This window comes from Phalacrocorax carbo, chromosome 1 (genome assembly GCF_963921805.1).
Source record: "Phalacrocorax carbo chromosome 1, bPhaCar2.1, whole genome shotgun sequence".
In the NCBI taxonomy this organism is placed as follows: Eukaryota; Metazoa; Chordata; class Aves; order Suliformes; family Phalacrocoracidae; genus Phalacrocorax; species Phalacrocorax carbo.
Window position 1 is genome coordinate 170,251,873 of NC_087513.1, and position 72,089 is coordinate 170,323,961.

Below are 72,089 nucleotides of genomic sequence, written 5' to 3' on the forward strand. Positions count from 1 at the left end.
GTGTATTCGGTAACACACCTTCCTTTCATAGCTGTTTGGACCTGGAGAAATTTTCAGAGCTTGCTGCAACTCCCTTCCTTTGTACGGAAACCAGATTGCCAGAAGATGGGACGCAGAGCAGAGTCGTGAGTGGGGAGAGGCACTCCTACATCTCACAGGATGAAAATTAAATATTAACACGCAACTTCTGCTACCTGCCTGGAAGTCACACAGTCACAGCATTGTAACTTGCACAGTGGTGGCGAGGGCAGGTTTGAGCTTTCAAGTGGTGGTAGACCCTCCTGCTCCCCACTGGCTGCAGTTAAATGCTGCTCAAGTCCTTCATCTTGTTGCACTACGTTTTGGATTACTTCAGGTAATTCATTCAGGTAAAACATTCAGGCTTAACCTTCCAGTTGACAAGAGAATCCTGCTTAGTTTGGAGCAACCAGTTTGCTGGTGCTGAGAGAGGGAATCTACACAACTTTTTAAACAGTATAGAGGCCTCTTCCAGGGTTTTACCTGACTGAGCTTGCAGGTAAGCAAATTTGTGGTATCATGAAAATAGGTTTTAAGGTTATACCCACATTGCTCAATGAAGGAGTCAGCAATTGAACACAAGCACTGGAGCCCCAATCTTCTGCACTGCTCAACTGTTAGGCCTTTCTCTGGCGCTATTTTGGACTGCTCTAGCTAAACTCTCTCCCCATGACCAAACTTGGATGCAGTTCTGGCAATAAATTATCCCAGAAGAGGCTCCCAAAAGGCAGCATGACTAAGACTGCACCAGGTTTGAGTCTCTTGCCCCTGCTACTGTCTCAGCCCTCTAAACACTACCTCAGCAGAACCCTTGAGCACTCTGAGATATTGCAGGTCATCTGCTTCATGCTAGAAAAGCACGAGTCTGAAAAGCTGCAATACAGGCCACATTTCAGGCACTTTGAACTAAAACATAAATGCAGAACAATGCTTCTGTCTTGGGATCCAACAACAGCCAAGGCCATGTGGTGTAGATACACGCAGTGTGGCTGTAGCCAGCCTGTGGCAGGTCTACTGGGTCACAGTAGTGTGGATGTAAGCCACTCTGCACCACTGGCCTGGGGGCCAAGATCCCTTTCTGCAGCTGATATATATAGCAGTGTACTAAGAATTCCAGGCTGCTTCTGAAAATTGGTTTAATTCATGGCAGTCCAAGTCCCTAAGCTCTATGTAGAAAGCATTGTCCAGCCGCTGAGCAGCACTCCTGCAGCAGGGTTTGGTATTCTTCATGCCAAGCTGCTAAGTAAGGCCGGGAACTGGTAGAGCTCTTACTTTTGCAGGGAGGGGATTCAAGAATCAAACAGGGCTATCTGTCTCAGAACGCTTGGGTGACCTTTCGAAATCACAAAATTGCCAAAGTAGCAACTAATTCCAAAATAACAGCTACAAATAATGTTCATAAACTAGGTAAATGAGCTGGGAACATAACAAATTTTGACTAGCAGCTCACTGTGTGGGACTCTTAACACACCTTGCCAGCTCTATCATGAAAACATACAGCTCCCACAAGCCATACCGAAAAGAGTATCTGGGCATGGAAATTTTTTCTCTGGTCTTCATAAAGACCTTAGCCACTCTAATCACAACAAAATACCAAAATACTGGGGAAAGGAGTCCCACAGCTCAATGGCATGTTTTGTGAAAAAGAATTCAACATCTGCATACTTGTTTCATTCTGTCCCCTCAGTTCTTGGATCAGAACAGAGCGAACAGCTGATCCTTATTTGCTTGTGAAACAAAGTCTGTAGGAAAAACAGGATTTCACAAAGCCCAAACCATTCCATTTGAAACACCACAGACTGAAGCCTATTGCCAAATACAAGGCAGGATCCTGGGGGAACCCGGGGGACTGGCAACTCTGGAAGTTGTGGTATCCTCAGCCACAGGACAGATGTGCCTTAAGGGCAGGAACACTGGAAGCAGGGACAACTTGCTCAACTGAATTTCAAAGACAGACAAGAAATTTTCCTATGAGGAACTCTTCAGCAAGCTCCAGTGTGACCAAAAGCTATTGTTTTCTTAAGAAGCTGCAGGGTACATTTTTTTTAAAAAGGTACTGAGAGGTGCAGTTTGCAGTCCAAGTACTTTTCAACGCTGATTCAGTTGGGTCCATTTTGGACACAGCTTCGGGTGGTAAAAAGCATCATTTTCAGATGCATCTCATGACCTGACTACAGAGTAATCCTTGGTGACTAGCTTAGACTAGATGACTAAACTCTTAGGCAACTGAAGTTAGAGTACGTAAGTCCTGCTGCAAGTGATCCAGATACTTAAACCTACATTTAGTCTGAAATAGGAATCACAGAGAATACCCAGGTGCCATGTATGGAGGACAAGGCCTCATGGAAGTGACAATTTTAGGAACGATTAATCGACAGCATCCAGTGCTCTGAGCACTAAGATACTTAAATAGCTGTCAGGAAACAGTGGAAGACCCACTATACCTTTTCAGTACTGTAAATGTGGGCAATTTATTAGAGATTGGACACTTTCTCTCAAAATGCTTTCTCCCCTTCATCACTCGGCAGCTGAGAAGTTTGCAGGGCTGCTCAGTAACTCAGAGACCTGGGTCACACCCCTCCTTGTGCTGGGATTTGCCTGTCAGGAAGGAGCTCGGATCTCTGGGGTGCTGCGGAAGGAGCCACTGAGCACATCCCTCATTGAAACTCGGTCAGAAATGATGACTAATGAGGAAAATGAAGCACTGGGACAAGTTGCATGGGGAGTCTACGGAATCGCTGAGCTCTGGGGTTTTCAAGACCTACCTAACAAAGTCTTAAGCAATGTGGTCTGAACTCAGCACTGGCCCTACTTTGAACAGGAGCTTGCACCAGATTACCTCCTGTGGTCCTACACAATCCAAATGCCTGATTCTGCAGTGAGTGTGGAAACTACTAGTCCAAAGAAAAGCAGCTAAGAGGCTACCCAACCCTTTAACCTAGCTATAGCACTCAGATAGGAGCTGGGATACACAGGAAAGATTTTCCTTTACTCTAAGCATGGAAATGATCCTCAGAGCAGGAATTCAGCTTCAACCTGTTGTATACTTGAGCAATACATGTAAAAACCAGGTTCAGAAAGGAACTTAAATGTTGTATACATCAGCCTGGTAATAATTTCTCACTATGAAAAAGGATCTTGTTAATATGGATATTAAAGATGTGCTGAGCAGTGCTGATGCTCAGAGTGGTGCAAAAGGCGTAACGTTGGGCCTGACCAAATTAGTTTTACCTCACTTGCAACCAGCCATGTCAGACCCAGACCCAGACACAATATTTCCCAGCAGTCCAGGTACTAAAGACACAGCCTAGGAAATCAAAGACAGCCATGCATACAGCTAGCTGAGTTGCAAAGGGCTTACCAGCTCAGGATCTGGGACACAGGTGGCTGTGACAGCACTTCCAAACTCAAACCTAAATCAAGGCTCATAGCAGTATAGTTGCCGTGACTAAACTGATGAGCGCAGACCCGGCAGCCAAACGAGACCAGCGCAGGTGTCAGCCTGTGGCATTCACTGATTCATCATGCAGATAAGCTGCTTCTGGATAGCTAAGAGTTAACCGCATGGTATTTCTCATTTGAAGGGCAAAACAATTCTGTACTAATTAGGAGCACAAATACTACTGGATTGCATTTTATGCATTTCACAAACCCCAAATCTGGATTAAATCACACACACTAGCTGTTTAATCACTTTTGTAACACAGATGCTGGATAATTAGAAGCTCTAAAAAAGATGGGGAGCAGGTCTGTGTTAAGCACTGCACGAGCGTTAACACAGGCCTCAAAAAACCAGAAGAAAACCAAAGGAAATAAAGATGCAAAAATCATGATTATCACTGCAATGTACAGTTTAGGGCTGAGCTGCAGAAGCAATAAATGGTCTGCTGAAACTTCCAAAGCAAACCTCACTAGTTTGTTTGGGGGTTTTGGAGTTTGTTGTGGTTTTTTTAAAAAAAAACCAACCCACACACCATCTTTTCTCTTGATATCATCGCAGAAGAAATGTATACTGCATATACATAAAATAAAATAGGTCACTTTATAGCTATGGACCACAGAGATCAAATTCTATATACAGTACTTATATAGACCAACAATCACCATGAGAAAGACTTTACAACAGCAGCAGGGAAATAACAACAAACACTCAAAAAAACACTTTGTGATAACACTTACTGACTGCAAACTTAGGAAATACTTCTAAGTTACTTGATCTTTGAAAGCAAAAAGCAAATGAAGGACAATGTATCTTCCCACATTCTAAAACTATTCATTTTTATACTACTAAGTCAACGCTGAGGAACCTTCTTGCATTATGCATCTTCAAGAGAACTGAGGAAGGCAAGAATTATGCATCTTGTGTCACACGTACATGTCAGAGTTACCCTATATTATACCTATATACCCAGTCTTAAGAACCCTACTTGCTTCACAACATCCTGTAATAGAGTCTGATTGGGGCGGGGGAACCCCACCACTCTATATTTATCAGAAAATGGCAAGTGCACAAAATTTTAAGTTATTATCATAGGACACATATCTTTGACTTACAAAATAATGCATTTTCTCTGTAAGGAATTGTTATATAATAGATTACATGTATGTTAACTGTGGGAAAACTCTAAATACATATTCAGTTATAAGAGCATAGTTGGAAGAACACTTTCTTCTGCTTTTATTAATGCTGATGATTTTCAAGGCCAGACCTCGCAGAACTGACGTTAGTTTTGCATGACTGGCTATAATGAAAGTCAAAAAGCTGAAAGACTGAAATTTTTTTTTTGCTTTTGCTTTGTTTTACTTCTTGGGTATGTGCCTTGATCAATTTGATTCTTAAATTCTTAATAACTCATTGCTCTTGAAACTTCCCTAAGTAATTTTCATGTTCACAGTTCAAAGCAGCACAACCCTCTACGAACAACCAAATGAAGTGACTCAGCCTTTGAGAACTGCAACATTCACCCTTCAGCTGTCTACATCCCCCAAAGGGGAAAAAAACTTCGTACAAGTTAAATGTAAAAATCAAAGTTAGAGGTAAAAAAAAAGACCAAAACACCAAACCAAAAAACACTCCGATATAAAAAATTCAACACCTTAAATTTTTCATTCACTGAAATAATGTATTACATTAGACGTTGTAAGAACTATTCGTGTTCTGGGCTCTGTTCCTCCTACAGCTGTTGCTGTAACTAGATAGATAACACTTCTAGTAAGCAGCAGTTTCTCTTAAAAAGTGCAAATTTCATGAGTAAAATGGTAAATCCTAAGAAGCCAGTCACAAATCTCAGCGACCCCTTTGAACCGGGTAGTTAGAGAGTTCCATGCAAGATCAGGAGCAAGTGTTTATGAACACGTCACACACATCTAAGAGATTTTAAAACGCCTGCTGGGAGGGAACATACCTTTTTCCACCCGAAACTGATCCTCGTGTAGCTACCATACTAAGTGAAACAGTAAGAAAGCTGCCCAGCAACACAAGATTTGTGACAAAATATAAAGTTGACAACACTGATTTCTCAATTAATGTAAACCTCAGTGTCGCAAGAGTTGAGAAGGCTGCATGTGCCATGCAGATTGTAAAATCAAAAACAGGGCTGCAGATTGCATTCCTGCTGGTAAGGCAGGGAAAGAGCCAGAGGCATTTCCCACGGGGCTGGCTAGGCTAACAACTGCTGGCCAAACGCCTTTGCGGACAGCCAGCTGGGACCTCCTTCCCTCCGTCCAAGTGGAGGAGAGTTTGCTATTCCAGCTGTCTCCAGGACAAAAAGAAAACCTAAGGGCCATTTTCACAGATTACATAGGTACGTCATACCTATGTAAGATGTATAGCGGCTGGTCAACTGGGGAGGAAGGGGGTGAGGACTGCACTCAGATGGGCTCCCATCATCCTGCCAGAAACACCTGCTACATCAGCTGTTGCAAACCCAGAGTTAAAGGTCCAAGCACTCCTCCACCCCTTGCTTCTCTTGCTCCCTGCACAGTGAATCTCTGCTTAACCATCAATCTCAGCTTAGACCTGGGATGTATCCAGAGCGCACTGCGTAGCAGCACTCACCATCCTTACGAAGGAGGAGGAATCAGGCAGAGACCCGAGCCAAGCCATACGTCACCTGCCGAGTCGAACATGTCACATCAGCTTTCAGTCAGAATTCAGAAACATTTAAGTCTCCTGAATGCATACACTTAAAGTTTTTTTTTAACCATGGGATTATGCTGTTGGTATGTCTTGCATTTAAGATATGCCCATGTTATGGTGAACCCCAGCAGAGCTGGAATAAGTGTTGCACATTTCCTACAAAAAAAAAAAAAGAAAAAAAACCACCCCAAAACTTTGACTTTTCAGGTAAAAACTAGCCGCACTTCAGAATCCAAAGTAAAGAAACACTACAACCCACTGCTGATAATTATTTACAATAGAAATCCCTGGTTTTGCTTAACCGCAGTGTCAGACTATCCTCAAAGTAACAGCTTTAAAGTGGGATCCGATTCATGTTTCAGGTAGAAATAGTAGTATTTGCCTCATCAATTCAATCTGCAGAAATTATTTCCATTGTTCTGTGTATACACAGAAGCAAACTGATCGGGCTGTCTTCAGAAGTTCCTTGCTCCAAGAGGTAGAGGTAAATTTAAAGGATGATGAGTTGGTTTTGATGGATTAAGACAAAAATCCGTATGAAGACTTTCTGTGAAAGTTGCAAGAGACATTGTCAAATTAATTCATTAACTAGAAGTCAGAGACTCAAAGAAGAACAGACCAGCTAAGCAATGGTCCCACAGGTGCACATGCTACCAAGTGCACAATGATTAGCGCTGGCTTTACGCCAGTAATGCTTCCACCAGTAAGACCTGCAGACTTCGCCCAAACACCCGGTCACTACTAATGGCAAAACTACACCCAAGCCTTCAGACTCCAGGAGTGAGCTCTCCTCAGCTACATACGGCAGCAGCAGCAGAAGCAGACTGACCAGCAATGCTACTGCCATTACGTTAAACAAGAAACAACTAATGAACACAGGCAAGTGAAGCTTGCTGTGTAGCTATTTAACTAAAACAATTTACAGCAGCAGCAGTCTGTTCCATGTGAAACTGGACACTTGAAAGACATGGGATGACAAGCAGCTAGAAAATTAAGGATGGGCATCTGTAGAGTCACGTGTAATGAAGCATCAATGAACAACTTCTTGTATAACACGAAGGGGACCCCCACAGACACAGTGTTCCTTTGACCAGAAAAAAAATTAAGAGTGAAGACCACAAGAACAGATGTAAAAGTGTGGAGATAACTGTAACCACCCCTCAATATAAAAGAACCAAAACATTTTAAACTTTTTTTAATATATACCTTTGTGTTTTACATAAAAGAAACAGGAACAACAGCCGGAGAGCTGATGCTGTTTACAATACTTTTAAGCCTCAGTGCACGCAGGTTTCCTTATGTAGAAAATATACCTTAGGCAAAAATCCAGGAAAGCTTTTTCTTTCATTTGGGAAGGGTGGAGAAAAATAAAAACAATTACACATTAGAAAAATATTTAAAGTTGATCATGCCGACACTGCAGGAGCTAAAAGGAAAATATACCTAAAACAAATTCTGCCACTGTTTTAATTCCACTTGCACACGCAATACTTACAACAGGTGGATGCGGCAGTCACGTTTTAAGCATTTTCAGTTGTCTGAAAGTAATTGATTTTTAAAAGTTGGCTTACCTGGAAAAATATGGACAAATGAAAATAGAAAGCATCATTGCAGTTAAAAAAAAAAAAAACCTTAGAAATTGCTAGGTAGGTTATTTATTAACTGCAGCCAACATGCAGTAGGGCAGCTTCTGCCTGTCCTTGCAGGGTGTGTAACAAGTGCACAGAGAAAGGAGAAGGGGCACAGAAGTGGAAAGCATGGGCTACGGAGAGAAGATCCAAGGACACTTTTACCATCTCGGAGTATAAAGGAAAAAGATAAGGATCTTGGGATGGTGGAAAAGAACAACATACATAGGAAAAACAATACACAGGGCTCCACTGCTCCTGGGTAGCTGTGCACATATGGTAATCATGTTTTAGCATGATGAGATTTTTTTCTTCCTTATTGAGAGATATCTATTTCCATACCAGAGGTTATTCACCTTCTCTTCCAAAGTCCAGGAAGCAATAATAATTTCATGAAATGAACTTTTTGTTCAAGTCAACAATGCAAGCAACCACGCAGGAGGGACTAATGCAGAGTACTACAGGAATACACTCTCAAAAAGTGGAAAATATATTAAAAGCTTTGTGATGTTAGGATAGCATGTTAATAAAACCACTTCTCCTGACCTGTTTGTCATCATTCAAAGGGAGGGAAGCAGACCTAGAAAGAACAGGGTGTTGAAACCAGGTTAAAAGGTGTTGCAGGACGAGGTCGGTGTCCATAGTCCAGGTGAGACAGCAAAGCGAAAGCTTGGAGACAACAGATCATTTCTGAAATGCATTAATAGCATCACAGGCTACTTGAATCGTATTCAAGACATCCATCTTCCCATGGCGTCCACGTCAATAAAAGTAGGTGACAAAGCTAAAGAAATTACATTCATGCCAGTTGCTCCAATAAAATGGTATTTTCTCTCCCCACCTCTCCTCCCCCAGCTGTTTTTGCCCCAAACTTCAAAGCCTTATTTGCATTCGTACAAAATCTGTTTACAGTCAATTTCACTGTGATACTGGAGCTTCCCCTCCTCCCTCTTGCCCGCCCCCCCCCAAGACACAAAGCAAAGCTGGCCAGGTGTCTCTAAACCACAGAGCCAGCTGCTCCTAACCAAGCTCACAGGAAATAGCAAGGAAAATATGCGGCATTTGACACATCTGGAATAGATTGCCGAGTCTTTGAAAACAGTGTCCCAATTCCCTTCCTCCTGCTGATGAGATTTCAGGCTACCAAACTGCTGCATCAACTATAGAGGATTAGATAACGTGTACATTTTTAACCCTACATATTCTTCCTGTCCAAATGAGACTTTTTCCAAGCTAGTCCAAAAAAAGAAAAAAAAAAGCACAACAAACCCAAGTATCTGTATGAAGCTTTCTGTAAAATGCACTGGAGCAAGCAAAAATGATTCTATCTGAAGACTGCTACTAACTTTGGGAAAATTGATAGAGCTGGAAAACAGTACTAGTTAAACATAGAAAATGAATCAATATTGCATGTTTTGCACAGTTGTATTAACTCATTAAAAGAAACGTCCTTACAGCTTGTTGCCATAAAACATGGGATGAAAAGGAGAAGAGTAGAGAGCATTGGTTAGTATCTATTTTTCCATGTAATTTGTCTGTGATTCCATGGTGACACAAATATTGCAGTGTGTATTTTTCAATGCGAAGTACAAAAGGAGAAAACGTAAGTCTTAATTAGCAAAACAAAGCAATGTTTTATTATCCGCTTCTTTTTCATGTGGACAATGAATGCAAAAGAACACAGAAACAAGGAGAAGAGTTTAGAAGGAAATCCCAATTGGATATTGAACATAATACTTAATTTTATCCTTTCCATAAAAAGCTGGGAAGTGGAGGTGCCCCTAAAGTTTCAGTCACTTTCAGCATCTCTGAAAGATTAAGAAAATGAATGATGTGACCAGTTTACAGATGTATATTTTAAACATTCATTATAGATACAAAACTGAATACAGCACTAGCTTAAAACAACATAAACCTCACTGTTTTTAATGTTAGCAATAAAAAGGCAGAATTCTAATATAAAAAGAAAGACTGGAGGAAAGTATTTGTATTATTTTTTTTTCCTCAAAGGTGCAACCAACAACCAATGTATTCTTGCAACTGAGATTCCAGTTGTGCAAAGGACTGAGAGATGTATTCGCCTACTTAAGGAGAAGTACAAATTTCACAAACTTTAAAGGAAACCACACATGCATGAACAGTAGACAGTACCTCTTAAAGAGATGATACTTAGAAGAAAGTAATGGTATACCTTAAATGAATACTGGGAGAGGTGCAACACACGTTTTCTACTTTCAGAGCTTTAAAAGAAAGGGTTTGGGGGTTTTTTTCCTCCAAAGATTACTTCCAAAACAACCTTGCTTTTAATTTTGTTTATTTTTAGGAAATGGCAAAGTATTTATTCTTGAACAAGCGCTGTAAGATAGCTACGTGATTTTTTTTTTTTTTTGAGAAGCCCTCAGGGTAGATGTTGTATTTGTACTGAACTCGAGACTTCTTAAACAGAGCCAGTGTTATAACCCAGGGAATACATTTGCAATACTCTGTTTCAGGAACAAAGGTGCACTTACGAGGACCCAGCTGCATAACCAAGGACTAAAGATGTAAGACTGTCCATCCTTGCTAACGTGAACAAACTCTACCTTTAAATGGGATCATGCATAAGAATAACGCCTTTCACGCTGAAGCCCAAACTAGTTAATAATAATTCATGTGAGGAAAGTTAGGATGAGACAATTCAATGCCTTTACCTCCAAAATTACATCTAATAGTAACTATACCCTTAAGAGCCAATTAACAAAATTTAGAGAATATGCTGTTACAAAATATATTTTGACATATTTCCTAAGAAGCAATTCAAACAGTCATTTATGCAGAGTTATTTACAAGGGACTCAAAGTGGAGTATCAGTTTTAAGCAAACCAGTATATTGGTTTGAATTTGATAAAATATTGGCAAATACAAGTTTATGATAACAAGGAAATTTGGGGTTTAGTAAACTTAAGAATGTTCTACACAATCATTAGATGAATCTAAGTTATATAAAAAGCTGTCAGAACGGGCTAATCTGAATCATTTAATGCATTTCATTGTACTCAGAAGTCCAGCTCAACAAGTCAGTGGTACATACACACTGTGCAACAAGTTACCACTTAAATCTTTCAGGTACTACAAAAGCACAGATTAACCTAGTCTGACTGAACCTAATCTATACTAACAGATGGTTTGTTCTTACTTCAATACTATCTTTTTAGTAAGCACATACACAAATGTGCTAAAACAAAAGGCAGCAATTACAAATATTTACTAGAATGACCAGAACTGGTATTTGAGCATAAACCGCCCTGCCATTCGTTTTTGAAGCCGTATCTTCACTAATTTGTCTTCTGGTTTTAGTAGTCTTCTATTCTATTAACTCGGAGGGTTACAGATCATCTGGAAGTTTCACACTGGTATAGGAAAGGAATGTCTGTTCGATGCAGTCTGGAGATAAAGAAAGAGTTGTACTTCAGTTCATCGCGGTGACTCACTAGAAGCAGCGTCGCTAACTGGCCTTAAACCTAGGAGCAGCAAAGAGGCAGCCTCTCCCCCCGCCCCCGCCATGTCAGGATCGGAGTAAAAAAAGCGAAAATTTAACAGTTGTTTTGCTATTATTTCAAAAGAACAGCTGAGAATATTTTGTAACTGCAGAGGTAATATTTGTTATTTATTAAAACTAATAGTCACTGAAGAGGAAGTTCCCTATCTATGCAAGAACAAGGACATTTAGATGTGATGGCAATTAATTTGAACTTCTTGTTTCAATACTTAAGATGCTCCAAAAAAAAAAAAATATTTACTTGTCCAGCTCTCTAAACACTCCACAGACCTTATCAGCCCATACATCTCAGTGATGCCTACAGATAAAGGAAAAATTCAAAGCCACTGAACTCAGCTAGGACAAACCATTAACTTCAGTTAACGCTGAACTGAAGAGTGTTTTGTTCCAAAGCAAAATTTTAACTGCACAAGAGCAAAAAATTCCAGACCACATCATCCTACATTCTCATTATTCTCTTCAAGCTACAGTTTTCAAATATCAAGTAGTCATAAAAATTATTTTTGAAATAATATCTTTAAACTTTATTGTACTGAAAGCTAACAGGTATTTTCAGTTTTGCCTCTATGAATTTTGGTATTCTAAAGATGTTACCACATCACTAAGAAAAGGAGTGATACATAACTACTGCATAAAGGAAATGCTGCCATGTAGATGCCAATTTAGGTTGGTTGCTAAAAGGCAATATATGCCTTAGTTATTTAACTTACTGCATAATTTTGACAAAATGGCACATTAAAAAGAAATAGTATGTTAGTTAACAGATTTCTTCCATGTTCAAGTACTACATAGTACAGCACAGATATTTATCGTTAGCTGTTTTAAAATGTATATCACTGTCTTATACAAAAGGAACTGGTTTTTCTAGGGAAATGCTCTCAGTTTTTTTCAGGCTTCAGTAACTGGCTGGTTACTTCATATTGATCTTGCGACCGATCTTGGAGAAAATTTAGGTAAACCTGCTTTATTACAGCAAGCTTAGCCTCTCAGCTAGGTCAGAATGCAGTATTTATGCATTTTAAGTAAACCGCAGAGTAATGAAAATGCTACAGTATTTATTTATAGGCTTAAATTTATCTCATCATGCAGTTTAAGTAAAAAAAGTTGAACACAGAGCCCCCTGGTTTAAGTTACATAGTGAAGTCCAATAGATCCACCTAACGGATAAAAAGGATAAAATAAAAAGTATAAACAGAAAAAAAAAATTGGATATGGGCCAGACTGATTAGTCAGCTACCTGAAGAATATATAAAGCACATTGTTGCATACACAATAATCATACTGGTACATGACTGCCTTAATCCAGTCATGTAAAGAGAGACAATACTCATCTATTGTTTGCATGTTCAGACCCATGTCAATCAGATTTAATATGCAGGCAGATTAGTGCTTCCTAACTTGCTGACAACAGGTTGACTACTAAAGCCAGTTTTCCAACACAAAGGAGAGTATCCTGACAGGCAGCAGATACTGTTTCTTGCTTAGGAAAAACAACAGGTTCCTCTTCGTTTTTGTTACTGAACATTAGCTCCAGGGAGGACTGGAGGCAGCAAGGATGTATTATTTGCTTTAGCATTTCGTGACTTCAAGAGACTTCAGATATTTCCAAGTCCATGTAGAATATATACAACATTCATGACAGATGTTAAAAACCATGTGATTTCTGTATAAGCATTTCATTATTCTTAGTCTTCCGGGGAGAGATAATCTTATCACTAAAAATCGCTTACCTTCAGTACAAGAAAAAAAATCTTGTTCTGTGAGCAGCTGCCATGCTTTCAGACATATTTCTGACTTTAAGATAATTAACAAAGCCTCGAAAGAACAGGAGGAGTCCTGAAAGTGTAGAAAATGCACAAAATGAAGTCTATTAACCTAAGTATATATACACCATATATTTCTTATTAAAAATAATTTCAAAAAAATCTAGATTACACTAAGTAAAGTGAGGCCTTTATGCATCATTCATAAATTCAATAGGCAAGTCTTCTGCTTTCATCTTGTGGTATTAGGATACAGCCTTATGGAAGACTCTTCAGAAATTTCACACTCATTCTGTGTTCAAGTATTATCTGCTAAAAAGACTGCACGAAATAACTTAAAAAGAAGAAAAAAAAATACATGCTGCACATTCTTTTCAAGTAGAATTCTTAAAATAAGTTACTAGTGTGTTAAAATACTACCCAAGCCACAAAACATACCTTTAGAAATGTATACAATAAATGTATTTCAAGTCAAAATATGGAAAAAAGAAAACAGAAACACCCTCACAGTATAGATTGCTCTAGCAACAAGCCAATAATAAATTATAGTAGATTACGGCTTGAGATTTAACCATCCAGGAAAATTCAGGAAAAGGAAGAACAACAGTTGATGCAAAGAAAATTACTGTATTATGATTACATTTTTTTCATCAACTCCACAGTTCAAATTATCTTTAAATATTTAAATTCAACTGCATTTGAAAGAATATTTCAGCTCTGATAAGAGGAACAACAGATACAGAACAGTCACACAGAAGTCATAGCTGCAGCAATGGAAATCACTACCATGATGTTGCCAACACCAATTTGTCCATTCAGAGATTCACTGGACATCTGAACAAACCAACCCAGGAAAACACATTGTTGCACAGCGGACACAGCTCTTTGGTCCATTTTCCTCCACTAAGTAAACGTCAACAGATTAATCCAACCATCGGTTGGATCAGGGAGAATCCAACACAGATAAAACAATCTGCCCAAAGAGTTGTGGGGGTCAAAATCTGAATCACGAGCCTAGAGAGCCATTCTCCTCATTCAATGAGTGCCCAGATACTCTGTATGTGGTATACGCTTATGTGTATATATACACATATACATTAAGATTCCAAAGGTTCAAATGGAAATCCAAACTGAAGCTTAACAAGTTTAGCAAAGGATTTCATCCTTCTCACCATCTTATATCCTAATAAGCAATCTCCACGGTTACATCAATAGTTTGCTATGTGACGCACTTTTTCTTCCTGCTCTCCAGGCTGTGACTGATTCTTTTCCCCCTATGCTCATTTCTTCTCTAAATGCTTTTTACTTGTACATTTTTATTTTATTTACTTTCTTTTTGCTTTTTTAAAATGAAAGCCTCATTAGGACACACACTAAAAACACGCAAACACAGAGAATGCTCTGCTAACCACTGGAACTTTGACCTATGCCAGATACATTTCTGTGATTAAGGTGAACTCTGCATGGAGAAGAAAGCACTAAGATCTGGATCAGAAGCCTACTACAGAAGCTGCTACCCAGACGTTACCAGAGATAGTCCCTCGTTCAACTGAAAAGCAGCTGCAACAGCAAAAGGCGGGCAGGGAGCTCTCAAGGTGCCTGAAAGCATACTTTCTGCATTACACATGTTGGAAAACCAGTCCAAGTTCAACCCATATTTTATATTTCTCTGTTTAGGGAAGGGGAAAAAAAAACCAACCAAAACCCACCAACAAGCCACTTTCCATTGTGTTCTTCAAAAAGAAACATTGGCTAACATTTAAATTTAAAAATTAGAATTGTCTCTCTCTTCAGCTTGTTCACTGTACATGACAGCTCCTTGGAAGCAGACCACTTCACTTTTCCATGCAGCGTGAGCTGATTTTTCCAGACGTTGGAAGAAGGGAAGGGAGCAGAAACAGATAGGTGAACACCAGAAGAGAGAAGAAGATGGCAATAGGTGGGCTCAAGTATGTCAAAGGGCCACACAAAAGAAAGACTCCAACTCTGTTCATTCACTTCTGAAGAGACACAGGACATGCTACTTTGCGTGCTCTAATGGGAAAGTTATCCGAAACAATGAAATACACATCTGGTTGGCAGAGCTCCCATGACTTGATAATACTCCTCCATGTCCTGCTAAGTAGCTCTGTTGGGTTAAATCTTTCTATCGTGTTCTAGCAATCTCTGTTTATCCGCTTTATCAGTTTAAAACCACTGTTGGCATATTTCATGCAATACATTCATAAGACAAGGGAACGCTGACTGCTAGATGCATACTGCCTGCCTCAGCGCCTTTTATTCCAAGGCATATTATAAACTTTTAGTTAAAGGAAAAGCAAAAAAAAACCCAACCCAACCTTCAAACAGTTAAGGCTGACGAAAAGGTCCTCCTAAATCTAAGTGAGGTAACTTCTGAACAACTGCTGCAAAAGGCTAGGAAAAAGAGGAGCTACAAATGCACAGCTTTTTCCATAAACACGGTCAGGGAAAATGTTAGGGGAAGAACACACTATTTTCATGCAAGTGAAAACAGCATTAAACCCCAATTTCAGGCACCATAAGGGTTTAAGTAAAGGTTTATCTGGGGGTGTTCGTATCTGTAAAGAGTCTTTTGACTTGCCACTTAAGTGCAATCACCTCAAACAGAATATGACAGCGTTCAAGGTACTGGTGCTGCGATGCCTTGAACATCTGCAGTTTCTATATATCTCAAGCAACCAAGCGGACAGCAGCAGAGCAAGCTGAGCAAGTCAGATGAATGCTCTCAAACTTTACTAAAAGGGAGATAGAGAAAGGATTAGGTAACATCGTTTAAGATTTCTGGCATTTCTTGTGAGATAAATAGCAAGCCACAAACAGTCTGGATCTCGGGTTTAGTTTATTTTTTTCCTTTTTTAATTCACTCAACATTGCATTCTAACGTTTGCAGTTAGCCATTTGAGTCAACTGTCTCAAAGGGAAGAGTGCCACCTACTGAATCAGCAACAGTTTACTACGCTTCCAGAGCTAGAAAATAAAATGGATAGTGGCATTCACTTCTGTGAAAGAAAATCATTCCAGATTCCATATTCAAATTACAAAATCCACAGTAGGAGAAAAGGTATAGTCGTTGAGGTTTGGTATATCCTAATTAAAAACAGACAGAAGAGCAGAATTTGATGTGTATAAGACTTTGAACGTGGGCAGACAGACCTCTTAAGAGAAAGCTGACATCATGAGAGCACTGTGATCAGAAAGCATGAAGCCATTCTCTTGTCTGACTGAGAAACTACTGATGCAGTATGCATTTCAAAGGACTAGAAAAGGACATTTTGGGACCTGTGTACAAGACAGCTGACTCCACCTTGCTAGGATCAGTCACTTCTTAAAATTTAATACTTGCATACAGGTTTATACATGAAAGTACTCACTATCACTCACTTTTCAGTATCTTCTCTACATAAAGCCGAGGTTTCATTACACAGTCCTGCACACCTAGATCAGTAGAAGCAGCTTAAAAAGCACGAGTTACAAGTCTCAGGTATGTACACAATTACATCCACAGAACAAAATTTTTTGAGCTGAAGGTTATTTGAATAGTCCGCAGCTCACACAATAACACCAATTAACCAATAACTTCATGAATACTATGGAAATTAAAACAATGCACAAAACTATCAGCAGCTAAAGAAAAACACAGAGCTAAACATGTTGCAGAACTCGTACTTACAATGACATGATTCACCTTTAAGTACTTCCACATCAAAACAGAAATGTTTCCAATTGCCACTTACCAAGTACAAGAAATATCCACCACAGCCAGTACTGTCCATTGAAATATCCAGTAAAGTAATCTGAAAACTGAAATTTATACAGAGGGCTTAGCTGCAGAAGACAGATGACCAAGACATAATTAATGCACTATGCAAATACAGAAAGCAGAGAGGATAAAGCAAATTTAAATAAAAGTAATATACTCAACTAAAATACAAAAACTGGTATTTGTGCAGCAGTTTAATATACAAATAACACTTCCAGTTTCAGTTGGCCTGTGGCAAAATTATTTAAAACCTCTAAAAGAAACATATGTGTGTGTGTAAAAAACCAAAACCTGTATTACTTGCCAGAACCATCTGACATTTTCTATTATAATGAATCACCACTTGTCGATTTTCCTTTTTCCCCCCAATGCCTGCTATCCCAAACACATTATAGCAGCCTGCTGCTTTAGATATTAACACCAAAAGCCACATTAGTTTAATCTTATCAGACAGGGATGTTCTGCTGACCCCTCAAAAGAAGAGCTTTTGACCTTCTGTATACCCCCTACTGTTAATCGCTGCCAAGAATACCAGCCCCATAAAGACCCCCAACTCATTAAAGTCTTTTCATTTTCAAACCAGCATTCAGTTCCCAGCAGTGAGCTGAACGCAACTAAATGAACCTTGAAGTGGCATTTCAACTGTTCCTGTTAGTGACCATGGTAGACAGTTTTGTCCTCCCTGTGATGTGGGAGGCAGCTGGAGGGCCGGGTGCGATGGTATTGGAGACAGGTATCTGTGCCTTTACCAGACTCCAGACTGCATGCCTCACTGATGAAAAGGCTAATCAAAACGTCTCCAAAGCTCACATAGGAAGTAGGAAAGGGGTGATGTGTGAAAAGTTGCCAGAAGGAATAAAATAACTTATGTAGTAGCTCTGCACACTATTCATACACTTCCCATCCTACTGTCAGACACTATGTTCACTGCGCTGTGCCGCAGTGCTTCCCCACCTGCCGTTTCTAGGACATTTCAGTGGTATCAACCAAGAAATCAAGTAATTCAGGCACGTAATTCTGTTTGCTCTTTAAAAAAAAAAGAAAAAAGAAAAAAAAGAGGAAAAAAGTAAAAAAAAAAGAAAAAAGAAGAGAAGATACTGGGCAACATACACAACCAGATAAAAAAAAATTTAAAAATCCAAGTCATTTAAAGAACTATAGGTATAGTTTTTGGTTTTTTCTTCAAGTAACTGTGCACTGAGAGCCACATATTTTCTCCAGAATAAAGCCAGAATATGTGAATTCTTTAAAGGTTTAATTTCTACGCACAATCCAAGAAAAAATATCAAGAAACAGAATTGCTAAGTTGAACTAAATCATTGGTACTTACATTATCCATATATAAATACTAGCATTTCTATGATTTGGCAGAGTAAGCATTTCATATTTTGACACTTCATTAAAATATCAAACGAATAATTCCGTTTCCAGGAAGCTGACAATGTTATTAATCCCAACTCACTTGATAGCATTTTCAACATATATACAGCAATAAACTTTTTTTAGAGTTACAGTTTCATTTAATTGGAAAGAAGATTTACTAAAACCAGCAATCAAACACTGGCCTACGTGTATCATTTTCTTTAGGCAGACGCAGCCGTGGCTGCAGAATTTCCCCAATGGCAAAAACCGCGCTTTTGTTGTTCTCCCCTGCAAAAACTGACACAGAGAGCGCGTATGTGAACTCGGACTGTTTCGACACTATAAAGTTTTGTGCTACTGACCCCGAGTGAGAAAAGACAGCACAAGCCTTCGGAGGAGCCTGAAACAAAAGAACAGTTTTGTGCACGCGTGCTTGTGTGTCACCATTAAAACAAAATTGTCAAATACGCCTTATGTATGAGCTTTCTGCTACTGTCTCGGGAAAGGGAGACAACACAGGAAGATGAGAGTCTTCACTATGAAAAAAACCCACCCCCTGAGGTCCTGGAATTGGTCAGCTCTAATATTTTACAGTTGGTAACAGATTATATAAAAGAATTTAGTCTAGAACACAGGGATTCTTCAAGGAAGTTTAGCATATATTAATTTTGTGTTTGCTGTGAACACATTTTCAAGCAGACAGGAATACTAAAACTGACACAATGAGCAAATTCTGTCCTCTGTTTGGTATGCCTCAAGGGAAGCTGAAAATATCCCCAATGAATGCATAGTTGAAAAAAATCACGTTTCCTCCACTCGCTTAAGAAAAATTCCATCCCAAACCCAGAATTCCAACTGAATACACCAGAATCACATCTGGTTCAGCAGCATTCCCCTGGGCTGGGGAAGCAACAATCCCAAAACAAAAATCACTCTCAGCTCTAAGAAGGACGCAGGACATGTCCAGGAAGGACCACGCAACCTCTTCTCTCTGCAATCCTTGTATTAACTTGATTTGGTCTTAGCACGATACATTACCAGCATACACACAGGGAAAAAAAAAAATTCAGAGTTGGCAGGGCATAAGATGATTAAGTTATCAGAGATCTCTTTCTTCATTAGACGAGATTTTAAATGTTGCTTCTCACAGGCATGTGGCATTCAAGCTCAGAAAGAATCATTATGTTTCATCTAGCATCCACTCAGTCAGCTAAGTAACTTCCATTTGGCTAACATACCTTTTTGAAAAATATCTAGTCTTGCAATTAAAATATCAAGAAATTGAGCATCTAAGATGGTAAAAATGTGACTAACTTCATATTCAATTTTGACTTGATTCTGTATGTATCTTGCAAGGAATAAAAGAATCAGATACAAGCAAGAAATGTTTTCTTATTTCCCCCCTGCCCCGACTAGGCTGAGCCATTTATAAATCTTTCATATAAGGACACCGTAATACCAGCGACATTTTTGGTACTTGCTCCATTTCTTCTGTATGCTTTTAAATATTTGTTCAAAGAATGAGTCACTCTGCATTTATTTTAGTGGAAGGATGAATGTAAAATGTTATGTCATATAAAAATAGATTAAGCTTCAACATTAGTAAGCACATATGAATATATAGCAAGTAAATTCTCTACGAAAGTGGAAGTCAGAGAAAATTCTAGGCACTCTGTTAAGCACTGGAATTTAATAAACTGATTTTTAATTCCATTTTATAGACCCTTGAATAAATTGTTATGGTTTGGTTCTACAAACAGATTCTGTAGAGCGTGAATCAAGAAACATACCCGCACAATGAGAATCCATTTGATCAGGGACAGACCAAATCCACAGATTGCACCATACCTTCCAGCTATGGTATTTGTTATACAGAAGGATAAACAAAATCCAATCCAGTTGAAAATAAACGCCACTATAAAATAAAAGAAACAGTAGCTTCTGTTAATCTGTATAGCTAAGCAGACAGACTTAACATTAATTTAACTTTTAAACTAATAAGGACATGCTTACACAGTCAGTAGTTCCCTTCCGGTAATTCAGGCTTTCCGAGATTGATTTTCAACTAGACATTCCCCATTGTATAGTCACTTAATAACAAAGCAAATGGTAAACAGGCTGGAACCTACTACTTTATACAAGAGAAAACTCCAACATAAAAGTAAGTATTACATTGCTACAGAAATCTAACCAGATGACACTAGACATGAAGGGTCAATGCAAACAAAGGACTATAACATAAAAGACTTGGATTAAAACAAAGGAAAAAAAGCCCTTGCTATGCTTTTATAACTAAAAATATAGTTATATGCACACATACGTGCATGTATCAAGGCTGCATAGTCAGCTTTATCCAGTTTGGATCAAACAGAATAAAAGTATCTGCTCTTGCTCTGTAAACATAGTATAGAAATGAGGGTAAGCCTAGAAGCTGATGTTTCAGTGGTTACTGTCTCCTCTTTTAGACCTATATTCAAGCACAAGATATAAGAAGCCTTGGAAGTTTCACATAGAAGCTTAAGAAATCAAGAAACAAAAAGGACATTGAGCATAACTTCCACTGTTACTGCAATTATCGCTACTACACAACTCCCAGTAGTTTTACAATGTAAAGTTTCACATCTGCATATGTATTTGGCAAATCAACAACATCATCTGTATCGACTCCCGTTTGCGTGCATGAGGTCACGGTGTGGGAATTCCCGGCTAGGTGACGTCCCACCTTCGGGAGTAAGGGAGGGCACCTAACGAGAAAACCACCACACAGAAAAGCTGGGGGAGCTGGTGGAAGACGACAATTCAGGGGTTCTGGAGAGGATGAGAAGGTGGAAAACTGAAAACATCTGGGAAGACCACGATAAGCACAAAAACCCCTGATGAGGCCAGCAGGAATGGAAGGGTGCAGAGGGGAAACAAAACCCCTGCACACAAATCCTTAATGCTTTAAATCCCCAAACATAGGGAAAAGACAAAACCCACATAAAATTCAGACATTAAATCACCACGGGGGAAAAGGATGTCTGCCTTTTCAGTAAAAGTTTGAACACTTAGAGCAAAACACTAGGAACACAAAACTGGTCAATAGTTTTCTTAAGTAAAAATCAGTTTGGGAGGATTATCTATAAAACAGCACTTTTTTTTTTTAATTTAAAACCTTGTTACAACTCCTCCAGCAATCCACATGAAAATGCAATGATTTACCCACAAATGAAAAATCAGTCTGCAAAACTGCAGTGGGATTCCATGAACTGTAAAGAATCTGAAGTTCCAAGAGAATTTTTGGAAGACTTTAGATCAACACAGTCGTTTTGTACAAGGAAGAAAACATAAGAACGTCATTGTGACCCTAACACGAAAAACATTTACATTTGAGGAAGCTGGGATACACTGTTTTGAAAACAGGATTTCCCTATTTTAAGCAAGCTCTCCAAATCCACCACACTTTTAGAGAGTAATAGATTTCAGAAACTAGTTCTTCAATGCGTCTCTGTTCCTGTCTCAGTGTAACGGCTTGCTGCTCTCTTCCTTTCTCCCCACTACTCAAGCTACAAAGAGTGACTTCAATTGTGGCTCCGAAGACAGGCATGCAAAAAATGGACAGAAGGTTGACATGTTTCTAATGGACTATGCAGACTAGAGGAACTCCTAGAATACTTACAATTTTAATAAGTATATATTAAAAAATGAGGATTTTTATAACACCTGAACTAATTTGTGCATGAATTATAAAGCTTAGATATTTCCCAATCATAAACACTGGGGGGGGGGGGGGGGGGGGGGGGGGAGGCGGGATCAGTTCTTATAATCAAAGCTGAACACAGTGACAATTTTACCCTCCTTTCAATTTGGTCTAAAGGAATATTCAAAATAGAATCCACAGTCACTGGATGAGTATTAGGTAGATATTTAACACTAAATTGTTTGCCCAGCTCCTCAAAGCAAAGACATCAGCACGTTCCAATGTTGTTCAAAACAGCTTTTTTCCCTTTAAGTGTGATGTTCCATCAATTCACATACATAAGCAGACAACCCAAGTGGGAAAGAAAAGGCATGAACTATACAAAAGTTGTAAACCATGCAAGTTCACATGCCCTCAATAAAACCCGACTACACACAGAAGAAAAATCTCACTATTTAAGTTGCGATCCGTAATCATCCACTAGAAAAATTCTACAGTGAGGACCTAATCAGAACTCCCCGCCTTCAGCAGTATGAGGAACGTATTACTTCCACTTCTGTAAAACTTAGGCAACATAGTAGGGAGATTATCCCAATATTGCCTTCCTGTTGCACCATTTTAACAAACTTAAGACAGGCAACGATAACGTCTACGTGCTTTCAGTCTTTCCCATTGCTTCTCCCTCACCTCCTCTGTGTCCTATTGCTACTCCAAGAACCAGCTTCACTGTCTCATTCTGGCTGCAAAATCAGATTTTTTCCTTTCAGAAATGCATCTCCAGCTTCTGAGTGGATTGCAACAAATAAAGATTTTTCTCTATCTTCCAATTATTTTTCTTCTCATCAAGATTAGCCTCATCCACCTGTGTCTTTTTCCATGATTATTTCCATGTATATCTTCTGCTAGTCATGCAAGCTGTCTGAGCTGTGCGGCCTACGCTGCACCCGCTCAAGAGTCACTGATGTTATTTTCTGTATAGTTCCTGCCTCACCTAATTATTGCAATAAAAGCTACCCATAATTTTCATCCTTATATTGCCATAGAGAAGCCACGGCACAAGTTTATTCTCCAAGCTGAGAGAAAAAAAAATACAATGGTGAGGGGACAGACATCATCCTTCATACTACTTCAGCTTCCCATGACGTTCTCATGTGTTCCTGATCTGACACTATTACCCCTTATCATCAAGAAGACAGACATTCCCAAAAACGAGACAGAAAGTCTAACAAGCTGCTACAACTACAACATGGTTTTAGGAAAAAAAGCGTTCTTAATTTCAGTTTGCCATCTCTTCACAGAGCCAGGCTCTGTGTTCACCTTCCAGCCTCCCACTGCAAGACTAACCACTCTGCAGCAAGAATTGTTTCCTATCCCAGAGATCACTAGAGTTTGGATTCATACTGGAGCCCAACTTTCAATTATGGTTTCCTTTCTTTTAATAAATTTCAGACATTTAGATGAAACTCCCACTGACTGCGCTGGCATCAAGATTTCAGTCTCTTTCTTTGCTACTGTAACAACATATAGTCAGGTGGGACTGATAAAAGAAAGATTTTTGAATTTTATACATTCCTGAAATGCCAACAAGAGGAGAAAGTAACTCTATATTAATGTAATTCACATAAAAAGCATATAACTATTAGAGTTATTGCCTCATAACAAAACTCATAATGAAATACATGTAAGAAGTTGCTTTTTGGGGGGAAGAGGATTGGCCTGAAGGTCCTTTTTAATAAAAGGTCTTCTTGATATCCAGTGTAGCGCCCACAACAATTATGTTATACTTCTATTTCTTTTTATGGTTTATAGTAAGATAATCCCAGCCAAAATACCAAGCACAAGATGTTCTGAACGTTGTAAAAGTCTCAGAATCCGACATGCAAAATAAGGCTATCCATCAGCTATTTCCACACCCAAAGCCTTCTTCGGAGGGGCAGCAGTCAGCATAGTTGTTTTCATATGCAAAATTGAAGTTTGAAATCAAAGCCTTTTATAGGCAATTACAAAGAAGCTGGAGTAAAATAATTCAGCTTGGTTTTGAAAAACAAGCTTGTATCCGTTGTCATTCTTCATTCTCCAATAACTATAGGGGCAAGGCAAAGATGATGTACAAAGCTGTACTTTGTCATTAATAATTTATTAATCCATGCTTGCTTTTTGTCAGTGCTCATTAAGTTGCAGAGGAATATTGACACATCCTTTCATTCTACTCCCACAATTTAAAGTAAACACGGAAAACAGTTTTTCAAGTTATTAAGCAATCTTGGGCAAAGGTTCCGAGTTGTACATATTGCTATATCAGAAGATGCAACAATAATGACAAGCATACTAGAACAAATCTGCTTTTTCCTCAATTGTTCTTGCACTTCACTTGCTGATCTTTTTCACTTAGCTTTCCACAGCTACACATTAATCACTTGTGTTACATTTGTATTCAGTATTGTGAAAAAAAGCCAGCAAAACTGGTCTGAAGACCTATGTTGGCTTCAAATTTTAACCGTGGCTTAAGCCTGTGATAAGATTATAATGGTGACTCTATATACACACAAAAAGCAACCATGATCAGTTACATCCTTTACTCCATGATTTGTTTGTCCAATGACTCATTATTTTAATATACAGCAAACACCAAAAAGAGCTTAATGCTTCATACTTGCCCTAGGTTTACTAAGCATACTGCAATAAATAATACTTTCTAGATCTTCATGCCCCACTAGGAATTATTCTTGCCATTCCTGCATAGAATTTATTGCATTCTTGAACCTCCCTAGGCAATTTATTTCTACTGCTTCATAACCCTTGTTGGTAAATTTTAATCAATGCCCAACTAGAAGCCTCCTCATTCCAATTATTTTCCATTATATCCAAAGTGTATGGAGAAACGATGTAAGTGAAATTCTTTCTACGTTAAGAAGTTAGGCGATTGTGTATGAAGGCCAGACACGCTGCCCTGATAACTACAGAGAAATAAGCACTCCCAAAACAGTTCCTTTATCTCCTTCCAACATTTGCAATTTCAGTCAGATGACTTCCCCTCAGCTTGTCATGCATGACGAAGGGGAACCTGCATAGCATTTGCGATGTGGACATACAGAAGTCAGGTTTCCCAAAATCACGCAGAGGAATCCTCCCACCAGAAATTTAAACCACGCTTACCACTCCTCAGGAAGGATACAACGGGAGGCTGTGCTCACCCTGAGCCTGTGCTACAACTCTGCCTTCCAACTTGTGCCCGCTTGAAAACCCCAAGTAGATACACCTCAGCTTGTGTATGGTTTATTGACTGCAAGAAACCATCTAATAGCTTTGAAAACCGTATGAACATTAGCTTACAAAATTTTGGCATGGTTATTATCTGTTCCAGTATAGCATCTGCGACAACATGTACATTTACATTTCTCCACATCATGAGATTTTATTGGTGTGAGTTGTACAGAGTGTTTAAATTGACCAGATGTTGTTAAAAAAGAACAAATCAGATCTCTATGTGACAACTCAAGATTCAGCCGTATGACTGAACACTTCTCTCCATTTCTTCCTTCTTATTAGCCCATCTGTGAGGTTTTTTCCTCAGTTGTAGGGACATCCAACCTCCCTTCCACGGTCTCAAAGAATCCAGATGAGCCCCGCAATTCCATCTGGGGCCCACAGGTGAAAAGGCTGGCTGATATTTCTAAAGCAGTCCTTAACTATAAGGGAAAACCATATAAGCCTTTTATTACTGCCCAAAATTACTTCCTTCACGTAATGAACCAGGATGAGCCAATCGGGCATGATTCAAAAGACTTCCACTATGGGCAGGTTAAGCATGAAAACCAAACCCTTTTGGTCATGAAAGTTACTTGCTCTATCACCATTACACCTGTGTTCAAACTGGAAAGAAACAGCTCAGAAATTCCTCTTTCTTGTTGTGCATAAAAAAAAAAATCACTCTGATAAACTTGCTTATTAACTTCCTCTGGCATTCTGAAAAGTTTCTACTATGCTGTATAAAGCACAGCTGACTTAAATACATAACAGAAAAAAAATATTATGTTGTCTGATAGCAAAATTTACTGCATTTCACATTCATCTATTCATCATATATTCACCAATCTATTCATTTACCTCAAAATCAGAAACTGACAAACACCAGCCCTGACCATTAGAGAGCAGATTCTTTGCCCACCAACATAATCACAGATTTCAAGAGCAACACCAATTTCTTGAAACATATGATTTTACCTTGTATTAGAAATGAAATCAGTTGTTTTCAAAAATTTTCCACTAAGTTTCTGAAATCAAGTGCTAAAACAAAAAACCCACCTGCTCATGCAAAGGGCTTTTATTCTTTAGAGTATATTGTCTCATTCTATTTAGTTATGCTAAACAGAACAGTACTTTACAACTCAGATGGGAAACAGGTTTGTAACTTGCATGCACCAAGCTCCTACAACAAACAAAAACCCCAAATAAACACATCTGGCCGCTAGATGGCCTCAAGGCAGCAGTTGTTTGCAAGTTGGGCAGCTACCACTAGATGGTAGCTACATATCACTAGTTGATTGCAATATGCGGGTAAGCTCAGTAAAATGTTTATTTAATTATACTTCAGTTGAATAAAATTATATTTAAAGAGCTAACTTCACTGTTTTATGCTTAAAACAAAGGCAGCCTGTCCCCTGTCCTCCCCTTCCCCCCCCAAGATCTTTCTACCAGCACTGTACATAACAGTCACGGGAGGAGGAGGCAGAGCACAGCTGGAGCAAGCCATTTGTTCCATGCTCCTCTCACCAGAACACAGTTCCTGACACAGTTCTCCTGTATTTTGATTAAGTGAGGGAACTTATTCTAGGCTTTCTGTGATCTGCCACTTCTTCTTGCAGTGTTTAAACATAACCCACACTGAAAAAAAAAAAACCAAAAAGATAGCCATACTGTAAATTTCATTTTAATTCCTGCCCTCTTAAACTATATACATCAACTTTATGGACACTTTTACCTTCTTATTATAGGGACAGAAACACACCACCCGCTATTTAGAATCTACCCTTATTAAGTTAAGCTCATTTTTCATTTAGTTCTCCAATTTCCCTAAGAAAAACTACTGAAAATTAATATTACAGGTCTATAAATGTTATGAGCTTTTGTGACCTCCTCATACTATGAACACAAACAAGTAAACTTTACCAATTTCCATAGGTAACCAGTATCCATAACAGCCAAAGACCCCAACTAAACATACACTTGCATAAATATCTCGCAATGTGTAAGCACTCATTTTATGCATTTCATTCATGGGCAAGCGAAACTGGCAGTAACATACTCTGAGAATAATCAAGAAAAATTACGATCTACAGAGCATTTTTGTCAAATGTGTAAAAGCAGTGCTCTGTGCAGTCACACTCGGCTAGACAGCTATTTGAAGAGACAGTTGTCAGTTTATCCAAGTAAACGTCTGCGTTCTTGAAAGTGCACACAAGGTTCAAGGCATGGAGTTTTGGCCAACTGCGTGTGAGCATCATTGGAGGCTTTCTGGAGCCTTTGATTCCACTTCAGCTTCTGCATAGCAGGACTTTTACTACTACTGTGCTCCCAGCTGCAAGCTAACGAGTCTGCAGCTGTGATTTTAGGGACTTAAAAGATATTAGAGCCAACAATCCACTTGACCTCCAAGCGCAGTGCTAATGAAGGCCTGAACCAGGATTTAAAAGCAAGAACAAGTGCACCCAACACAGAACCTGAACAGGTCAAACACAAAAAGTAGTAGCACATAGGGAAGGGGAAAAAAGGGGGGGGGGGGGGGGAAGCCATACCCTCCCCTTTACCGCCAGGAATCAGGAATATATACCCTTTCCATGGTCCAACTACAGAAAGAGGTCAGACTACAAAACGCACTCTGCTTCCCTACATATGTATTTATATATTTGCTGCATGAGGTAGACACATATACTTTTATCCCAAGATGCAAACACCACACTGTCCTAATACATCGTACGCCAACATGAAAAAAACTTCTGTGAAAGTTCTGTAACCTGCAACTGTAACAGTTAAATAAAGAGACTGTGAAAGACATTAAAGAAAAAAGAATTAAGATGACATCTAGGTTGAAAGACATACAAGGATATTTCAGTGGGGATGGGGGTGGCGGGGTGGAAATCAATCAGGTTTCATCTTGATGAATGCTAAAAAGAACAGCTACATCCCCAACACAGAGCTTCCATCCAGGCTGTCAACACATTTATTTCAGAAAGGGAAAAAATATCCTCAGAAATTAGAAATAAATATGCAACTGGCAAAACAGAGGCAGCTTCTTTCTACAAGTAACTTACAGTGGCTAAATCTAACTTTACTCAAGGAAGTACACAAGTTACAAGATAAGACATGCACAGTGCGCACACACAGTACCTGAAGAAGTGCTATAGTAGTGCTGGTTGCAATCAGACGTTACCTGAAGACAGTACATTTTTATATGCTAGTGGTTAGTTCAATCTGAAAATAAACATGGTTGGATTTGTTCCAAAATTCCACCCACAGCTATTTAATTCACTACGCTAACATCAGCAACTTTTACATGGCACATCATCTCTCTCTCAGATTTGCTCTACTTAAAAAATCAATTGTCAGATTTCTGTGATCCAGCCTTTAATTCAAGTTGGTAGTCCAACTAGATGGTGACAGAATTTTCCGATTCATAGTTAACAGCGCAAGCATTTCCATGTCTCAAAACATTTGCTATGATTGTGCTTTGTCCCCTTATCTGTGACAGATGCCACAGAAAAAAAAAGTGCAACATATTTGCTACATCTGGAACAGGAAGAGGTTTTATCTGTGTACAGGTAAAAAAAAAATCCATTCATTACAATACATTAATGCAGTTTATTACAGCTATCTTTTATATTCCATAGAAAAAAGGTACAATTAAGATATATCTCAGCAGGTCTGGGATACAAGAAAACTTACTGAAAAATGCCAACATGAAGATGCCATCATTGCCCACTCTAAGCTGATCTGCATCACTGAAATCATCCCGTGGCGGATACTCTTCTTCCTGGATTTACAGGTTAGTGATAATTTAGTGAAAAGTTTATTTTAGAATAACTATCTGTAGGATTAAAGTATTGATTATGTTTCTAAAGCTAGAAGAAAATTGACATTTCTGTAACACGTCCGCATCAAGGAAGTTTAAAAGAAAAATAATTCATATCTATAAAACAATTCTTATTTGTTGATTATATTGACAGAGCCCAAATTTAACTAAAGTTTCTTTAGAAGATAGGTGCATACTGCCTGTTCGCCTTAAATAAAGCTAGAAGTTATTTCAGATGAGTACTTTGACAATCAAAACCAACAGAAATCTTTTTGTACTGTAACTACCTTGATATACAGCCAAGCTACTAAATATTGTTTTGAAAAATCATTACATAGTATTTTCTGATTTTCTCCTGCCAGAAAAGTCTTTCAATGCTTCCCAAAATATAGAGTTTTAGGATAAGGTTAGTATCTTAAAATAAGTTGCTGGCGCAGCAGCGTTGCACTGCCCAGCTTGACTGCCCCGTAGCGGGAAGAAAACCCCTGGGGACACTAGAGGGCGCGAGCACGTTAGGAGTGTTCCAAGTCGCCTAAACCCCCAAAACCACGGTACTTCAAGTCAAACGAAGGTAAGGAGTGATGCCAATCAAAACGATCCAACGATTTCTCCCACCGTGTCAAAACACTAGATCTTAAAACACCGGAAGCACGAGCTTGTTTTCTTCCTCAGGACTCGATTTTCAGCCTTACGTGGCCGATGGTACGCGCGCAGCTCCGCGCGCAAGTAAAACACGGCTGCAGCTGCAGGCTGGCAAAAGTGTTCGTGATGCCAGCGCTTACTAAAGGGAGCCTGATGAAGACTGTTAAAACCAGTTAAACACACCATTTTTATACTTAAATGAATAACATCAGATCAATGCAGGATGATGCAAGTCAAATAATGCTGTCAGTGGCAGCGGTGATACGGTCTAGACATAAGCATGAATAACACTTTTCGTATTTTTTTTCTCCAATTAATGACAATGTATTAGAATTGAGATAAGAAATGACCTAATAAAAAAAAAAAGGGAGATCAGCTCAAGTGAGTTTTACTTAGCTGTTTCACCCACAGCAAACACTTACTACTGAAATAATGTAATATTGATTTTAACACACTATTATTATTATTATGCTGTACCAAATGTTATGTTGTGATTGACATGTTCACCTTTGTCAACACAGCAAAATAATTGACCAGGGTATAGTGATTATGGTTAAAACTGTGCTAGAACGAGCTGCACCAACTTAAGGCAGCCAGCTTTACCCTCCGTAACATGGCTGTGAAGTTCCAGCTGTGCTCTTTATCCCAGATTAATTAACCAAGACTCTGTGTCAGATAACTTTGAAAACACTGCTATTCACCTAGACAATTCCAAGGAAAGAACCAAAAGCTAGTTGAACAACAATCTTAAGAGGCTATAATTCAACTCTACATCATTTCAGATGTCCCTAAATGGTCATCTTAAGGGACTATGAAAGCATTAGTTTATTTAGCTCAACTTTGCTGCAGCTACAAGGCTGATGTGGGGGAGGGAAGGCAAAGAAGGGCTGAAAATGCATTAAACAGCGAGCTGCATTTTAATGTGCTTATCTCTGAAATGTATGCCACAAAAGTCCCTTTTTCAAGCCAGGACAACAGAAAATATTTTTAATTTTGATCTCAGAAGGTCTATAAAACCCCATATAAAATAATCCAATGTTTTTTTGGTTTTGTTTTTATTTTTTTAATGTCTGCTAACTACTGTACTGCATACTGGCATTTCCAAACCAATTTACAGTCTGCAAAATGTTGCTTCAGAAAATGAAAACTTTGCTCAACTACAAGTTTAGCAGGTTCCTCTATATGCACAGGCTTCTTTAAGGCTTACACATGTGGGAAACACGGGTCAATACACAACCCAGGGACATGAGAACAGGCATTTGCAAGTAGGTACTGCAAGTGTGAACAAATTGTAATTTATCACACCCCATGTCAAAAGGGAATTATATTAAACTGAGTTCCACATACTGTCTCCAAAAATGGGCATATGAAAATTATCAAAATGTTTAAAGTTTCCTGTGCTTAAATCACATTCAGCCTTTATCTACATCATTTAGTATTACGTTGTTTTACGATCAGTCCTGCACACAGAAGACACTCATTGGCCACTGCTCAAGCCCCACTAATACTGGCTTTCTTTCACAGTGCTCTGTTTTAACCTAGTCGGTGTGAACTGCCCCAATCTTTCTTCAAAATATAATTGTTTACCACCGTTCACTGAGGAATGAGAAGGGACAATGCAGAATGACTGTCCTCTCTGCTGAATGCTTAGAACTGAACTTCATTTCATAGTCATACTTCTACTAGATACTGACATTTTTATCAGTGAGAATAATTATGTATTTATATATTTTTTCTCTTTAGTAAGAAAAATGTCATATAATACCACACACAAATCCATAAAATAGAATATTGTTTCAGTATCCCATACTGATTTTTGATAAATTTAGCCATGTTAAGGATCATGAACAGTATTTCTGGTTTGCTAAATATGCTGAGATCTGTATAAGCAGATAACTTACTGTTCCTATGACAGCGAAACATCTAAACAGCAAAATGTTATCAACGTAAATGGCCTGTCACAGAGTAATTTCTCTAAGCAGAAGAGCATCAAAAGGTACAGTGTACTGAAGTCAAACCTATTAACTTCTCTGAAACTACGGTGCTCTCTGTAGTATTCTGCAAGAAAAGGACTGGTTTTCCCCCCCAATGCTTTTTAACTTCTTTCAGATTGAAAATCAGCATGGCATATAGTAAGACAACCACCTTTAATCAAATAAAGAACCCAAGTATTCAGGAACCCCTTGGATAACTAAACTGATACAACTTTTCTCGATGAAGTGGATTTACAGAGAAAAAACTTCTGAGGAAAGCGTCAAATTACTTAATAAACCCCATAAATGATACCTTCAGCATACAAAACAATATGGAGAAGATAATGGTGGGGTAAAAAGGCACAATGAACCCCAGCAGCATTTGTTTGCCAGCAGGAAAATTCACAGTTAAAGTCTAAACTAGAGAGAACTATACCATACCTCTGGACGACTGAGGAATATTTCATCAAACAGACTCCTAGACTCCCTAAACTGGGCGTGCTAAGCATGTAAAAACAGAAAAACATAAGACAAATGCAACTGAAAAGCATTAAGTAAAAGCCATTCATTGCAACATACAAACAAGTCATTTAACTGTTAGCAATATTTTTGTTCATTTAAATTGACCTTTCAAAACTGACCTTGAGAATTTGAAAAGGAAAACATCAAAAACCAGGGTAACTAATGCTATCACTACTGATGACATAGTGCTGCTACAGTTTCTTCGATACATTGAGCTAGCTGGGAGCATTTGAAAGAAATAAATGTTTATACGCAATCTGTTCTTGTAAGACAAGCTACTCAGAGCTACAAAAACAAGTACTGAGAGTTTCAGTAAATGTTGGCTTTAGATTGCTCATACAATCTGTGGATGCAGGGCCTAAGATGAAGTCTTCAATATGATCACACTGATGTTTTTGTAAGATCCCTACATGATTCAGGGGAAAAAATATGAACGCTGTTTATTAAATGTGCTGCCATTTTATACCATTTTCCTCTCTTTTGCTCAGTGAGTAGGTTTGTAGCCTTCTTTACCGCACGCTTGAATGTACCATGAAACAATTATCAGTTTCATGTATTGCTCAAGGTAACGTGAGGACATTTAACATTTTCCAGCTGTTCACATCACTTTAGTGAAGAGGCAATATAGCCTCATTTTACAAGGAAGCAGCTAGGGGAACAGATCATAGAAGAGTTCACATTCATCAGAGCACTGATTTCATTAAGGCTGAAAATAAAAACTGAAAAAAATACATTATATCATTTGTGTATGTTTTGCAAAGTGTGTAATATATATGTCAGATGCTGCAGACACTGCTTGTGTTCTCCAAGAGAGTGAAAGTGAGAAAACAATTAACTACATACCAGTAGTGCAAAGTTTAAGTCACTTATCTGTTCTTCATGGGTACTCAGAGCTAAGGATCAAAATCCTTCCTCTCGAGATGGCAAACCACCACTCTGACCATAACATGACCTTTTCTTAGTCCAGCCATCTGCCAGATTAAGACAGTCTTAGTCCACCCCAGCGTAAGTCCACCAGAGGTATTAAATAAGGCAGGGATTTTGTGGCAGTATCACATGGTAAGGTAATTAAAATGGCATCAAAACTGCACTGGCACATAAGTTTAATATCATCTACAAAACTGGAACTCAACTTCAGCATTTCCTACTTTTTCCCCAAACCTCAACTTTGCAACCTTAATACTGTTTCTTTAATATACCTTGTCTGTGTGCTGTAAAATATAAAAAAGAAAAAAAGCAAAACAAAAAAGCCACAGAGGCAAACTGAGCAGAAATTCTATTAAACTCGAGACCTTTAGCAGTCAGCAGGACTGTGGCTTTTAGGCACACAGAGTAGAATTCTGATACTGACTTAGCATTGCTGTAAGTCTACAACTTTTTAGCCAGTCTCTGCTTTGGGGGAATGATGGTGTGTTCCTACTTATTTTTTGTGAGTGAAATTCTTGTGGTGTCAGCACCTAGTTCTTGAATGTTCTACTCTATGTTTTGAAAAAGCAGACTATGTAAAAGTTTATTGCTCACTTTGCCACTATATGCTACTCTCCTACCTTTTAACTCCAGATTCCTTCTCCCTCCCTACTCCTCTTTTCTCCCACACCAGCTTCAGCTCCTTTCCCAGTACCACATTTTGTCCCCACTTGAGTTCCTTTCTCCACCAATCCCAGTTTATCCTCCTCTCTCCTCTTTCTCATTTAAATCTCTGTACTCCCTCCACACCGCTGCTCTCTAGTCACCCTTGCCTTCTGTTATTTTGACTTAGACCAAACCTCTCCGATCCCTGCCTGTGTTCCCTTTGAGCCAGTTACCAACTTGCCCAACCAAAACCAGACTTCTCTTCCCACAACATGGAAGCTTCAGAGGTTCAGAGTCATTGTCCTTCCATTGATGCCCTTGCAGCTGAATCAAGTGGCTTTCCCCTTCCAAGTGAAGGCCAAGATTAATAAAACTAATTCAGGGCACACCAGAAACTCCTGTTTCTCAGTTCCAGTGTTTTCACCAAAAGCAGTCAAGAGCAGTTATAAGGTGTATCTACTTTTAGTCCGTAATCCAACCCTGATACAGAACATCGAGAAGGTTCTCTGAGGACAGCATATCTGCCGTTCCAATCCCTTCAGAGCTATGAGCAGTCTAAACTTGTTCGTGCAAGACAATCTCCACACATTTATTAAATGTGAAGCTATATGTAACTACTGTGAAAACTCATTTTCCAGAAACTTGTAATTTGGCTAAAACCAGGCAGATTTTCTGAGGAAGGGCAAAAGATGGTTCTGACACAATGACCTGAACTTGTGAGAAAGAGTTCTCCAAAGTTAAAGAAAAACACCACAACCTTAAAATGACAAGGCAAACGCACACTGATTTTTTTTTTTCTTGGCTTTATTCTTGAAATTGGCTGAACCCCAGCCTGATCTTTTCACTGTGAAATTCAGGTCAAGGAAGATTGCTTGTATAGCTGAAACTTTGACCTCACAGGGTTCTAGACATACAAAGTTAAAAGCAACGTGAATTTTGCAAGAATTGCACGTGTCCTGTCTGAAGCATCGCAGGACTCGTAATGGTACCCTAAAAGTTAAAGTTTGGGTTGCTAATATTCCAAGTAAGTTTAGTTTAAAGGTTTGTAATTTCACATTGTTGGTTTCATTCAGACCAGTATTTCAGCAATAGCTTTACTTATATGACAAGCAGTAAGGACAGACTACATCGAATCCATGCTCCTGTTAAAGCAGTTGAAAGTTTACAACTGGAGTTCGTCACCTCATAGAGAAACTTGGCAAGGAACCATTCAAACGTCCCTGGTTCCTTACTGCATTTAGTAAAACAGATTTCTGTAACACCTTCACTGGCGATGTTACACAAATGCACTTTAACTTTAGCTGTGCATACTTTAAAACGAGTGTTGTGCACTGTGATTACTGCACAGCAGTCAAGGGAGGAACAGCCTCCTGCTGGGTGAGCAGAATTTTTTTTTCCAGTCACAAGCACACTGCAGTCAGTAAGGTTTTAAATGCATCTCAAATGCAATCACATTTGAACTCAAGGTGCAGATTTTTAGTGAAAGCACTGGAAGCCTAATTTGGGTGTAGTATCTTATGGCCAATACTACCAAACAGCAGAAATTCCACATTGCAAAACTTTGGGGGGGGGAAGGGGGGGAAGAGAGGAAGAACTTGGCCTACAAAACACTTACCGCTAATTGCGGATACCAATTTTCTATTCTGAAGGCTGTATTCTTCATAATGTTAATTCTTACAAAACTATAAGCACTTTATATACCTATTACTTAATTTACTGTTTACTATAACTCATGGTGTGGAGGTTTTTTTGTTTAAGTACTTGGAACATTTCTTCGAACTTCAGTATTAAAGTTTTCATGCAGCAAACACCAGGGACCTTTCCTCTTTAAAGAAGACTGACATTATTTGGGGATTTGCGCCTTCCAGACTGTTGGAATTCTCCTTCCTCTCTAAAGGTCTACTTTGCTGGGGTTTTTCTAGGGTTTTTTTGTTTGATTTTTTTTGGTTGGTTGGTTGGTTTTGTAACCATCTGAAACACGAAATATCAACAACAACTCTACCAAGTAACATTAGTAGTGGATACCTAACTAAAAGATGACACAGTACCAGATAAACTATTAAAACAGGACAAAATTTGGCTTTTAAAGCTGTTTTAAAGCAGCTATGCCTCAGAAAAGGGTGAATATGATACACTGTTCACAGTACTTCACAACCAACTTATACTATCTATACAAAACCTAAGGACCCAAAATATTTAAATCACCAGCTCACCATTATATTAATAAATAGGTGATAATATGAGCCCAATTGTTATAAATAATTAGATTAGCCTAACATGTTTCACAAAATTTAAGTAGAGCAGAACTATATCACTTACTCGCTGGGCAACTTCTGCTGCAGCAGCTGCCATTGCTGCAGCTTTGGCCTTCTCTGCTTCATCATAAGTAGGAAGAGAGGTAGCTACACTGTATGGAGGTGGTACAGGATAAAATTCATTGTGTGTTTCTGTTCAAAATAAAGAGGTTATGCATTTTTAAGCCAGAAGGATGTCAAGAATATTAAATTTTACATGCACGTAACTACTGAGCTTTAAAGCATATTTTTTCAACAGTGGCTGAAATGGATTATATTTGTATTTCAAGTTCTTTTAAGTATGAAAATAAAGGTGTTTTTTTTAAAAAAGTAAAATAGCGGACAGCTTGATGGTGCTTTTATTTGCTTCTCAAGGCAGAATCCTTAACCTAGGTGCTGCAAGAAGCCAATAAATTTATAAACAAAACGAATCGTATTTGCTGAGTTACATCCCAAGGCATTCCAACCAAAGGCTTTTTATGAAATCATACAAAAGAAATTTAGGTTGATAACTTCTAAAATATTTATTTGGCACCTGGGAGACAAATCCAAGCAAATTTGATTAAACAGGGACTTCGATGTTGCCTGCTGTTAAGTCTCCCGTACCCCAAAAACAAGTCACAACCTCATGAGAAAGGGAGCAGTGAATAAACAGAGAAAAAGACCCCTGCTACTCATTTTCAACAAGAAGTTTTATCAAGAGCCTTTAAAGCAAAATGTATCATTTCATGGCAATATTTTCAGCAAGTAATGGCACACGCTAAAGAAGTTCGAGTTTTGACAAATCAGTGCTTTGTGGTTCTGGGTTGGTGGTTCACTGTTTTTCGTTTTTTATAAAGAGGCAATGAAAATTGCTAATGAGGTCTAATAATGGAGCACTACTCAAAGATGTAGATTAAATGTGGAACTGAACTACATGCAGACTTAAATAAAACCTATTACGCTAATTAATGAACAGCCATTTAGTCTAGTAATTTGGAACAATCAGCGTAATTTAGAAGCGTGCTGCTTCTGAACAAACCAGACAAAGGGCTGTGCATGAAAGCATAGCTTTTTACTGCAATTCTGTGCATAGAAAAAACCCAAGCCACCATACCTCAGCACCGCACCACTTTGAACCAAGTGCTGATTCATACACACTCCTCCCTGACAAGCTGTTATGTAAGGAAAATACCTGAGGTCGCAGCTGCTTCTACAGCTATGCTACAATAAGGTGGAGGGGAAGTATCTGCTTCAGATAAGGCTGCTGTCTGGGGAGTCTGCGTAGTCTCTGTAGACGTGGAAGGCTGCTCAGCGGCTGAAGACTCTGCGGGGTCATCCTCATTGTGAAGCTTAGAAGAAAAACACACAAATTTCAGATGCATTCAGGGAATACTTCCCATGACAACCTAGTACACGCAGAACCGTCTTCAAAAAGAGAGGAGATTACTCTTCAAGAAAACAAAAATTATTAACAAAACAGCACATGATTACTTTAAGTAGTCCAGTTAAATCCTTTTAAGAAACCAGCTAAAGATAATCTTAACTGCCTTTTTTTCCCCCCCAAAAAATGGATTTCTTCTCATCAGTGATGTTGAGTCTTAAAAATCTGGGTGTTTTAATGTTTACTATATGGGAAAATGCTGATTATAAAATACTTTCTATTATATGAATATTTTAACACTATTACATTTTTCTCTATATAAAATGTATTAGCCCATTTTAAAATACAACAGGTGAGCAATGCTATCTTTTATTGTATTAATCTAGTAGAAATAAAATAGCAGGACACATTTCTACTTCTGTGACTGGGATTTTTATACTCTTGCACCTTGCCAGAGAGCTTCTCCACTCAAATTCTAAGACTTTTCAAAACATTCCACTTTTCTTTACAGTCTGGAAAGAATCCTTTCCCTACAAAACTAAGCTGATGGTTTGTTTAATTGCCTTTTCTTTTTTTTTTTTGAAATGCAGTTTTAAAAGAACATATCCTGTTAAGCATACACAGAAATAAGAATTTGGATAAGCAGGAATGTTGATTAAAACAGTGAAATTCAGATCCAGCAACTAATATCTTTTCTTAGAAAAGGTGTTTTTTCATTATTTTACCTAACTCGATAGTGTTTAGAATATGAACCAAACCAGGCCCTTCATCATCTTCATATACCTTTGTTGGACTCTCCCCAGTATGCCCATCTGTCTTGTACCGGGGAGCCCGGACCTGGGCGCACCACTGTGGCCTCACCAATGCTGAGCAGGGAGGAAGGGTCACCTCCCTCGAGCTGCCGGCAACGCTTTGCCCAGTGCAACCCAAGACACCGTTAGCCGCCTTTGTGACAAGGGCACACTGCTGCCCCACATTCAAGTTCTGAAGCTTACAAATTCTGCGCTTTCCTTTCTAAGAAAAAACTAAGGATAACAGCATAGAAGACGTTTCAACAGTAGGCAGGTAAATTGAAAAGATAGTACGAGAAATTGAATCTATCCAATTCAGAAAATGCTTCAAAAGAAGTCAGTGCAACAGAACACTTGATGCAATTTTCATACGGTTTCTACTACGCTCTTATGTGTCAAATTAGAAAAAACTGATAAATCCTTTAGCAAGTAACTTTTTCATCATTTTTCAGGAGTCCCTCCAAATACTGTACTCATCGAGCTGTAGCTGAAAGTGTATATCTATACATACAAACTACATATATATACACACACACATATAAGTATATATATACACATGGGCTCAATACACACACAAGCACGTACTATTAAGGCGAAGTCACCTTCAATAGAACTGACAGGGGTTATTGAGGGTCTTTGGGTACTGAGCAATCAGGTCATTTAATAGCGATCAGTGATCCAGAAGAAGTAGTAACCTGAGAAATATGTACAGCCATTTAGAGTAGTTAAGGCCAAAGAAAACAACACCACTTCAAAATAACCTAATATATTTAGGGATATAGAAAGCAAGTGAGAAAGACAAAACACTCCATTCTAAAAAGGTCAAGCAGTCAGAAAAACAGCCTGAGAGTGATAAATGTTATGGTTCTAAATTAAGTACTATCATTCACAAGAAAAAATCTAGTATTGCAATGGATACAGCTAACCATTTTTAAATAAAAACTATCATTTGGTTAGCAATGAGGTGGATAACAGAACATTACTGGCATATTTTTACACCAATGGCTGGTACACCCACCCTCATTTGGGATGTGTGTGTAGTTCTGACTACCCGCCCACAACAGCCCGGCCTATGAGCAGGGGAAGAGGTCAAGCCTAGTTAATGGATTTCTGTCTGTTACCTCCATTCCTCCTCTCCTCTCACCCTCCACTTCAATCACTGCAACTTTCCTCCCTACCAAGCCATAGTACGTGCGGAAGACACAGAGATCCACAGCAGCTCATTGGTCAAAGAGCATAGTACTGCTCAAAACCCACTTTGCCATTACCGAGGAGATAAATTTTGTGTCTTCTACATGCTTTCTTGAAAGTTACCTTCTCCAAACTACCTGTAATTTAATAACACAAACGACGGAAGCAGCGTGAGGATGGCAGAAGAACATGCACACGAGACTCCTTGCCTTCAAAGACTGAGTTAACAAGTCATTCAATTGTTATAGCAACTGCAATTAGGAAACAGAAAAATTCCATCCTAAGGGCTCCACACAAAAGAGTCCCGTTATGCCCTTTAGTGCATTCAAAGGGTCTTTCTTTTGTAGGGCTCGTACTCAGGGACCAAGCATTTCTATTTACTCTGTCTTCTACTACACGGACCTTTCAGAAATCCTGAAAGGCATCAAGGTTATCCTAATGCAGCAACTTAAAGAAAAATTGTAAGACTCCTTACAGAATACCCCATCATAAAAATCACAAGAAGTGCATCAAGCAGCTTGAGTGTTTACAGCTAGAATAATAAACACAAGTTGTTCCATGAACAGAAACCAGCTTTTGTTCGTTCTCATTCAAGTGTCCCGTCTCCTAGTCTCTCATCAAGGCAGTAACTTCAGATCCTCTCGGGGGACTCCACTGGGGTAAAAAACAAACCAAAACAGTAAAAACCCACAACTGCAGCAGAACGTGCCCCAGCAAGCTGGAAAATTTGCCTATGCCAGCAGGGTAGACAGTGGTAGTTACATCGTTTTGTCTTGTAGCAGCAACTCTGCCTTGTCTTCACAGGGCACTGACTCTCCTCTATGGAGTCACCAGTTTGCTTGGAACCGGTGAGAACCTAACTACCTTTGAGCCTCCCCCTTCCTGTTTAATTTTGGCTTATTCTGGATGGTAAATTTAGAAGTTATTTTTGGAGACAGGAGAAGAGGCCTGACACTCTGCATAGGTTTCATTGCCATAGAAACCAAGCTAAAAACACTCAGAAGAGAACAGAAAATGTTTCAAGGCACTACTTACGCTATGTACTTAAGTGTTGCCTGAAACAGCATTTGAAAGTATAGAAATAATATCTAAGATTTTTTTTCCCCAATAGTAAGATTACTCTGCCCACTTTTTTCATTAAAGGACTAACGAGAACTCACAGTTCATCATCCCAGCCCCCTCCCAAGACCCACTGAGCTATTACATGGTAGCAAGCAATACAGCTGCTTTTGCCAAGAATATGGTCAAAACAATTGCCAGGACCTACTGAACTACAGACAATTGTAAATTAGTACCTTCCCCTGCCCCCTCCCCCCCATTTTAAAAGCAGGATACAAAGACATTTTTATTCCTTTGCATCTTAGTCTACACAGGGTATCTAGCCGACTATATGGAGCTTTATAATTAAAAAGGGTATAATAACAAAGTATTCACATTACTCAAACTGCTTATACAACTATTTCAATCCCTGCTTTCGCAGCCCTCAAACTACAGCACATTACAGGCTCAAAAGTCATGATGCTCATATTCTCAAGATATATCTATATTAGGGCACTGAAAAGTTCAATCAAGGAGCAATGGCTCTCCTGCCACCAATGACTCAAAATCTCATGGTGACTACTAAAGAGCATACAGTACAGGAAAAAACATTAGTTTCCTTCATGTGATTTTTACCCTATTCCGTCTTCAGTTTTTTGCCCAGAAAAGATCTTTAAAACAGTGATTCACTGTTTCATTTCAGAATAAGTTAAAATCAATGTCAGACCTTTCAGTACCAAAATACTGTGGAAAATAGGTACCTTTATTTTATAATTTCTTCAAAGTACCACCACATCTCTCCTGTGTCTGTTGTTTTGTTTCTATAATTATTTCCAAAGTAATCAGATGCAATGCCTGAAATCGGCTGACACTGTACAAGGAACACGAACCACAAGAACGTGCTTAGTACAGAAGCCTTTACTGGGAGGACTGATGTGGCTGCTTTTACTCTTTAGGCTCTTCAAAATAAAAATGTAAACTCAAAGGAAGATCTCATTCTCTACCTAACATTTTTCATTCACATTATTTTCATTATGATGCAGATCGTAATTTGGTCTGACCTACAAAAGCTTGCTTGCCTGGACAAACAGAGTTTGCTTCATTTGTGATGAAGTGCCAGATTGGATTGTACAGGAGTGGCAACATAGGCAAGTTATTAAAATATGCCAATTTTTTAAAAAATCAGGGGAATAGGATATAATAAGATGTTTTATGTCACTTGTACCTTGTCACCGATGTACTTGTGTCACTTGTACAAACAAGACTACAACGGTGTTTTCTGGTAAAGTGCATTAAAGCAGCACACACTATCTCTAGTCATACTCACAGTGTAACAAACAACACTATTTGTTACCAGATTTTACACACATTTCAAAAGCTGTTGTTTTCCTATTTCATAAAATATGATTTACAGAAATCAGTACATTATAAAAGTTATTGCAACATATTTAACTTCAGCACATTGCAAGCATTTTAAAAGATCTTTTGTATAAATGTACGCTATTTTCATGTTATTTATATAATTTCTTTAGTGTAGCATAAAATTATGCAGAAGATACTGCCATACGGGGTGGGGGGGGGGGGAACCCCAAACAACTAGCCAGCTTTCTTTTCCTGTTTCCTTTTATACCCTTATTACCAGCTCAACTTGACAAAGCCTGACACTTAGGTAAGCTTTAGTAATGATGATTCTGCCTAGGGCACCACAGAGCTTCACAGTATTCTCACTAGCAATCATAAATTATGAGCATTTTTAATATTTTCTCCTTTCTAGCCTTTCAAATGACATTACATTTCTGAAGATGATTGGCTCCTCCACTTTTGACCTCACACCGACCAGTCCATGGGTTCTTTCAAACTGCATTAAAACAACACAATGCATAGAAATTCCATAATGTTGGGCCTAATATTCTGCTTTAAGTATGGAGACAACTCAGTAGATCATGCAAGTCCAACCTCTGTATGCAAACCAGTCAGCTGGTACACTTCCTCCACAAAAAGCAACACTCTTAGCAACAGAGGTTCATCATCTTCACTTTGTAGGAGTTAACACTTTAATCTTCTAGAGTTGTTTTTTTCAGACTACACCAAAAGGTCAACCAAAAATACCCACTTACTGCAGCTTCTAGTGCTGGAGGGAAGGGCATGAAAGACTCATCTCAAGATTGCCTGTGCAGTGCACAAAAAGTATTCGAATACTTCTGTGTTAGATTCATTACACCTTCCATACTGGTACATAGGTATTTATTCCACAGACATTCTACTGTAGTAAATATGAGAAGTGTAACCAACAGAAGGTTAAAAAGAAAACTGCTATCATCTTCATTAAGATTTCAGGACACTTCTCACCTCTGTTACACCTGACATTTTCATTTGCTGAAAAATTCAAAGGCCTTTTACAGCAGCTGACTGGTAGTGATTGTATATCTGTACTAAACTGTTCCCTACAAATGAGGCTTGAGATTGAGGCTTCAAAGCAGAATTCCCTACCTATATAAAAATAATTTCACTTGAATAAATACAGGCTGATATTAAATGCTTGTTCTGTAGCCACATTTTGCATTTTTTCAGCTTTAGTAGTCTAAAAAAAAAGGTTTATTGATCTGTAAATAGCAAAGTATTAATCTTCAGATTTTCAAGGGAAAAACCAAAAGGAAGTCTTGAAATAAAATTTAATTTTGAACGTGTTATAAAAGTACTTCATGCTGGAGACAGCTTTGACCTCTGTTTACTGATCTCTATTGTTTCTGAGTGACACCTAATAGTCTCAACAGCTCACGCTATCGACTACTACTTTTTTATTTTTAGAAAGCCCCATAAAACCTACACCATTAACCTATAAACGCCATTCAAGTGCTAAGATCAATCTTAGAAATTTATGTCACTAGTAGCCACTAACCAATCAAAAATAAAACCAATAATCTGTAATTAGAATTAAGTAAGAGTTAGAAGAGCAGAAGAGATAGATCAATCCTTCTGCAAAATAAAGTTTTTAATTTTCTTGTTTATCAGGAAAAACATATATCCACAATCGCCTTTAAAATAAATATTTCACAGTTTTGTAAAATACAAGAATTCTTGAAGGAAAAAAAAAAAAGAAAACACAACAAACCCACCAAGCCACATTGTATTTTAACTTTCTAGCCTTCTCCTCAGTATCAGTTTTTATCCTCTACTGATAAGGGAGTTTGGAACATCAGACTGGTAGCTATTCCCCAGCTGGTAGGAGGGCAGCTATTTGCAGTTCAGCACCAAATGCAGTGTCTCCTGAAATGTAGTCCTGGCCACAGCCACAACTCTCCAGGGAAACATCATCCTCTAGAGACTGGGGAGCCTTCAGATTAATAAACACTCTACTGAAGTACTAAGCAATTAAGCTTAGAAGGTACTTCAGTACATTCCAAAACACAAAATTCCAGCAACTTTCAGCTACTTTTTTTTGCTTTTATGTATTTAAAGCCAACTGATCAAATATGATCAGAGTTCCCAACTGCAGAGAATACACCCTCATCATTTTTCTCCCACCATCCCATCACTTGGCAAGCATCAACCATCACGTACCCAGATCTAGCAATGGCCCTTCATGACAGTGGAGTGGGTTGGTTTGGTTTTTTTTCCCCCCTTGATGCATCTCTGGAGAAAGTTTTCAACAGCAGTCAACATGTTAGAAGGTCAAAGGTGTAAAATCTGCACCAGAAGCAGGAAAGCAGAATAGAAGTCCATTGCTGCCATTCCACAGCTGTGTAGAAATACCAAGTGTGTCTGCTAAATAAGGATTAGGTACCATGGAAACCCACAATCTCTGGAGGCAAACTCCTACTGAAAAGAATCCAAAGAGATTTATACTGAATGTTGTTGAAAAATATGCTGCAACAGAATGACTTTTCTGCCAAAGTGAGACTCCTCATCTAAAAATAAAGTGATCCGTAGCAATTGAGTGTTTTACATGCACTTAAGTGACAGTTAAAAAGAACTGACTAAAATGATTTAACTAGGAATCTTTAACCTACTGGGTTTTTCAAGGTTTTTGGTTTTGTTTTTTTTTTTTTTTTTAAAACAGCATATAAGCATGTCAGGAAAAAAACAAACAAACACAAAAACAGTCATCAGGACTATGTGAAGGAAAAAAGTGAAATAAAATTACATAGAGATATATATATAAAATATGTATGTGTGTAGATAGATTATATACAGACATCTTTCACGCTCTCTCTCTCTCCATCCCAATAGCTACTTTACATATAATGTTTTACTTGCTCTTTCATTTTTTATGGATTTTAATCCAGATGTAAACACGTAACTACACATTTAACAGCACAATATACATATTTGCATTCACTCCCTATGGCTTCTAAGACATCTATTTCTTCCTATCCCCCACATTAACAGCAAAAGTGAAGCTATTAGTAAAGGATAGTAACACACCATGTGCCAGTATCAGAGCTCTTTTAGAAAAGTAAATATTCTGAGACTAACACTACTAGGAGTGTAGAGTTATCCTCGAAAATACATTCATTTCTCTCCACTTACTTTTTTAGGTTTCTTCTCTACTAAAGAATTACTTGGTATGATCCAAACAGATGTATGCTTCATATTTTTTGTAAAATTTTAAGTCAAGCATAGTTCCCAAGAGTTTTTCCTATTGCATGGTTATAGGAATTCATTACGAAATTTGTCAACAAAAACCTTAAGTCTCTAACACTAACAAAGACTATGGCCGGGACCAACATTTTTCAAATCGTCAAGTACAAAATATGAGTACAAAAATATTTATAGAAAAAAAGTTGGTAAAAAGCTTACTCTAGAGCTTGTAAACACTATGAAGTATTGCAACTCTGGGTTACTCCAGAATTTAGAGGTAATTAAAAAGATTACCATGTACCACGTAGCCTTCTGTTTGTCAAATGGTAACTCAAGAACAGCTTGAGGAACTGGTTTAAATTCTGTAAACAGTAAAAAATAAGGCTCTCCTCCTCGAAGACTTTCTAGTTAGAGGTAAGAGTGTACAGTATAGACCCATTAATAGAACAGAACCATGTCATTGAGGTCAGCGGTCAGTCTAAGGAAGTGTTCCATCTCTAACACAACCATCAGGAGATACACGGACAGCACACAAGCCTTAGTCACTTATTTGCCGTCTATTTTCCTCAGGCTCCCCTGACATTCACAGCTGTCATATTATGGCCGATAAAGCGTACATCTCTGCCTATTCCATTTGCATCTGTTATGGATTTGATGGGTGTGAATTTGTGTTCCCGAATCTGCTAGCACTATCTGCCTCCACGATCTTGTGTATTAACAAACTGCATATGTTCACTTCTTGTCTTTTCTGTGATTCAAACCAAATTTCAGTGACTGCTCTCCAGTCCTAATATTGCACAATGTGGTGAATAACAGCTCTGCAACTGCTTTGCCCGCAACTGCCTCGATGACTTTGCAAGCGTCGATCACTTCCAACTGCCACCACCCATTTCAGACGCCACTTTTAAGAAGGCTGCTTGCCTTTAACTTCTGTGGCTCCTCTAGGCTCCTCCTGTGAGACCCCAAAACTGTTTACAGTACCCAGCACGGGGCAGGTCCCAGGTTTCAGGCAATGATGCTTCCTGTTCTTCTCACTATCTTCCCTAACAATGGACAACATTTTATCAGGATTTGTTGGCAGCCTCCACTAACCAACAGCTTCAGCAAGTCATCAGTGACAGCTCCAAGAGTAGCAAGTCAAAAGGTCATGTCTTCACTTACCAGCAGTTTTATAGAATCAGTACAGAAAGCAGATCCTAGTCACTCTGAAGTCACAGAGAACAAACAAAACATGTACATTGTAAAAGCAGAGGGTATAGGAAAGCCTGTAAAACTAGGAAATGGACAGGGTTGTCACGAAGAGCAAACTCAGTCAACACTTAGTTCCAGCTTCCATTATAGTCCACATTCATCTGGGCTGAAAAATTCAGTGTTCATTTAAAGAGCTGAGTATATCTCTAAATATATTATGCATGTTTCACTTAGTAGCCCAAGCACAGCAGGAAGGTTCACACACAATGCTTCCTAATGAAGACAATGCAGGAAGATGCTAAAAATGGCAGATTCACTTTACAGGGCAAGGGATAAAGGAAAAAAAGGAGGTTTTCTCATGGAGAAGTATCATGATAACTGAACTGCAGAAGAAGCATACAGTTTCACCCTAAGTCCCTGATTTGAGAGAGACGGGAAAAAATGACTCAAGATTGCATCTCCTATATCACAGATAAGTAAGTGCCCTTGAAAATTCTGCAGTAAGACTCTAAGAAAAACTCTGAATGTCTCAACGTTATTGACAACATAGAGGTTTTATTGCTTGCGTATTTGAATAAAGCTAGTCAAGCAGGAACAGTGCCTTACTCTACAATACCATTTAGCCAAAAATGAAATCATTAGTTAAATAATACATAAATCAGAGGATATTATTAATCAATAAGAGCAAACCCACTTTACTCTTATTAGAAGGTCAATTGTGTCTGACTTTTTCAGCATATCTCATTTTCTTAGTAACTGGAAAATGGAGTATTCAAGCTCCTCAATGTAAGATATCAGCAAATCAAATCATTAGAGAGATAATACAGACAGAAATTTCAACAGCTTAAAACACACACATACACACCACCAGCTGAACACAGTTTTTGCACATTGCGTGCAGAAGAACAGGCTTTACTGAAAAGACTCTCATTTTGATCTGTGGTCTTCTCTCTTTTCCATCCACTGTGGGACTCACAGCTTTATTAAAGTTTAGTAACAAAGACAAATGCAACTCACACAACAACATTAAAAGGCCCTTTCTTTAAAGAATTCATTTTTGTCTCAACAGGTAGCATAGAGTTTTTTCAACCCCAGTGTTAGAGCTAAAGAGTGTCAACTAAGCATTTTAAAAGGAAGCCTACAGAATATGCAGCCCAAAGGACAATTCTCTGAATCTCTCAGTTGCTAGATAGATGCATACATCTAGAAGCAAGAACTTTCCAGCAGGTCAGGGTTGGTTGGTTTTGGTTTTTTTTTTTTTTTATATAAGGCAGCTAAACAAAAGCAAGAAAAAAACGCAGCAGTCTAGGAAGCTCAGCTCTTCAGAGGGGAGTAGAAGATGACCAAACTAGTGCTACCTGTGAGCCATTGGGAGTATTTAAAAAAAAAGTTCGCAGACATTGATGTATGTGAGAAAGAAACACAGGCCACACTGCGGCTCATCAGCTGTGGCCCAGCACTGCAGCGCTTTAGCAGCCTGCTTGTTTGTTCAAATTATTGAACTCTCATTCTAGAATTTGGGACAGGTTTTTAAGAGTAAGCAGCTTGTGCAAACGGTTTCCCTAATAATTTATTCTATGCATTTGATGCAAGTCAATTTTATGACCACAACTCTGGAGTTTCAATTAAGAGTCTTAATGCTTCAGTACATTCCTTAAGAATACCTGAAGTACTGTTTCCCTTAAATTCTAAAATATGACAACTGATTCAAAATACCATGATCAAAAAGAACAACTGGCCTCAGTACTGCCCAGGACTCTTATTCCAATTGTCTCATGCTTTACCAAAGGCATCACTCCTCAAAGGTGACAAGTGTTATCCATTATCAAGGCAATGCTTAAACAGGAGCCCGTGCTACTTCTTTACGGGAGGGGGGGAACCACACAAAAACACCACACCAAAAACTTACTTTCTGCAACAAGGAGATAACTAATACTGTAAGCACCCTCTTGTCAAAAGCTTTTCATCAAGGCTGCTCTACGTAACATTTTCAGATTAATCAGGGAAAAGCAAAATCACGTTCAATAATTCAAGCTACACATACACCTTTTACCAAGAACATGATGCTGACCTCTCCTACAACAACACTCAGCATTAATAGGATTACTGTCAAAAGGTAAAATATTGTTCAAAGCTAAAACAGACAAACTATGTTTGTGAATGTTAAGTTACCAAACAGCAGCTAGAAACTGCTTTTTTTTTTTTTTCCAATTTTTTACTGGAAAGCCACGTTTCACAAGAAGGAAGATGACAAAGCTCTGCCAAACACCTTGAACAGTAACTCAAGAAAAAGAAAAATGGGATTACAAACAGAAATGAAGCAATATGCAGGTTATTGACCAGATTTTGTTGTGTCTACACCACTCAAAGTTTGAAGGCTTGTTTTCTAAATCATTCTGTCCATTCCAAACACAGTTGGAGGAGGTGCAGCCAGGGATGGGGTTGGGGGTGTGACTCAGTATCTAATGTTTTGGCTATAGAGTGACTGAGGACTAAGTTAGCCTATATCAAGTTCTAGGCTAATCTTAGCCTACGATAATGGAAACGATGCTTAAGTGGAATAAATTTAAATGTTAAAACGAAAATGTATTTTCCACTTTCACTGTAAATCTCAAAGCCATAAGGCATCTGCATCCTGACCTATGCTGTGAGCCCTGGCTGTGCAAGTCTGAAATGACTTCAGCAGAAAACAGAACTTGTTAGTCATTTTCATTAAAAACACAGCTGGCGAAGGGGGTGCCCGTGTTACTAAAATCAGCTAGCTGTGGCAGTACTTGCCCAGGAAGTGGGAGACCTAAGCCTGAGGCAGCTCAAACCCACGGTCTTGGCTGTGCAATAGCTCAGTTTCAGTAGGAAGAGTTGGCAGTGCGTCTCTGACCTAACAAGTTGCCAACTCTTTCATTCGGTTTTTACTCATAATCTCTTAGGATTACTCCTCTGTTTGAAAATGGTTTGCCTAATGTGGGTGTACCGATATACGTCCATTTGTTCATTCCCCTCCCCAAAGCAGCTGACGCACCTGAAGCCTAGAGCGAGGTTTAAGGCTATGAAACTCAACACAACATTCAAATCTATGACTGTAAACTGAGCACTGAGGCCTCACAAAGTTAGGTCTGATGACAAAACAAGGAAGATGCGGCAACTGGTAACATCAACACTGTCACTGGGGAGAAAGTTTCAAAATAAACCTAGAATTAGCCATTTGTCAAAAGTACCTGATTTTCCCCATCTGGAAGACTGCTACTAACACTTTGTATTAACATAGCTCTTGATTTCTGAGATTATCCTGATGTGGTTCCTACCACATTTTTCAGATATGAACAATCTGAGAGAATGCTCAGAGTTTCTCTTTTTTAAAGTAGCATGAAAAGAACTTCTAGCTTGGCCACATCACAGCTGACTTCTACTAAGAACACCCGCTATTTGAAGGCATTTTGTTCCTGTTACTGAACTTCTGCCTTTTTTAATAGGATTAGAAGACTCGCTAGATGTGGCACGTACGAGTGCCACAGCCTGAGGCTGTCCTTTTACATTATATGACTTAGTGTCACTGCTCAGATCAGGTACATCTTTCTTTTCGTTTTGTGCATCTTTCAAGAACTTAAAATCCTCAGTTTCACAAGATAGGCTCAGCCATGCCAACAGCTTGCCAACACTAGAAAGGACCAGTCCTGTTCCCACCCTCCCCTCCTGCACTACCCTCGTGCAGACTCAACCCAGACCTCCAGAGAAAAGCCCGTGCGGAACAACCCAGGTATGTCTTGCTGGTTTTTACTACTCATTTTGACTTGTTCAGCACAGTGAAACTTGTGTCCTATATAATTAAACTAATCTGTGCGCAGGGCTGATAAAAGCCACTTTATGCCCCCTCTGTGCCCATGCCAAAAGAAAGGAAGCTACCCACATAAAGAACTGGAAAGCTTTTGTAACCGCTGTTACTCCTGTTGTACCAGTGAGCCAGCGTTTCTTCCTGTGAATCAGTTGCAGGGCTGGATGTTTCCTCTGTGGCCCTCCAAAAGAGAGATCCAAAAACCAGACAGCAATAGCAACATACGAAGTTAGGCCACTCTGCTTTAAATTACAAAGGGGAACTGGCCGAAAGGATTGTACCTGTCCGGTACCTCATCACCTTAATTTCGAAGAAACACTCAAAGAGATATGAGGTTTATTTCCTTGGTCATATGAAACATGAAAGTACTTAAACGCTTCACTACAAAGCGAAAAAAATGTAAAATATATTACTTTTTAAGCATTAACTGCATCACTACTGTATGTGCAAACATTCCTCAACATTTACAATTTTTCTTCTTTGTTTATTGGCAGGATTCTTCATAAAAACAAAGAAAAGCATTTATAAAAATATTAAAGCTATTCTTTCAAGAAAAAAAAACACCAAGTTTAATAGACACATTCGTCACAGGTAAAGGTGTTACAGAAATAAGTCCAAAATTTAAAATGTTTATTATTAAATTCAAAAAAACAATGACGATGCAAGCACAGCCCGTTGTTTGAAGGTGTAATTTACCTCACTTCGAAAGACCCTCATTTGTCCTTCTAAACTGTTGAAGTTCTACTTTAGGTGTTCCATGTGCAAAAAGCCAGTGCACTGAGAAATTTTATCTTCAGTGATGAAGAGGTTTAGTGATTTATCACTAAAAATATCAGTGCAGCTGTCACAAGCAAGCAATAGTAATGCTTATCACTTAATGCATCTTTACTCGATATTTTTCAGTACTATAAATATAGTCCCGTAAATGCAGCGTTTTATCTTCCAGTTACGACTTTACCACCAGCTCTATGGAAAGCAACAGAATTTCCCTAACGTAAGCTAGCTCAATCTGTTCAGTAATGCCAATTACATAAGAGTTCTCCAAAGACAATTAACACTCTAGAAAACAGGCTAGATATCAGCTACAGGTCTTGTATCAAATAAACAAGAGTTGGGTTTTTATTTGCCAATCGCTATTAGGCTCAGTCCCATGAAAAGAAAGGAAGGAGGAAGAGAAAGAGATTTTTCTTTGTGCACATTTCCTGTGTAGGTTGACTTTCACGTGTTTGAGACCTACAAAGATAACTTGACTTTGATTAAGGTTTTTAAACAATTAACATCGTGAGAGAAACAAGTCAATGACAATGGGGTTAAGAGATACAGGAAGTTAAGCCTTATCTGAGATAACCGTAAAACTATTCACAACACGTAGCATTATGCAGGCAAATGGGTTGGAATAAAGTGTTTACAGTAGCAATTTTCATCTCTTAACCCTGTTTCTAAAAAGCACGCAAAACATATTCATACAAGATTCACACACCTTTCAAAAAAAAAACAAACAATTTCTTTATCCCTGTACAGCACTGTACAATAGCAGGCCACCATCTCAGGGTCTTGCATCACATGCCCCTTACCAACCCCACCAAACCTAGGTGCTGTAGTGGCACGGCAAGTTCGGTGACAGCTAAACTGGCAACCGTGTGGACTGCTGCCTTTGGCTCCATCTGTCCCAGTTTGCTACCTACCACTTACCTATCTAGCTCTGACCACCCCCTAAGTCAAAGACTGATGACTACCTGACCCCTGACTGATAACCCAAAGCTTTATTCAAGGCTTCTATTCAGAAAGACTGGGGTTGGGGGAGAGCGAGTTGATTACAATTCTTAAGCAGTTCAGCATGTAAGCCCTGCAGCCTTCAATGGGATTTCTGTGCCTAAATCTCCCATATGCATGTGAAGTCTTCTCTCATGACTGTTATCTGCAAAATCACATTTCACAGAGGAAAAAAAAAAAAGGCAATCCCAAGCTTTAATACGTAGTTGCTCACCCAGTTTTACGCACTGCAGAAAACTGGCTGCAATTCTTTTTCTTTTTTTTCAGTATAGATTCACAAAGCCTCATTGAAATCACTTTTTCTTTCAGACAGACCTTTCAGACAAGATAGTAAGGCACAAATTAAGGTCAGATGACAAAGAGCTAGAAGGTAAAAAGAATCAGGAGAATGATCACTGAAGAATTTTTATCATCATTTTCCTAAAGTTGATGCCTCAGTCCCCTTATCCAACAACCACCACAATAGGGGAAGAAAGAGAAGAAACATACAGCAATAAGGAAACAACACAACTGAACTGAGTATACCTGTCATGAATGTAAAATTTAAGACATGTTTACCAATAGGATTGCAGCATGCAGGTGACTAAGGAAAAAAAAAAAGGAAGTAAAGCAAGACAACAAAGGTTGGCTAATTTACTTCTGATGTCATATTCCTCCAGGGAAGCATGACAAATTCTTACCCATCAATTAGTTGTCTTTTTGCCCTACGAAGAGAGGGCAAAAAAGGAGGGGCAGAAACCAATACAAATCACACATGCCTGCGGCAGACAGTTACGTAATGCTGATCTATCTCCTGCTCTTTGCTCACAACACTTACTTTGCTGCAGTTCCAAGTACCAGCTTTTTAACAGTTGCCTGAACATTTTTAAACTGCTTTTTAAATAGAACACAGGCGCACAAAAACGAGTAAGATGCAGAACGAAGCTTTAGTGCTAATGCTGACAGAGATAAAAAACAAAAGAAGCTGAGAGTTAGCTCTATGATTGGACATTTTCTGTTTCATAAGAAGTCATAAAACTGGCTTGTGCTAACGCTCAAAACTAAACTGCCTGCCATTCTTAAAGCCTTTTAGTTTAACTTACTTGAAGAAACCACAAATAAAAAGAGGCAGCACTGAGATAGCTCCTTCAACCTCACTGAAGCACTGCTGTCACTGCCAGGAACAGAAATGCAAGTCAGTAATTCTTCTGAAAATGATGTACGCCTATAATTCTTTCTATTTAGAAGAGAACTTGCCCTGAACAGGGTGAAACAGGCCAGTCAGAAGTGAAGGCAGAATGGGTACAACTGGAAAAAAAAAAGTATTTGGTGCTATTCATGAAAAAAAAAAAAAAGACACAGTGAGCATAGCAGAACTGGTCAGATTTCATCAGCTTCGCACTAGGGAGTGGGACGATCACAAAACTAATGTGATATTAGCCATGTCAAGTCATATTTCTCTTCTATGCTTTGTCCTTAAAAATTAGGACACAGCCATAAAATCTGCAATAATGTATTGCTTACTACCTATCACAGCCATTATGTAAGCAAATACATCATAACACTTAAGATCACATGCTTTAATAATCAGGTGCTAATTACGTACATCTGCAATTCCCTTGTTTCTTCCATTCTCTGACTCAACAAGTAAGTAAATAATATGACAAAAATCTCAATGTCTAGCAGTCAGATATAACAGAGAGAAGATAACACAACACGCTCTCTCCTGTGGGACAGTAATCAGTAAGGTCATATTTTAAACTCCAGAGTACTTCAGAGATTAAGAGAGCCTTTCATTGTGACTTGCAACAAATTCAATGGAACTTAATGTGCTGCAATTGCGAAGCCTCAGAGAATGCTTCTGTAACAAGTTCAGTGACACAAACTGACCACAAAGTTTAATACACACAGGGAACTGACTAGGCCAACTCCTGCTGTCAAATATTAAGATTAGCCCCTTTAGAAGGCCACACCAAGAGCCCAGAGTTGGGCACTAGCACCACTGCTGGAAGTTCCTAATCAAACATAGCATAAAAATATTACAGAAGCAAAGTATTTCTTCATTCCATCCTGCCATGGTTTTTTTTCTATTCCTTTGAGTAACAGAATTAAAAATCCCCTTATATTCATCTGAACTTTATTGCATATACTTTTAAGGCCTTTTAAAACAAACCCAGATTACTTCAAGCTTCAGGGAGACTAGTGTTTGCAGGCTGTTAAGGAACCGCTCTGCCAGCACATTCGTTCTCCACTGCGAAGGAGGGGGAATCACTCTAGGACTTCTGCTGGTTCCAAGTGATGATAGCGTGGCACAGGAAAAGCAGCAGGCTGGAAAGCACTGACCCGTAAAGCACTTAGCAACCCGCGAGCATCCTAAAGGCATACGTCACTCCTGAGAAGTCACAGGGTGCCAGGTGTGTTCATCAGCTACACGACAATCCCAATTGTCCAAGAGCACACAGAAATGTCCTGTGATGTAAGACTATGAAAATAAATATTCCAAACCTATTACAAGGGTTTTCGTTTTGTTTTTTTTCCCCCCAGACCATAACCTAGGAACAACCAGAACATAAGTATCAGCAGTTAGTTCTACATATGCACAGCAGTAAATGTGACTACTTCTGTGGACACGGTTTCACTGCTCAAGATGTAAAACACAAAGAGTAAGATAAATAATTCAGGATCTAGCTCGAAGATTGTGGTTGAAATTTGAATTACAGACATTAGCAAAGATTTCAGGCTTCTACAGTACTACCGTACATTCATGGCAAAGCCACAAAGTACCAGGAACTGAAGAATAAAACTGAACCTTTTGAGGGGACTGACTGCACCCAAGTAATTTTAGCAACTGATAATGAGAAAAAACTTACATATTTTGAGTATAAATGACATTAAGGTAATGATGGCAAGATTAATCTATCTGACGTTAAACTAACAAGTGCGAGAAACAAGCCGCACCATCAATTCTGGCAGGAGGAAAATCTTTGCATCCTAAACGACTACTTCCGCAGTGAAGTTTAGAAAGAACGGACGTTTAAACTGGACTCAATGAACAAGAGCCGCGAAGGCTGAGCTTTAGTAAGCAAGGGTGCTCGTTGTGTGTATGTGCACGCGTGTGCGTGCATATGCAGGCAGAGGCTTACCGAAGGTCAGTCTTGTGAGTTTTACAGTCTCCTGCGTCTAATCTTCGGTAAGCCAGCGTACACGTGTGTGCGCGCCAGTCTGTGCGTGTGTCACGCACACTGGCTTACAGATGACAACACACACCACGCATTACACCCTATCCCTGTGCCAGGCACTTACGAACTACTAAGAATAAGAAGGTTTTAGAGCAGAAAGGCCGCTTCACCCCCGACACGTACAGACCAGGCTGACTGTCCCGTCCCCGACCCCCCGGCGAGGCGGGCGCGCACCCCCGCCCCGCCCGCGCCCCCCGGGGGCCCGCCGCCCCCCACCGGCGGGGGACGCGCTCGGGGAGACCGGGCGCCCGCAAACCGCGACGGAGGGCGGCGGGGGAGCCGGAGGGACGGGCAGGGGCGGGAGCAGGGGCGGCTTCCCGTACGGGAGGGCGGCCGGCCGGCCGCCCCCTCAGAGCCCTGGTTGGGGGTGGGGGGTGCCGCCGGGGCCGCGCCGCCCGGGCAAGGCCCGGCTGTCAGAGCCCCGCCGATGAAGGGGAACGGGAGGTGACGGGGCGCCGCTCGGGCCCGCACCGGCGCTGGAGAAACGCCGGGGGTCCCTGTCAGACCCCGCGGGCGGGAGCCGAGGGCCGGGGAAGGGAGCCCCGACCGCCCCCTCCCCCGCCCCGACCGGCCCCGACCGGCCGCGGCAGCGGCGGGGGGAAGCGAGCGGTACCGCCGCACTCACCACTTGGTAGCGGCTGGCGGGCTGGTGGTGATCCATCCTGGCCGCCCGCCGACACGCACAAGCGCGGCCCGCAGCTCCTTCGAGCGACCCCGCGTCTCTCGGCCTTTCCTCCGCCCGCTCCGCCGGAGCCGGAGCTGCCGCCGCCCCGGCCCTCCCACCCGCGCTGCGGCCGCCCCCCGCCCACCCTGGCGGCGGAGCCGGCCCAGGCACCGCCCCCGCCCGGGGAGGTGCCGGTACAGACACCGGCCCATCTCCATGACGCGCCGCGTCCGCCCCGGCCGGGCTGCTGCGGGCTCGCTGGCTGCCGCACGCAGGCAGGGCCGGGCCGGGCCGGGCCGGGCCGCGCCGCCCGCCGCTCCGGCGTCGCTCCTCTCCCCATGTTCCCCACGGGGCCGCCGAGCCCGCACCCCCCGCCTGCTGGCCTCGTCCTTTCTGCCGCTGGGGGCGGCCGCCTCCCACCGGTGCGCTCGGCCGAGGGCTGATGGAGGCCTTGGCGCGGCTGCGGGCCTGCCCATTGTGCCGAGCTGAGCCTAGCTGCGTTGAGCGTAGCCCGCTGGCCGCCATCCCCAGCCCCCTCCTGGGTGGCCACGCATGCACAGCGCCCGCCTCCTGACCAGGTGTCTCCACCTCAGCCCTTTTCCCGCTCTTTTCTCTGCAGTACTGTTCTGTGAAGCTGTTCTGTCCCCAAACCTTGCATAGATACCTCCATGGGGCAAGGAGGATAGGCCACTGCCAGAGATCCTCTGGACCTGGAGAATGATCTCAAATAGGTGTCTCCCTGTGACACTTCGGAGTCATGAGACCATTTACCCTCAGTTCCTTTAAAAATGCAAGGCAAAGCACCATTCTCTGACAAGATAATGTGACTTTGTCCTCTTCCGCATAAAACTGTGAATGTTCATGTGTTTATATGTTTTTGACCTCCTGGGGTAAAACCAGTGAAAAACACCTTCACCCGTAGTGGCGTATCAGACGAGGATGACTCATTCCTAGGTTCCCAGAGTGCCAGAGGTGTAGCTGTGGTACAAAACAATTTCAAAATAGCTGTACATGCAGCTCCTAGTTGCAGCGGAGAGGAGCATCTGTACGTGTAGCGGGACTTGATCTGTGAGGTAGATGCTCTCACGAAAGGAACTTCTTGCTGTCACCAATGGCTTGCACGCAGAACTTTATCCTGCAGCCCAGATCACCGCCTTTATCCAGGCTTGCTTGCTTGCATGGGGGCTGACCTGCGCAGCGGGGTAAGTGTTTTCGTGCAGGCGGTTGTTACTGATAAGCTGGGTGAGGACTTGATGGAGCAAAGTCCCAGTATGCGCGCGTAGGAGGGCAGAGAAGTGGAGAGCGAGCTCAGAGTTCTGTTTCGAGGCGGGGGCGGGAGTGAAGATGTGCAGGATTATGAGGGAGGAGGGGGGTGAAGTGTGAGGCTTTCTGCGTGCGCCCAGGACCTCGCTTGCAGCCCGTATCTGGCTAATGCAGTGGTTACTGAAGCTACTCAAACATACAGGTTTGGGAAGTGTAGGCCTAGTCTATTGTTCGTTGCATTTGTTATGTTCCTCATACAAGAACTCTTGTTGCGTATCAAAAGCCCTAACAGTTAGGAGACAAAGTTGGCAGAGAAATACAGGTTAGAAATGGATTAATGTTGTTATTTTCCTAACAGGATTTCCTCCTTTTTCCTCTTTACCTCTATACATAATGAAAGTTTCTACGTTTAATTAGTCTGTCTTAAAAGAAACAGTTATTAGTAAAGGTCATGTTGAGTTTAAGAACAGTCTGCACAGAGTACTGCACTGTGTTTCTGTTACCAAATAGAAGGAAAAATCTCTTAATTCTATTACCAGATTTCACGGGAAATTGAATTTGGACCATTCGTGTAATAGGTTTAACTTCTAGTGTCTTATATATTGTTAGAAACAAATTTCGCCAAAGTAAACTGTTTTGGAAGTGTTTCATGTGACATCTCAGCCCAGGAAGGCGTTTCCTGAAAAGTGTAAAAAACAGAAATGGAGTGTTGATCTGAAACTTTGAAAATGTCACCTGACCCCCACATTTTTTTAAGTTTTTTTTTTTGTATCTCAGCTCTGTGGAACACACTGTCCTAGAAACTCCAACTTGGGCACTAGTTCAGAGCTGCCAAACAGCATTTCAGTCTGTAAATATTGGAATACAACTGAGTAAGCGTTTACTAAGATGTAACTTTCAGTTTTGAACTCGTGCAAATCGCTGCTTCTTTCTTTTTCTTGATCTTCTTTTAAGGGAAGAAGGGATGGTAGGCAAGAACCAGAACGTCTTTAATAGGGAAATTAGAAAATACTCCATAGAAACTTGTGAAAAGAGGCAGTAGGAATAGGGGTAGATTCAGCACAGGTAGTAAAGGTGCACGTGGGCAGGGATTTTCATACTTATGGACAAATTTTAGATGGGTGATACAACTGATAAGGTATACAGAGACCCAGCTTCTCTTTGTTTAGTAATATTATCAGTGTACTGATGGAACTTACCCTCAAAACAGATGATGTGACTAATTTAGGCTTTAAATATGTCCATCTTTCAGTAATTATTCTTTCTGGAACCTTGTAACTTTTAAAGCTATGTAACCGGATAGGAGGTTATGTCATTGTACTGGTAGAAGGCTAAAAAAGGAAAGTCATGCATTTCTGTCAGATCTTTGTATTTTCAAAACAGTATTATTTGTATATTTTAATTTAACTGTCTGAGTCCAGAGGTTTTGATTATGGCATAATATTAATCAATAATGCAAAGTAATTGGCAAGCGCTAAGGCACTTTCATATAACAGAACCACAGAATGGTTAGGGTTGGAAGGGACTTCTGGAGGCCATCTGGTCCAACCCCCCTGCTCAGGCAGGGCCACCTGGAACCAGTTACCCAGGACCACGTCCAGATGGCTTCTGAATATCTCCAAGGATGGAGGTGACTGCACAACCTCTGTGGGCATCCTGTGCCAGTGCTCTGTCAATCTCACAGCAAACAAAAAAACCCAAACAGTCTTTCCTGATGTTCAGAGGGAACCTCCTGCGTTTCAGTTTGTGCCCACTGCCTCTGGTCCTGTCACTGAGCACCACTGAAAAGAGCCTGGCTCTGTCCTCTTTGCACCCTCCCTTCAGGTATTTATATACATTGATGAGATCCCCCACTCCAAGCCTTCTCTCCTCCAGGCTGAGCAACCCCAGGTCTCAGAGACTTCCCTCACAGGAGGGATGCTCCAGTCCCTTCATCATCTTCATGTACTTCTGTTAGACTCTCTCCAGTATGTCCATGTCTCTCTTGTACTCTCCCATACAAAACAGGTATTGAATGTGAGAAATGTATATTTCAGAACTGTTAGGATGTTATTACTTAGATGAACAAGTCATGTTGACTAAAACACTTAAATCTTAGTTTTAAGATTTACTTTTTCAGTTTGACCTTCTTAAACCGTAAGGGCCTTATGGTGTCAGTAATGGTTATCACTGTTTTCTGGATCCTGCAGTAAATTGTTTATTGTAAAAGATCTGTATTTAGGGAGACATAAGTAGTGTTCTAAATAGCATGTAAACTAAATAGTGTCAAAAATGACATTTAAAAGCAAGTATTACTTCAGATTTGTTTAGGAAAGAAGAAACTTAGTTGCTGCTAGTCAGCACGTTTACCACAGTTTAAACTTCACTCCACCGTGAAAACAAGCCAAGAAAAGAATCTTGGTAGTAATAACTGTTGCAAGCTCAGTTCTGCAGAAAGTTAACTTGAAGGATGTGATCTGGATTCAGACAAGTCTGAACGTAATGGCACAAAGGCAAGCAGTACAAGACTGTTTGCAATTTTAAGCTTGCTTTTCGTTCATTATTCAGTCAATGGCCAGCAAATAAGGAAGCACTATATTTAACTTTACACTTCTTCACCTGTATAAGCCTATATACATTTGTAAGGTTTCTGATCAAACTTACATAATGGGTAGATTTCAGAACTAGATTAATTTTATTGTAATAAACCTACATAAAACCAACACTGCATATTGATATTATCCTGCAATTTTGTACTATTTTAAGCAAATAATATGCTTACTGTCCTATTTTGCTTACTGTACCTTGTAAAGAATTTAGAATAAAAGCTGTTCATTTCTATCAAAAACCTGAACAAAAAAATAAGATTTCAGGTTTTGCAGCTTCATTTTGCATCTTGAGCATTGGTAATCAGACCTCTAATACATAATGTCAATGGGAAATAAATAGGTTTTTCCAAATGTAAATCTAATGAAATGAATGTACCTAATTTACTCATGGACCAACCTGAAACCAGGCTATGAATTTACTGACCGTATTTGTTTACCTCACTGTTTTCAAACTCTGTTTATAAACTATTTAGTTTTAATTCCATGTTTTTCGTTATGTAAACTGCATATATGGGTCCAGATAGCTCCTTTAAGCCGGAAGTTGCATTAAATAAACCACTGGGACAGAATTTCTTAGAAAGGAACAGCAGGAGGCTGGCTTAGTTTTCTTTGTTTTTTCTTCTCCTTTTTTAGGCAACACAGGCAATGCCAGAGCCATCATTAACAGGAAGACTAGACTACTTTTAAGATTTCGCAGCTGAATACAGATTTTCAATTACACTGTCATCATCTTTGTTCAGTGTGTATATACATGTGTATAGTCTTGCAAATCTGGTCCTTGGATATGTTCAAATACCGCATGGATATATCTGAACCATCAGTGTAGGAAGAGTTAGTACATGAATTATTACAGGAGCTTGACCCCTACAAATCGATCAACCCTGTTGCCATCCACCCGAGGGTGTTGAGAGAGCTGGCTGTTGTCATCGCAAGGCCACTCTGCATAATCTTTGAGAAGTCCTGGAGAACAGGGGATGTCCCAGAGGACTGTAGGAAGGCAAATGTTACCCCTACCTACAAGAAAGGCTCGAGGGAGGATCCGGGTAACTATGGGCCCATCAGCCTTACTTCAGTCCCTGGGAAAGTTATGGAACGAATCCTCCTGGGGGCCATCACAAGTCAAATGAAACACGTGACTGGGAAAAGGGCACTAAGGGCAGATCGTGCTTGACAAACCTGGTGGCCTTCTATGACAAAGTGACTTGCCTGGTTGACATGGGGCGGGTGGTGGACATTGTCTACGTGGACTTTGATACGGTCCCCCACAGCCTCCTCCTGGAGAAGTTAATGCATTATGGCCTAGACAAGTGGTCTGTGCAGTGGGTGGGGAACTGGCTGACAGGCCGCACCCAGAGGGTGGTGGTAAATAGCTCTTTTTCAAAGTGGCAACCTGTCACTAGTGGGGTCCCCCAGGGATCGATATTGGGCCCAATGTCATTCTACATCTTTATCAGTGATCTGGATAACAGGATCAAGTGTAGCCTGATGAAGTTGGCGGACGATACCAAATTGAGTGGGGAAGTAGACACTCCAGAAGGGACAGCTGCTCTGCAGGAAGATCTGGACAGGCTGGAAGACTGGGCCAGCAAGAACCTTATGAAGTTCAACAAGGAGAAGTGTAAGGTCATGCACCTGGGAAAACATAATCCAGGAGTGCAGTACAGACTGGGATCCACCTGGCTGGAGAGCAGCTCTGTGGAAAGGGACCTGGGGGTCCTGGTGGGCAGGAAGCTCAACATGAGCGAACAGTGTGCTGCTGCGGCCAAGAAGGCCAACAGGGTGCTGGGTTGCATCAAAAAGGGCATCACCAGCAGAGAGAAAGAAGTAATTATCCCGCTCTACTCAGCGCTTGTCAGGCCACACCTGGAGTACTGTGTACAGTTCTGGTCCCCGCTGTACAAAAAGGATGTGGCCAGGCTGGAAGGGGTCAGCAGAAGGGCCACCAAGACGATCAAAGGACTGGGAAGCCTGCCATATGAGGATAGGCTGGGAGAACTGGGTTTGTTCAGCCTTGAGAAAAGCAGACTCAGAGGGGATCTCATCACCATGTACCAGTACTTAAGGGGCAGCTACAAAGAAGATGGAGACTCCCTTTTTACAAGGAGTGACATGGAGAGGACAAGGGGGAATAGACACAAATTGCTCTTGGGGAGATTCCAATTGGACATGAGAGGGACATTTTTCACAGTGAGGACAGTCACCCATTGGAATAATCTCCCCAGGGAAGTGGTTGACTCGGCCACATCGGACACTTTCAAGAGTCATCTGCACAGGGTGCTGGGCCACCTTGTCTAGACTGTGCTCTTCCTAGAAAGGTTGGACTAGATGATCCCTGAGGTCTTTTCCAACCTGTGACTCTGTGATTCTGTGAACCAGCTTTAAATGGTCATTACTGCAATGCAGAGCTCAGGGTGGGAAACATCTCCAATATTTGCCTTGGTCTAGGATGGATTTTGTAGTCTGCATGGATCTCTGTACTGCCACAGCTATTTCCTGTTAGTCACAGAGTCAGTTTTAAACTAGTTCAGGTATATTCTGACAAGCTCATCATAGCTATGTATAGCTGTACTTGTCTAAATTGTAGCGTGGTCAGATCCCTGTGCCTTTGTTGTCTGCCTTACAACTTACACGAATTACCTTTGCTGGCCACAAGTACGGTTAAAGTAGGAGACCACAGAAGTGAAGGAGCATTATCTGCCAAACAGACATAGCTACACTTCAGACAAATTCAGGGAGCCAATGCTCACATTAGCAGCCGTATAGCTTCTTCAGTATAGCTTGGTGGTTTTGCAGATCAAAAGAGCGTAGCGAGCTGCCACCGAGAGATGATTGCTTAGCCAGTTTTGTCGAGTAAGCTACGAATGTAGAGGAAGTGGTACGGAGTCCATAAATAAAGGCTGAGGCAGCATGTGCTTGTCTCCCAGAGTGGATTCTTCTTAAAAAGTCATATTTCCACATAATGTGACACAAACAGGATGTTGCTATGAAGAAGGAATGCAAAGGCTGACAGCGTTTCACACAGGTGACAGAAGAGGGTCTAACAGTGAGTAAGAAGGATCTGCTAAGTCCCACCTGTTTAGAGAGGCATGTGTGCTTTGAGAGAAGTCAGTACAAAGCAAAAGGATCACAGGAGTAACCGCTAGAGTGTGTGCCAGTTTGAAGTTTCTCTCTTTAAAATCTATGAGTTTATAAGTATTTTTTTTAAAAAGCCTTGTAATAAAATATAATTTAAATATTTGTGTGTAACAAACACTGGTGGTGGACGCTACTTAAAAAAACCACCAAACAACAAAACTGAGAAGCAATTACAATTTTTAAAAATTTATATGGTATAGTTTATAAGATACAGAACTGATGTTAAAAACCTAGCCTTGACAGTAGCCAACATGTGCTGTTATGGCGATAAGCTATGTTTAACAAACAAAAGAAATCCCCATATGGCTTTGAAGTTTCCAATTAACAAATGGGGTTGAAAGGAATGTGCTGAAGTCAGGCAGAGTCGATAAAACTGATGACAGTAAAGCAGAAATGCAGAACAAAGAATGTAAATATGTCAAATTATGAAGGAATGTAGGAAATAAGTGAGAAAATACCCCCAGCTAGAAAACAGAGAACCAAAAGATCTCCAAACCCTTGAGATCTGTTGGGAAAAATGGAGGAAATGGTAGAAAATACAGATGGCAATATGCTTTGGGCATTGAAAGTCAATACAGATGGACACCACAATAAGAAATCCATCACTGTTGTGAAGTCCTGTTTGAACGGGACATTTTCACCCTGATCTTGCTGATACTTGTAATCTTTGTGCTCTCAGAAAGGCATTATTAAGTATAAAACAGTTTTAGTGAGTATTCCTTAGGAAAAAGATTATTCAAATATTTGTTTAGCCATTAATCTGAAAGGTACTTTGTTTTTAAATTGGTCTGAGTCTTCTGTGAAAGATGTGAACATTGCTTCTGTTTTCAGGCATCTCGAATTAAATTATATAAGTGCACAAAAAATCTAAACAGTAAAGGCCTGGATGTTTTCTGAAAATCATTTTGTTATACAACTAGAAGAGGAAAGGCCAGGTAATAGATACACAAGTAACGCCATGCTCTTGTAGTGCTAGTACTGCTTTAAAATATAAACAGCAACGTATGGTCTCTGTCCTACAGGAACAGCAGGGAGCGGAGTATATATTCATGGTGAGTTACTGCTAGGTCAGTAAGTCCAATGTATTGGCACTTCTCCTAACACAGTATAAAAATCTATTTGGAAAATCTAGGAAGTGAAAATGATCTTTTCAGTATCAAGGTGATGCTGATCATTCAAATGAAATGTCCGGCACGGTACTGAAAATGGTTTTGTTCTAAATAACTTTCAGGCTGTTCATCATTATATGTTTCCTATATATACAGCTTTTAAGCAGGCTTTCTGCCCAAACTGATTTTCTTCTCTATAAAATAAAGCTCTGCAGAAATTAGAAACCTCTCGGATTAGGAACCACCCTTTTATTCTGAGTTTGTAATGCAACTGCATTAAAAACCACACAGTGCTGCGCTGTTACACTGGCTCCTTGTAATGCTAGCTTAGTCTCCTTTGAATGTAAGTCAGAATATAAACAAAAATAGAGCATTACCGTGCCATTAACCACCATTTCATCAACGAAACTGAGCCAGCTGCAATGCTAACTCAGCCTAAATTCTGTCTAAGACCTCGTGCCTCGAGTTTGCTGTTGAGTAAACATTCTGTATCTTGCAAAGCCCTTCAAACAACTTTTACGGGATTTCTGGCATGCATAGTTTTTACCTATTAGCTAGACATGTAAGCTTAGACGGTGGCTAAAACTGTCTGAATATGACCAGTAACCTCAACAGGTAACTTGTTAAACATGGAGAAAAACGTTCTTTTTCACTGGTCTAGCACATTAACAAACAATGTGTACCCCACTGTCAGAATACCCTGTACTATTTCAGCTAGAGGCAGTCACCTAAATTTTATACAGACACACCTCAGGAAACAGTAATACACAAACACAAAGTCACAACTGTAAGTAAAATTGCTCAGGACTTTTCCATACTCTTTGTTTTCAAAAGCATGTAGCTTTCTGGAAAAAGTGCCTAGTTTGCTGAATCTGAGTGGAAGTATCTGTCAGCATCTGAGCTGACCTAGGACTGCAATGGCAGAAAGTAAAAATAAATTTTGAGAAATAATCTTTAATGACAACTTCTGAAGCTAGCTTTTGGTCAGTTGTGCAGTGCATGTGTACAGCTTCAGGCATGATATTTCAGCATTCCTGTCAGTTTTGAGGCAAAAAAGACAGTGCTATGCTGGAGTGTCTTAAATGCTGCTGGGAACATACGGAAGTGCTCTGAACTCAGCAGTTAGGTAAAGGTTTAATCCTGCATATGGTTATGTGAGTTCAGCTACACAAAAGGAGGAACACTTACCTTGAAATATTTGTCAGCTCTGTTGCCCAGACTTATTCTGCTACAGAGCAGTTAGCTCACCTAAATTTAGATGTTTCTGTTACAGAGGTCTGCATCAGATCCGGGTATCTGGATTTTTTTTATAGTGAGTGGAGAAAAACAGGCACTTCCATGATGTGACTCATCTCATTCTAAGACGAATGCCTCTCCTGTCACTGGGCACCACTGAAAAGCATCTGACTGCCTTTTCTTCATTTCCTCCCTTCTGGTATTTGTACACATGGATGGGATCCCCCTCAGCCTTCTCTATGCTGAACAATCCCAGCTCTCTCAGCCTCAAGGACTCAACATGGAGAGGTGCTCTCCTAGACTTGATACTTACAAACAAGGAAGAAATGGTCAGGGATATGAAAGTTGGAGGCAGCCTTGGCTGCAGTGGCCATGTGACTACAGGAGTCACAGGATCCACAAGGATCCAGGAGGAGGATGATCCTAAGAGGAGGAAGCAGGGTAAAAAGCAGGACCACAAGCCTGCATTTCAGGAGATCAGACTTCAGCCTCTTCAGAGATCTTGGAAGAATCCCATGGGATGTGACCCTGGAAAGAAGAGGGGTCCAGGAGGGCTGGTTGATACTCAAAGATCACCTCCTCCAAGCTCAAGAAAGGTCCATCCCGACAAGTAAGAGATCGCACAAAGGCAGCAGGAGTCCTGCATGGATGAGCAAGGTGCTCCTAAATGAATTCAGACATAAAAAGGAAGTGTGCAAGAAGAGGAAGCTGTCAGGTGACCCACAGTGCATGCAGAATGTATTTTTAATAAGGGTATGTTTCTCAGAAAAATAGCAGAAGGTCAGTGTCAGTGTTGGTGCTCTTTTGTATTTTTTTTTTTTACTATTAGCTCTTTCTGGCTGGAAAGTTGAGGAAAAGGCCACTTAAGGGCTAATTTTGCTCGTCACAGAATGAGGGGGAAAAGACAAAAGAGGGAAATGATACTGAAGAGTTTAATTATAGGCATAGGAGACTAGTCTCCTGTACTTCTGGAACTGCGTTCACATGCCAGCCATATTCTCTTGGAGGTGAAAACCTTGTGGGCATCAACCACTATGCTAGTTCTGCAATGTGGCCATAACAGAAGAAAACCCCAGGTTCCCATCTCAGAAAGGAGAATGAGTGACTGAGGATCAGGACCACGACGTGTTCCAGCCATAAGTTTATAACTTAGTAAGTACACTGAGTAAGACTTAAGTGAGCTTATTTCCTTGACATTTGGAATACTCCGCAGTGAGAGCTTCCAGAAGTGCTGAATCATGTGCTGACCACACTGTTATTAAAGCTGGTTGCACTTATAAGAAGCAAGATGGTGGCAAGTGAAAAGAGGAGCCTCTGTAAAATCTGCAGACAATGTTAAGGCTCAGAAAGAAGAGAGGGCACCAGACAGGAGGAGAAACGGGTGAAAAATTATTTGCAAAAACCTTGAAACTTAGAAACCAACAGATGTGAGAAACCATATTGCCCAAGATGCTGGCTGATACTTTGATAGAGTTTGGCTGGAACTATGAAATAGTCCTTTGCTGCCTATGCTTATGGGTCTAAGATTGCTTTCCTAGATCCTGTTCCCATTGACCATGTCCCAACCCCGTTTGAAGGACAGACTCAGGCATGCATCATGTCAAACTTCCTAGTCTTTGATGTATACCATACCAAGATTCAACGAAAATGAAGCCCAGAACTGCGGGCTGAACGGGACCCATAGTGTGTTCCAGCTTTTTTTACTGATATCTACAAATCGAGATCAAGATCTGCCTCTTGTGCAAAAATCCCAGCAAAAGTGAATCTACAAGTAGCAGGTATAGTGACAAATCAGCAAGTACTACAGGAATATGACTGCAACTCAGGTGTCAACAAGCAACACAATGTTGTTCACATTCAGCACATGAATGTCCACTTGGAAGGACATGGAGGTCTGGAATATTTCCTTTCTGAGGCAAATGTCCCGTCATGAAGGAAGCGTGGTATCTGTTGGGCTCATTCGGACAGCCTCAGACTTATGAATGATAGAAAACCTGGTTCCAAATGTGTAATGTACCAGTTGTTCTGATGTATGAGCTCTCGCAGAAGTAAAGCATGTGTAGATAAGGCTGTGGTATTTGCATTTCAAAACTGTTTTGCCAAGTATGTGCTTTTCAGAATGACATTTAGAAATGTTATTTGATCTTAGCACTATCAGAACTAAGTAAAGAAGATGTTAATATTGCACTCTCCTTGAAGATCAAGGAATGCATCACCGGGATTCAAAACACATTCAGGACACTATAAGTGGGACTGGGCTCTTCAAATGGGGCATCTGTTACAGGATGAGCTGAATAGCTCTCCAGACTCTTCAGCCTTCCAGCCCAGCACATCCACTGCTATCATTACAAGTAGCAGGCTGCAGGCTCTGTGTTAAGCTGACAACACAGGCATTAGCCATGTCAGGATTCACCTGTACTTGTCTTGACCTGCCTGAAGGTTAGGTTTAGTTTGCTTAGCTGTAACAGCAGTTGCCTGATAACCAGGTGACTGCTACCTGCTTTGTTTCAGCCTTTGCTTAGCTTTGTACAGTTGAATCGTGTATGGCTTATTGTAATATAAATTTTTATAAGTGGTAGATACAACATGTAGTTTTTCTTTCTATACTACCTATCTATGATGCTAGAATAAAAATGCAATATAGAGAAGTACAGGCATAGAATGATAACGGGAGCCTTGAAATTGCAGACACAGTATGATAACGGGGGCCCTTGGGTCATAAACAACTCAGCAGTAGTCAGTTACTGGCTGCCAAAGGAATGTAGCCTTGGGAGCTGGATAAATCAATTTAGGAGTAAGAAGAGCAAAGAACAGGCATCTGATATATGTAAAACACACCATACATATTAGATTTGGATGTAATATGGAATTGTGAGCCAAAGAACAAGAGCAAGTGGACTGTGTTAGCAAGTACATAATAATGACAAAAAGCAGACCCATATTTTCAGAAAAGAGGAGGAAAAACCCCCAACATCGCACCTCTTCCCAGAATGACTGGCCATGACACCTTCCTCCCAAGACAATAAAAATCAATCTTAGGATGCGATCTCTGTGTCACCAGAATGACAGTGGAAGAGTGAGCATAATACCAGAGAAAGGGACAATTACTATAAAGTTTGGGTGTTTCAGTTTTCACTGTATCATATTGGGATGAGCCATAATGTTTGGATAATTTGAACTATCGTTGTTAGTATTTTTCTATCTGGCCTAATAATAATTCTTTGATTAGACTGTCAAGACTTTAATTATACTAGCAGTAAATTCCCAGTTCTGCGTGAAATGTGCGACCTACATAAACTGCAGAAGTTGTAGTGCACCGCATTGGCAGGGGCAACCTAAGCTGTAATTTAAATGCAGCAAATTAGTAACAGATTTGTAGAGAATGTGGGCGACCTAGTCTCATAAAATTTAGTGCAACTATCGACTGTATTGATTTGATTTCCACTGACTGTAATGGGAGCTTGGGCACCTAGCTCATAGGTAGGCACCTAGCTTACCCCGTGTGCCATCAAAAAGCTACAGAATGTGTGATTTGACATTCTCACTGCGTAACTGAACAGATCCCAGATGAATGCAAGAAGGATTTGTTTTTCTGCTACCAAGGGGTTAGCAATAGATGGATGCTAAATAGAAAGGACAGAGTCTCAGAATCATGTAGATTGGAGGGGAGATGCAGAGGTCAGCTAGTCCGGCTCTCTGCTTAGAGCAGACCCAGTTAGATCAGGTTACTCAGGCCTTGCCCAGTCAAATGTTGGGTATCCCCAAGGATGGGAATCTGTTTCAACTGGAGTCCGCATTTACTCCATTCTCTCTGTTGGCCATAAGAAGGGCTTCTCTGCTAACTTCAGACAAGGCTTAACAAAGCATTGAGGAAATCAATGTGTAATCATGCCAGCACTGTCGAGTGTGTCATGTGTTGTTGGTCGGTGTCAGAGAAAGGATGCTTGTCTAAAGGTTTGTGGGGTTTTACTCTGACTCAGTGTAGCTATTCTACTGCTTTTATGTAACCTCAATTTTCTACCTCCTTCAGCAGTTTTTAAAGATACAGTCATAACTCTAATCAAGCACTCAGACAGAGGAAAGCTCCCCTCATATAAACTTCTCATCTATTTTTTAGAAAAAGAAGCCAATGGACTAAAAAAATTTGGAATCCTACCAAGGCATGAATATTTATAGCACCAGATGTTTGAATGAACTAGAAGACCCTGAACTCCATCTGAACCAGATGCCCATAAGACAGAGCTAAGAGAGGAAAAAAGACAGCTTTTCAGGCTTTTTTTTTCTGAATCAGAGAAACAAGAGTACTGTTCAAGTAGGAAAGAGAGATTTTCGTGATGGGAGTCTGTGAATATGTCAGAGTTAGCCTCTACTAACTCTGAGAAGGCTGCTTATGACCATGGCAGATATAACTGATTCAACTTCAGATTTAGCAAAGGAAAAAGCAGTATGGATATTTGCTGTAACTTGTTACTCTGCTGTTTCTAAACATTATACCTGACATTAATTACTGAAAAATGTAGTGATTCATATGTCAGAGAGAATACTAGTGAATCAGTCAGTATTCAGGAAATCAGCACTGGTATCCTCTATCTTTTAGTAAAGTGTCTGATAACACACTCTTTTATACTACTTTTGTCCAAATCTAGCAAATTAATGTATTCAGTAGATCAAGTTTCTAATTCATTTCACTATTAGTACTGTTACCACTAAAGGCATGTAATTATATTTAGTGCCTGTGTTTGTAAACCCCATTAGAATTGGTTTACACGATCATCATCTCACAGCCCTCCTGTAAGAGCTCTTAAAAGGCTTAGATTTAATAGCTATACCAGGAGAAAGAAAGACTTTCTATGCAAAAACAAATGACTAGAGCAAAAATGTCAATGACCCCCATACTCAGTGACTGTCTTACTTCCCAACAACATGAATAGGAAAAAAAATCCACTAAGCGGTGACTAGGCTACTTTCGTTCTTTGTTTCTTCAGTGCAGAAGTCTAGCAATTTTCAGGACACAAGCACAATCCCAACAGACATTGCTAAATAAAATATGTCTTAAATATGTGCACTATATATACCACAGCTGGAATATTCATAGGCAAGTGCTCAAACTTGGTTCCTCAGAAAAATAAACCACTATATGTTGACTTTGTATTGAATGTCATGCAGAGTTTGAAATTTGGAATACCTGCCTCCAAATCTGCAACTGATTTATGTCCACAATAAACAGGAAAAGATGCAGAACCACAACTGCTCTCTGCTATTTTCACAAAAGAAAGCAAGCGAAAGTGAGCGTAACAATTGCTTGTGATTTCTGAATAATCCCTCTGTGAGTCAGTATCTCTTGTAGAATGTAAAATCTGCCCAACTTTCTCTTCTTTTTGCTTTAAAGTTCAAGGTACAATCTAATTTTCTGCCATAGTAACACACAGGCAATGGTACAAACTGTCCAGTTTCCTTTTATGAGAGCAAAACCAAAGAGGCACCTGATGTGTAGCACCTCAGCACCAGGTATTTCATCAAGGAGGTGGCAATGGATAAAAAAAGACATAAATAGAAGTTGGGGGGGGGAGGGGCATGTTATGAAGGCACGTAAAGTTAGTCTTCTAAGGCCATAGGAGGATTTTCAATGTCTGGCTTGATTTGTAGACAGTTAACCACACATACACATCGTTGACAGCAATGAGAGTTTAAGGTTATTTCTGAATTGCAGGTAAATGTAGTGGAAATGCTGTTGCTGTGAACCTTGCTATAGGAAATCCAAAAAGGCACAGGAACAAACTCTTCCTAAAAGACCATTTCCTTCCCGTAAATGTATATGGAACAAAAGCATGTTTCCTATAAAAACTCTCATTCACCTCAAGAGCAGAACTGGATACTTAAAAAGGAAAGTGGATAAAAACAAGGTTATTTAGCAGCTAGGTGTAAGGGGAAGCATGTTTTCCCTGGCTACTGCAGAAGACCTTCTACATTGTCTGGCATTCCCCTGAAGCAGTGCCCTTGTCTGCACAGAGGCTGGGTGAAAACTCTTGCATCACCTTTTATCAGAGACAAGCACAAATGCTGAAGATCTTGTGCCAAAGCACACATTAGTATTTGATTTTTTTAAAATACCAATATGTCAAAAGCTAAAGAACAAATACATTTTTATATTTTCCTCTATCTTTGTATAATAACAGGTTGTCACTTGAGCCAAGTATGAATAATTCATTCAGTGAATCACTATCATTTAAGTGAGCCTAGAATAAGATAACAGTGCCTTTTGCAACAACAGTTAGTACCACAATAGTAGAACTTCCTAAGGTTAAAATAAGCAAGGCTAAAATAAACATCTTTGAACTGTAAGGACCAGATATTTTGCATGTCCATAATGGTTTTGATATGTCCAAAGGCATGAAGCAGCTGTAAACACAGGATTCGTAAAGCCTTCTGAAATAAAATGGACTCGTGCAAAGCATCTGACACTGTCCCACATGACACCCTTGTCTCTAAATTGGAGATACAGGGATTTAACAGATGGACCACTCAGTGGATAAGGAATTGGATGGATGGTCACACTCAAAACAGTTGCGGTCAACGACTTGATGTCCAAGTGGAGACCAGTGATGAGTGGTGCTCCTCAGGGGTTGGTATTGGCACCATGCTGCTTAACATCTTTGTCAGCAACATGGGCAGTAGGACTGAGTGCACCCTCAGCAAGTTTGCAGGTGACACCAGGCTGTGTGGTGTGCTTGACACACTGGAGGGAAGGAACGCCATCCAGGGGGACCTTGACAGGCTTGAGAGATGGGCCCATGCGAACCGCATAAGGTTTGACAAGGCCAAGTACAAAGTCCTTCACATGGGTTGGGGCAATCCCAAACATGGATACAGGCTGGGCAGACAATGGATTGAGAGCAGCCCTGCGGAGAAGGACATGGGGGTGTTGGTTGATGAGAAGCTTAACATGACCCAGCAATATATGCTTGAAGCCCAGAAAGCCAAGCGTATCCTGGGCTGAATCAAAAGAAGCATGGCCAGCAGGTCAGGGGAGATGGTTCTCCCCCTCTATTCCACTCTCCTGAGACCTCACTTGGAGTACTGCATTCACCTCTGGAGGCCCAGCATGAGAAAGATATGGACCTGTTGTTGCAAGACCAGAG

The 72,089-nt window shown here is 40.1% G+C and overlaps 1 protein-coding gene across 2 annotated transcripts; it reads right to left on the reverse strand.

Annotated features, from left to right (window-relative positions):
• Window positions 1-9,395: 9,395 nt before the first annotated feature.
• NDFIP2 (Nedd4 family interacting protein 2) lies at window positions 9,396-55,750 on the reverse strand. 2 transcript variants are annotated; one of them, XM_064440698.1, is made up of 9 exons: window positions 55,581-55,750; window positions 37,155-37,311; window positions 36,006-36,133; window positions 32,034-32,093; window positions 28,851-28,938; window positions 20,020-20,144; window positions 16,842-16,908; window positions 13,054-13,159; window positions 9,396-11,208 (listed from the first exon to the last, which is right to left on the reverse strand). In XM_064440698.1, exons 1-8 carry the CDS (start codon window positions 55,614-55,616, stop codon window positions 13,056-13,058), a joined length of 765 nt encoding a protein of 254 aa, XP_064296768.1. In that variant the 5' UTR covers window positions 55,617-55,750; the 3' UTR covers window positions 9,396-11,208; window positions 13,054-13,055. The 2 variants fall into 2 exon arrangements, with proteins under 2 accessions (XP_064296768.1, XP_064296769.1); XM_064440699.1 differs by lacking the exon at window positions 32,034-32,093 and having other exon boundaries at window positions 55,581-55,748.
• Between the last annotated feature and the right edge of the window lie 16,339 nt (window positions 55,751-72,089).

Bases quoted from the DNA above. Each gene is read 5' to 3' on its own strand.
- NDFIP2 (XM_064440698.1), bottom strand. From the start codon at position 55,616: ATGGATCACCACCAGCCCGCCAGCCGCTACCAAGTG. The intron at 37,312-55,580 runs GTGAGTGCGGCG...TTTTCTTCTAAG, and splicing joins CCGCCAGCCGCTACCAAGTG to CTTCACAATGAGGATGACCC. The intron at 16,909-20,019 runs GTATGTTTCTTG...TATAAATTTCAG, and splicing joins AATGGATTCTCATTGTGCGG to TTTTCAGATTACTTTACTGG.